Source organism: Oryctolagus cuniculus, chromosome 15, assembly GCF_964237555.1.
Source record: "Oryctolagus cuniculus chromosome 15, mOryCun1.1, whole genome shotgun sequence".
NCBI classification, from domain to species: domain Eukaryota; kingdom Metazoa; phylum Chordata; class Mammalia; order Lagomorpha; family Leporidae; genus Oryctolagus; species Oryctolagus cuniculus.
In genome coordinates this window covers 87,713,627-87,785,715 of record NC_091446.1, presented here as the reverse complement: position 1 = coordinate 87,785,715, position 72,089 = coordinate 87,713,627, and the positions used below count along the sequence as shown (strand labels likewise).

At 43.3% G+C, this 72,089-nt stretch overlaps 1 protein-coding gene across 1 annotated transcript; it reads right to left on the bottom strand.

The window, feature by feature from the left end:
• Positions 1 to 40,985: 40,985 nt before the first annotated feature.
• Positions 40,986 to 66,601, bottom strand: LOC100339926 (elongin-A). Its single transcript, XM_070058244.1, has one exon. The coding sequence runs from the start codon at positions 43,987 to 43,989 to the stop codon at positions 41,773 to 41,775; it is 2,217 nt and encodes a 738-aa protein (XP_069914345.1). The 5' UTR covers positions 43,990 to 66,601; the 3' UTR covers positions 40,986 to 41,772.
• Between the last annotated feature and the right edge of the window lie 5,488 nt (positions 66,602 to 72,089).

Genomic DNA, 72,089 nt, shown 5'->3' with positions numbered 1-72,089 from the left:
ATATCCAAAACTTTGGAAAGTTTGGCAATGTTAGTGTCCTTCTAACTATTAACTCTCACATTCTGAGTAAAAGCAAGGATGACTCAATTTGCATCTGTCATATACAAGATATTGTCATTATGTTCCTATATATTTCTAACATGTGCATGGCCATAGGGATTGTCTTTCTCATTGCAATAAGAAACAAATGAAACTGTTCATATACTTATGGTGCTTCCTCCCACTCTTTATAGTTTATTTATGTCAACATCTATGAAGTGGTTTGCCTAGCACCAAAAGGAGCTCTTAACTTAGTGGCTATAATTCAGTTTTTTCTTTTTTTAAAAGATGTATTTATTCATTTGAAAGGCAGAGTTACAGAAAGGCAAAGGCAGAGAGAGAGAGAGAGAGAATCTCTCCAGATGGCCAAAATATCTGGAGCTGAGCCGATCTGAAGCCAGGAGCCAGGAGCTTCTCCCATGTGGGTTCAGGGGCCCAAAGACTTGGGACATCTTCCACTGCTTTCCCAGGCCACAGCAGAGAGCTGGATCAGGTGGATCATAAGGGATGCCAGCACTGCAGGTGGTGGATTTACCCAATACACTACAGCACCAGCCCCATAACAAAGTCTTAAAGTGTCAAGCATATCTTTTGACATCCTTTTGAAAAACCAAACACAAATAAAAACAAACTGGTCAATGGAATTTTGTTGATTGAAAACATGTTAAACTAATAGCAATTTTGTTACTGAATAGAAGTCTTTCTATAGTGTTCACATTGGATATTTTAGCATCTTGTTACACACTAAATTCTCCTATAACTACTTACAATTAGAAGAATTTACCGTGTATTACAGATGTTACTCTAAGGCAAGATGGCGGAATAGGAAGGGCGCACACTGATAGTCCAGGGAGAGGCAGTTTAATAAAAGTGGAGATACTGCAAGTTCAAGGAAGAGTAGGGGAAGAAACAGCAGAAGAAACTCTTCCAGAACTAGTGATTCACAGTGGACCTGCGTGGAGAGCATGGGAGCCCACAGTTCGGGACACCAGCGGCAGACTCAACACACCAGCGCTGGAATGCGAGGTGAGCCGAACCTCAATAGCCCAAGACACCAGCAGGCAAGTGGAAAGAGGAGACTAGAGGGAACAAACCCCGGGGGCGGGGGGGAAGTTCACCAGGCTAACTAGAAGAGAGAGAGAGAGAAAAAAAAGTGACTGATACGGACACAGGTTTCTCTCTCTCCGCTCATCTCTCAAAGGTGAGCAAGACAAAGAGTAGGCGCCATCTTGGACATACGTCATAAGAAGAGTGACCTCAGGTCTGCACCAGCCCTGAGCCTAGCAGAAAAACCTGACTCTGGGCGGGGTGAATTAACAGGAGGTTAGGACCTAGTGAATTTGTGGTGCTACTGAACTGAGACTGTGAAAAAAGAGACGGTGGGGGAGAGAACTCACGGAATTCACGTGAGTACATTCGAGAGACGCTACAATTCCATAACTTTGGCAACCCAGTGGGAGTCTGAAGGAGAATTTGAGCCCACTCTGAGGGCTGAACAGATTCCCTGTGTGGTCCTTGGGAAAGAGCTTCCGATCTCTGGCTCCTGTGGGTATATCATTTGCCTGCTAACTACCTCCAACTTCATTCAGCTGTGCGGAATTACTTCCCTTTTGAATCAAAAAAAGAAAGAGAGAGAGATCTACCACGCCTAACCTGGGAGTGTCACCTTTGGCACACCAAACAGAGCTCTCAGGCCACACCCATTTCAAGCCTCTAGGCTCCATCAAAAACAGACAGTCCACTTAATCTAGAGTCATAGTATAACAAGAAAAAGCACCACAGTGAAGAAACCAAATATCTCCAATATGCCAAATAACAAATGCAAAAACCTAGGTAATAAAAACAAGGAAGTCACTATGACGCTCCCAAATGAAAAAGACACCCCAATTCAAGATTATGAAGATGATGACATAGAAGAAATGCAAGAAGCAGATCTCAAAAAATTGATAAGAACATTAAGAAGTTCTCAAAAACAAATTCTTGAACTACAGAAATCCTTAATGGACAAGGTAGAAAATCTCTCTCATGAAAATGAAATATTAAGGAGGAATCAAAATGAAATGAAACAACTAGTACAACAGGAAACTGTGATAGTGACGAGAAATCATAATGAAGTGAAGAATTCAATAGATCAAATGACAAACACATTAGAGAGCCTTACAAACAGAATGGCTGAAGCAGAAGAGAGAATATCGGACTTAGAAGACAGAGAACAGGAAAGGATACAGTCAGACCAAAGAAAAGAAGAGGAAATTAGAAATCTAAAAAATATTGTCGGGAATTTTCAGGATACTATTTAAAAAACCAACATTCGGGTTCTAGGAGTTCCTGAAGGCATGGAGAGGGAGAAAGGATTAGAAGGCCTTTTTAGTGAGATACTAGCAGAAAATTTCCCAGGTTTGGAGAAGGACAGAGAAATCCTAGTACAGGAAGCCCACAGAACCCCTAATAAACACAACCAAAAGAGATCCTCACCATGACACATTGTAATTAAACTGTCCACAGTGAAACATAAAGAAAAGATCCTAAAATGTGCAAGAGAGAAACGTCAGATTACTCTCAGAGGATGTCCAATCAGACTCACAGCTGACTTCTCATCAGAAACCCTACAAGCTAAGAGGGAATGGCGAGATATAGCCCAGGTACTAAGAGAGAAAAACTGCCAGCCCAGAATATTATATCCTGCAAAGCTATCATTTGTGAATGAAGGTGAAATAAAGACTTTTCATAGCAAACAGAAATTGAAAGAATTTGTCGCCACACGTCCAGCCCTGCAAAAGATGCTTAAAGATGTGTTACACACAGAAACACAGAAACACGGTCATCAATATGAAAGAAGGTAAAGGAAGGAAACCAAGGAAGGAAAGCTCACAGCAAAAGATCACAGGGAATTCAAAGCATATATTAGAACTTATCTTTGGCAAATGGCAGGGCAAAGTTACCACTTATCATTAGTCACATTGAACGTGAATGGCCCGAACTGTCCAGTTAAAAGACACCGATTGGCTGATTGGGTTAAGGAACAAAACCCATCTATTTGCTGCTTACAAGAAACACATCTTTCCAACAAAGATCCATACAGACTGAAAGTGAAAGGCTGGAAAAAGATATACCATGCCAACAGAAATGAAAAAAGAGAGGGCGTAGCCATCTTAATATCAGACAACATAAACTTTACCACAAAAACCGTTAAGAGAGACAAAGAGGGACACTATATAATGATTAAGGGATCAATTCAACAGGAAGATATAACAATTATTAATGTATATGCACCTAACTACAGGGCACCGGTTTATCTAAAAGATTTGTTAAGGGACTTAAAGGGAGACTTAGACCCCAATACAATAGTACTGGGGGACTTCAATACTCCACTCTCAGAAATAGACAGATCAACAGGACAGAAGATCAACAAGGATACAGTAGATTTAAACGACACTATAGCCCAAATGGATCTAACAGATATATACAGAACTTTCAATCCTACAGCTAAAGATTTTACATTCTTCTCAGCAGTACATGGAACCTTCTCTAGGATTGACCACATACTAGGCCATAAAGCAAGTCTCAGCAAATTCAAAAGAATTAGAATCATACCATGCAGCTTCTCAGACCATAAAGGAATGAAGTTGGAAATTAGCAACTCAGGAATCCCTAGAGCATACGCAAACACATGGAGATTGAACAACATGCTCCTGAATGAACAATGGGTCACAGAAGAAATTAAAAGAAATCAAAAATTTTCTGGAAGTAAATGAAGATAACAGCACAACATACCAAAACTTATGGGATGCAGCAAAAGCAGTGTTAAGAGGAAAGTTTATATCAGTAGGTGCCTACATCAAGAAATTGGAAAGGCACCAAATAGATGAGCTTTCATTTCACCTCAAGGATCTAGCAAACGTACAGCCAACCAGACCCAAATCTAGTAGGAGAAGAGAAATAATTAAAATCAGAGAAGAAATCAACAGGATTGAATCCAAAAAAAAATTACAAAAAATCAGCCAAACGAGGAGCTGGTTTTTTGAAAAAATAAACAAAATTGACACCCCATTGGCCCAACTAACTAAAAAAAGAAGAGAAAAGACCCAAATCAATAAAATCAGAGATGAAAAAGGAAACAACAGGAGTCACTGTGCACTTACTCCTCATGTAGGATCTTTGTCCTTAGTGTGCTGTACATTGAGATTTAATGCTATAACTAGTACTCAAACAGTATTTTTCACTTTATGTTTCTGTGTGGCAGCAAACTGTTGAAATCTTTACTTAATGTATGCTAAACCTATCTTTAGTATATAAAGAGAATTGAAAATGAATCTTGATGTGAATGGAAGGGGAGAGGGAGTGGGAAAGGGGAGGGTTGCGGGTGGGAGGGACGTTATGGGGGGGGAAACCATTGTAATCCATAAGCTGTACTTTGGAAATTTATATTCATTAAATAAAAGTTTGAAAGCAAAAAAAAAAAAAAAAGAAAGAAATTATGCAAGGGGCCGGTGCTGTTGCATAGTAGGCTAAGCCTCTGCCTGTGGTGCCAGAATCACATATGGGCACCAGTTCAAGTCCTGATTACTCCTCTTTTGATCCAGCTATCTGTTTATGGCCTGGGAAAGTAGTTAAAATTGGCTCAAGTTCTTGGGCCCCTGCACCTGCGTGTGAGACCCAGAAGAAGCTGCTGGCTCCTGGCTTTGGATCGGCTTAGCTCCAGCTGTTGTGGCCATCTGGGGAGTGAACCAGTGGATGGAAAGCCTTTCTCACTGTCTCTGCCTCTCTCTGTCTGTAACTCTACCTCTCAAATAAATAAATAAAAATCTTTTAAAAAAAAAGAGAGAAGTTATAATAGAGAGGCAGTTACCCTTTCCCTTTCCAAATCCTTTTACCATCAACTGCAAATGCAACAGCTCCCATCACAGCAGAATCTAGTGCTCAGATATTTAATGATGAAAATCACAGAAAAAAAAAACAAGAATTATTAACTCTTTATGCCACACTGTGATGGGAAAAGGCTAACATAGATGGAGAAGATAATGAAACAACGACATTTCAATAGAAACCTATTTGCTGTAGCCACAACTAATTATCATTGCTCATTTTGAAAGAATAGAATATCTGCATTCTGGTTTCCTGCTTAATTGTTGGGTTAATTCATATTTAAACTTTAAACATATATTGAATTCATTTCTATTAACTGTTAACACTCCTTTTTAAACAGTTATTTATTGAGGCCGGTGCTATGGCGCAGTAGGTTAATCCTCCACCTGTGGCGCCCGCATCCCATATGGGTGACAGTTCTAGTCTCAGCTGCTCCACTTCTGATCCAGCTCTCTGTTGTGGCCTGGGAAAGCAGTAGAAGATGGCCCAAGTCCTTGGGCCCCTGTACCCTTGTGGGAGACCTGGAAGAAGCTCCTGGCTCCTGGCTTCAGATCGGTGCAGCTCTGGCCACTGTGGCCATCTGGGGAGTGAACCAGTGGATGGAAGACCTCTCCCTCTCACTGTCTGTAACTCTGCCTCTCAAATAAATAAATAAAAATAAGAGTTATTTGTTTACTTGAAAGAGTTACAATAACAGAGGGATTGTGGAGAAGAGAAGGAGAAAAAGAGAGCAAAAGAGAGACTGAAACATATTTTCATCTAATAATTCACTTACAGAAGGCCAAAATGACTGGGGCTGGGCCAGGCTAAAACTAGGAGACTGAAGATTCCTCTGGCTCTCTCACATGGCATGCAGGAGCCCAAACAATTTGATCATCATCTGCTGCTTTTCTCAGGCTTTTATCAGGGAGCTGGATTGGAAGTAGAGCAGCCAGCACACAAGTTGGCACTATATATGATGCTGACATTGCAGGTGGCACCTTTAGCTGCTATGGCACAATGCTGGTCCCTACCTCTCTTTCACTCAGCTTTTTAGAAAGATGTATTTACTTGTTTATAGAGGATACTGCCTAAAAGTTCTCAGGAGAGCACACACTCTCAAATAGTATTTGTCTGAAGTTTTGTCTTTGCCTATGCAGGCTAGGTGAGGGACACCCTCCCAAGGGAATGTGGTGGCAGAAGCAGCAATGGGCTGATGGGCTTTTTTGGAACCCTGTAATGAAATAACATTACATTTCATGGTTTCTATTAGAGCTTCTCTCCCACCTTCATGTCTTTTCATGCCATGAGTTGCTGTAGGTAGGCCTGCCAAATATTGAATCCTTGTTTCCTCTTCTCTGCCTTCCTCACTGCTTCAAATGCATAAATGACCAGTACTGCTTTTCTTCTGTAGTCCTCACTCTATATATATCCGCTGCTAGCCCTAGTGGTTAACAATCTGAAATTATTGAAGGATTAACATTTAAATTAAATTAGGTGGCCTTCTGAACTCCAGATTTTTTATTCTCTTTTTTATCTGAAGAGTTCAAACCATGTTTTATACTGAGAGGCTTCTTTCTCAATTTTGAAACATCTCCTTAGACTTGAAATCATACGCAAAAGAGCATTTGATTCATTTTTCAAATCATGGCTTGTGGGTTAGTTCATATGTAGGATTATATTCTTTGATTCCTTAAAATTTAAATATCAAGGCATAACCTGAGAGAGGCATATTGGCTACATTCTTTTGCTGTTTTCGCTGACATACTGAATGAATCATAGTTTAAAATACTGGTATATTTTCAGATATATTTCAAGTTTATACAAATTCTATGCCTTTAACTAAAGGCCATTCACCTATGTGGGGAGCAACTGGGAGCAACTCGGACTAGACTAAGTTACTGGAATTAAGACTTATTCTATGCATCTGCTCTCCCACAATATGGCGCTGAGAAGGGAGTAACAACTTCTATGCAGCTGCCTCTCGCCAATTTGATTGACTGAGCTGCAGGAGCTGATCTTGCTCCTGATTGGAGGAGAGCAGCGTACTCGGCGTGTGGGTAGCAGAGTTGGGATTGGTGGAAGAGGACTATAAAGGAGGAGAGAGACAACATGCACCAGGAACATCTAAGGGGAACATCTATCTGAAGGAACACCTGTGCAGCCCCCGAGAGAGCCGGCCGGCGGTATGCTGCTCCCCCGCGGAAGTGGGGAATGTGGCAGGGGGAACCGCCCTTCCACGGAGGTGGAAGGGTCGGTAGCCAACCCGGGAAGAACCAGCAGCAAACCCGGGAAGGGCCGAGCAGACAAAAGAACAGCGCAGGGTCCAGTGTCGTTCCTCCACGAAGACGGGGAGTGACATAATGGTGCCGTGACTCGGATAGGAAGCCTAGGCAGGGTTTAGTGTCGTTCCTCCATGAAGAGGGGGAGCGACACCTAGATGACCCAGAATATTATTATGTAAATTCAAACAGAACTACCTGATATTTGAATTCTGATAGTGCCCATGCAATATGGCTTAAATGACACTTCAAGATGAACAATGTGTTGCAGTGAGTTATGGTGCTACATGGGATACCTGCAACTAATATTGGAATGATTCAAACCGAGTCCATCTATGCTTCTGATCCAGCTTCCTGGTAATCTGCTCTTGGGGGGCAGCACACGGTGGTACAAGTACTTGAATCCCTGTCACCCACATGATAGATCTGAATGAAGTTCTGGACTCTGGGGTTTGGCCTAATCCAGGCCCAGCTGTTCTTGGGACTTGGAGAGTGAACTAGCAAATGGAAGATAGTATGTGTGTGTGTGTGTGCACACATGTGCAGAAAATGGCAAGACTTAATGATAAATAAATTATGACAAAGCATTTAGAAGACAGAAATAAATAGAGAGATGAAGAATAGTCTTAGCTATAAAGACTCAATATTAGGACATTGTCACTACTTTCCAGTGTAAGCTACTGATTGATGCATCCATGGTAAAACTTCCAACATGTTATGTGAAGGAATTTAAAATTTGTTTTAGGGTAGGACTTACTCCAGCTAATATAAAGTATTATTGGCCATACCTATTTGCCTGAAACTTAGAAAATTATGTGTCTCATAATAGTTTTTCACTACTTGCTTGTTCACTGATAATAGCATAGAAAATTTTACTTTAATAGTATATTTTTATTTATTTATCTTTTTTTTGACAGGCAAAGTTAGACAGTGAGAGAGAGAGAGACAGAGAGAAAGGTCTTCCTTCCATTGGTTCATCCCCCAAACTGCCACTATGGCCAGCTCTCTTCACTGATCTGAAGCCAGGAGCCAGGTGCTTCCTCCTGGTCTCCCATGCAGGTGTAAGGCCCAAGCACTTGGGCCATCCTCCACTGCCTTCCCTGGGCCACAGCAGAGAGCTTGATTGGAAGAGGAGCTACTAGGACAGAATCTGGTGCCCCAAACAGGACTAGAACCCAGAGTACCAGAGCCACAGATGGAGGATTAGCCTAGTGAGCCATCGTGTCAGTCCAATAGTATGCATTTATAAACAATTTGCTAGAATTCAATGATGCTCTAATGAATATGCTACATAGGGAAATCTATAGAAATTAATAGCATTGTTTACTGTATCATAAAAAAAGATACTAGTAGGAATTTGGAAAGATATCCTGAATAGCCTTTTTTATTTGGTTTCCAAAGAAACAGGGAAAGGTAGTTTGCATAAAGTAGTCCAATGTGGTCCTTTGAGATGGAAGCTACGAATAAGAGAAATACTGAAACTGAGCTTATGACATTCTCAACAAATATGATTTAGTGTGTAATGTGTCCAGATTAATAATGTGTCCAGCAGTAATACTGCCACCTCTAAAAATTGTGAAGATTCCTTAGTGGAGTCTCTAATTGGCTTCACTCTGTGGTTTCCTGTGTTCACAATAGTTTCTGGGGCATTTGTGGACACTAAGTCATTCCTACTGTCATGGAAAATAACCAGGCTCTCAAACTACATCTTGCTTGTGTACCTCACCTTCTGTTTTCTCTGCCATTTACTCTTTAATGTCTACCAAACACAACACTTGCTTTCTCTAGCAGAGCATATTTGGAGTTATTTTTCTGTGCCTATTTCTACCATTCTGGCTAAAGCCTTCAATGTTATTGTTAAAGGACAAAGGGTGAGGGGAACCTATGCTCGTTTATGCACCTAACTTCACCAATCTTATCTCCTGGATCCAACTGACTCTGTGGAATTTGGGTGGTAACTTTTCTTTCTTAATGACACAGGAACATATTTGAGTATGGTCAAAATATCATCATATACAACAAGATTTCAGCCATTGTCTTCTACTGAGTTCTGGTATGCCTGTGGCATTTGGTCTTGGAAGTTGCACCATGGCTTTCTCAGTCAGCAGTCTGTCTAACATCCTTAATGAAACCAAGTTCCTGAAATTCAGCATGGCTGTGTCCTGCATTTTCAGTCACTTTCCTGCTTGTGTGCAACAGGACCAAAGGGAAGGGTGTATGTTTAAGATTTGTTTATTTGAGGGGCTGACACCATGGCTCACTAGGTTATTTCTCTACCTGTGGTGCCAGCATCCCATATGGGCACCAGGTTCTAGTCCCTGTTGCTCCTCTTCCAGTCAATTCTATAGAACACTCCCTCAATTCTATAGAATGAAGTGCCGTTTGATTCGAGTATGGAAAGTGAAGTCAATAAGATCTTTAAGCTAAATGCACTGTAGTTTTGTCTTTTGACAAATGTGATTATCAAATCCTTTAAGGTAGGCATCTCCTTTCCTTCATCTGTTTGAAACAGGATTGATGGTAGGCACTCTCCTTACAGCTCAGGGTAACGGCAAGTCAGCAGGGATGGAGACAAGCAGCCGAGTTTTATGCATGAGTGTGGGAAGATGTGTGCCCTGGGGACACCTACACATTTTCTTCCAGACTAAATGGCTCTCCACTCCCAGTGAATATAGTGCTTTCTCCCTATCTGCTGTTTCCCTTTTCAGGTTTTAGTTACCCAAGGTCATCCATGGTCTGAAAATATTAAATAAAAAATTCCAAAAATAAAGAGTTCATAAGTTTCAAATAACTTTTAGTATAGTATATCATTATAATTGTTCCAATTTATGATTACTGTTTATCTCTTACTGTGTCTAATTTATAAGTTAAATTTCATCATAGGCATGTATATGTATGAAAAATAGTATTTATAAGCTTTGGCATTACCTTCTGTTTCAGGTATCCATGAAATATTTTGAAAGGTATCTTCAGTCGACAGGGGAGGATTACTGTGTCTGGGAATTTGTGGAGGAAAGGATTGTGCTGGCTTATTTCCATAAGCCCCTCCAAAAAACTGGGCTACAGAGGAAAAATAGTGAAAACCCATTTTTAAAAAAGCAAACAATTAAGTCTAGAAAGGTTTTCCCAGAAAATTGCTTATGAACATGTTGATTTGCATATATACCTGTGCCTTTGAGCTTATGTTCCTTATATCATAGATTGTGCAGTTTCAATGTACCTTGAAATCAGTGTGTTCTAATACATATCATTATTTCTGATATTAAAAAAACCTTTTTATTATGAAAAATTCAAAATAGTTAAGAAAGAAATAGGCACAGTGAACCAGCCATCTCCCAGTTTCAATAACTAACAGCATTTAGCCTGATTTCTTTAGTCTATTCCAATCACCTTTTTGGCAGTGATATCTTAAATCATATCCAAGTATCATATCATTTCTAAAATGTACCTTTAAGCATACATCTAAAAATATATATTTCCTTACATTACCACATGCCATTATCACTCCCAAGAAAGTTAACAGTGATTCCTTAATATCATCTACTATGCAGTTTATATTCAGATTTCCCATATTGTTTCAAAAATATCTTTTTTACAGTTGATTTACTCTAAGCTGGTATCCAGACAAGGCTTGCACCCTGTAACTGGTTGTTCTCAAGATTGTTTTTTTATACATATATTTATTTTATTTCAAAAGCAAAGTAACAGAGAGAGGGGAAGACAGAGAAAGAGAGAGATCTTCTGTCTACTGGTTGAATCCCCAAATGGCCATAACAGCTGGGACTGGGCCAGGCACCAAAAACTCCATCCGAGTCTCCCAAGTGGATGGCAAGGGCTCAAGCACTTGGGCAATCTTTTAGTTCTTGACTTGCTTTTTTTAAAATTTATTTATTCATTTGAAAGGCAGGGTTACAAATAGAGAGAGAGAGGCCAGCGCTGTGGCACAGCAGGTTAAAACTCTGGCCTGCAGTCCTGGCATCCTACATGGGCGCTGGTTCTAGTCTCAGCTGCTCCACTTCTGATCCAGCTCTCTGCTATGGCCTGAGAAAGCAATAGAAGATGGCCCAAGTCCTTGGGCCCCAGGACCCACATGGGAGACTCGGAGGAAGTTCCTAGCTCCTGGCTTTGGATTGGCACAGGTCTGGCCATTGGGCCGTCTGGGGAGTTAACCAGAGGATGGAAGACTTTTCTCTCTCTGTCTCTACCTTTCTCTGTGACTCTTTCAAATAAATAAAATAAATCATTAAAAAAAAACAGAGATCTTCCATCTGCTGGTTCACTCCCCAAATGGCCACAGTGGCTGGAACTGTGCCAATCCGAAGCCAGAAGCCAGGAGCTTCTTCCAGGTCTCCCACATGGGTGCAAGGGCCCAAAGACTTGGGCCATCTTCCGCTGTTTTCCCAGGTACATTAGCAGGGGGCTGCACTGGAAATGGAGCAGCCAGGTCTGGAACTGGCACCCAATATGGAAGCCAGTGCAGCTTAACCTGCTAGGCCACAATGGCAACCCACTAGGCCACAATGGCAGCCCTAAGTTCCTTGACCTGTTGATTGCCAGGGAAACTGCCCTGCTAAATATCTAAACTTTCTGGATTTGACTCAGTGTATCCTCACAGTAATAGCTACCTTGTTCTTCTTACCCCCAAAATTGCTCTGTAGGAGTTATATTGATTAGGTTCAGACCAATGGAACTTTCTCAGCAATGTACTGCATAAGTGATGCTGTGTGCATCCCATTGCATCATAGGCAGGGGTATACAGAATGTCCTGTTGTCCCATTTTTGGTGATGCCAAGGTTGATTGGTGGGTTCAGGAGTGTCTGGTTCCCCCACTGTCTGGTTCCCACCAAAGGTTTTCTCATCCATTGATATTCTTTACCTGAGTAGTTATTCACCATGGGTGCGATTCTATCATTTCTTCTGACAGCTGGAATTATTCTACAATAGAAAATTTCCTTCATCCCATAGGCTTTATTGATTATCTTGAAATACAGTTCATACTGGCAGAGAAGATTCTTTGTCCTTGATTTCTAGTGCTAGGCACCCTAACAACTTGCAGTGGTATCCTGTGAGCAGTCACCAACCTCATCTCCATTACCAGTATCAATATGATTTCATGGCTTGTTTGGTGCAACCTTATTAGTTTTCAGAAATTTTTAATGCTTTGTCAAAAAAACTCACAATTTGCCCATTTAAAGTGTACAAGTTGATGGTTTTAAGTAGTTGAGCATTGCTTAATGTTGAGGATATGCTCTGAGAGACACATGGTTAGAAAATTTTATCATTGTGTGCACATACACATCATAGCGTGCCCTTACACATCACGGTGTAAACACGTGTGAAGTATTGGTTAACACTGAAATAGAATAAATACTTAAGTAACAGTCATTTATTCTCATTATCAAGTATTAGGAACTGGTCACAACTGACACTCTGTGGCCACTAGTTCCTTCTGTCAACCTAAATAACATATCGTGAAAGATTCCTCAGAAATGAATGCTTATTAGGTAAACAGCACTGCAACAAGAGTACATAGGCCTTAGTCAAGTGTGCATGTTCAAAGAGGCTGAGGCAAGGGGAAAATTTTAAAGGCAAAATGAGGAAGATTATGAACGTTATTTTTATATAATAATCCTTGCCACAAAGATCAACAGCAAGGGTGGCATCTGTGTAAGGTCACACAGTGTGTTGCTAGGCAGACTTCCTTATCTGGATGGCTCTTGGGTGAGCTTGTGATGGCTTTTGTGTAAGGTTGTGGTCTTTTGTGGATAGTTTTTTAAGCTTTATTTATTTATTTGAGAGGCATAATTACAGAGAGAGAGGTCTTCCATTTGCTGGTTCACTCTTCAAATGGCCGCAACAACTGGAGCTGCACTGATCTGAAGCCAGTAGCTCTCTCTGGGTCTCCCATGTGCGTGCAGGGGCCCAAGCACTTGGGCCATCCTCTACTGCTTTCCCAGGCCATTAGCAGAAAGCTGGATTGGAAGTGGAGCAGCTGGGTCTTGAACTGGTGTACATATGGAATGCCAGCGCTGCAGGTGTGGGCTTAACCTACCACACCACAGCACTGCCCCCCTGTGAATAGTTTGTGTTAGCAGGCATATATGTATGCAACTCCTCTTCTTTGTAGCCTCTCAGCTATTTTATTCTGTTTTTGCTTAGAACTTGACACAAGTGACTTCATTTTGGTTCAGACAATTTTCTCCCTCCCTCTCTGCCTCCTGCCTTCTTATTCTTTCTCTTCTCTCTTCCTCCCTATCTCCTTCTCTCCCTGTCTTTTTCGTACCTCTTTCTCTCTGAACTTCTTTGCTCATCTCACTTTCCAAGTCCAAAGCCTTTCAGAAGATCATGTACTTGTTCTTCAGTGGCAGCATTATTTAATAGAAACACAATGCAAAACACATGTAAACTGTCACATTTTCTAGCACTGAATCAAGAAAAGGCAAAAAGAAACAGGTGAAATTAATTTTAATCATTTATTTTATTCAACCTAGGAGAGCCAAAATGTCCTTTCAGTACATAATCATTATACAAACCACCTCATATTTTACTTTCTATTTTTCATAGTATAAATGAAACCCACTGTAGATTTTGCCTTTACAGCACATTTCAGTTCAAGTTAACCACATGTCAAGTGCCCAGTAGCCACATGTGGTCAGTGGCTACTGTACTTGGCAGTACAAATCCAGAGTCCAGCTTGTTAGGGCATAAACTCATCATCCTCTCAATAGTCATTTTACTCTTATAATTTAATAATATAAGCTCAACTTGGGGTTTTATTTCCTAGGCCAAACTTCCTTGTTAGTTGTGCAAGGTAATCCACGTTCAACTGCACATTCTGCTATAGACCTGGAAGTAGCCCCTTATTCCCAGGACCTTGGTTCCCTTTAATGGATACTTAAAGATATTTAGAGATCACCGTCTTATGACCAAGGGTGCACCTTGCACATTGCTCCTTGGTTTTGATTGGACAGAGGTAGCAAATACATAGTTTTAAAAATGGGCAAATAATGAGTTTATAGTAGTATTTCCCATTCAAATTTAAGATTATGGGTTTTATTTAAGTCATTTGATCTTATATGTATATACTTCATTGTGAAAATCTTAGTTCTTGACCTTAACTAATATTCATTTTTGCCACTGCACATATATTTTATATTTGTGTTTATAATAGAGGTTCTCAGTATTAATTCAAGTACTATCGTGACAGTAATTTTTTGATGAGGAAAATGGTCCAGCCTTAGTCTAACTTAGAAGAAAGAGTTAATATAAAGTTTCTCAACCTCAGTACTACTGATATTTTGGACCTGACAATTCTGTGTTATGGGGTCTGTGCTGTGCATTGTAGGACGTTCAGCAGGATCCTTGACCAGGACTCCTTAGTTGCCAGGAGCATCACTTGCCAGGTGGTGACAACCAAAATCTGTCTCCAGCTGTTGACAGATGGCCTTGGGTGTAAAACTTGGCAGCCTCTATCACAACTGCATGCACATCAGCCCTCTGGCCCAGCAAGTCTACTTTGAAGAACCTAGCCGCAAAGATACACCAGAAAACACACAAAGTGACGCACTCCGTTACACATTGCATCACTATTTTTAACAGCAAAAGAGTAGGAATAGCCCAAATGCACATCACTAGATGATTGGTGGATAAATGATCAGTCACTGGACTCATGGAAGGAATTGACAGCCATTATATAAAGAGAAGTTGTCAGATAATCTGCAGCTGAGCTCTCAAAGTTGTTTTTTTAAAAGAACCTCATAGAAAAACTAAACATGGTTTCTAACACAAATTACATAAAGATGACAAATTGCATAAATTGTTCTCTATCTTGATTTTTTTTCTGTTAGCAAAATGTCTTTGAGCTCTTTCCAAGTAAGTCCATGAAGTTCTACCTTTTTCCCTTTAGAGCTGCCTAGTGCTCCATTTGGAGTCTGTGATCATTTATCCCACCAGTCACCTAGACAGGCATTTGGATTGTTCTTACTCTTGCTATTAAGAATAGTGCTGCAGCAAGTAACAGTGTGTGTGTGGTACCTTGCGCATTTACGAGGGTATCTTTGGAGTAGGTTCCCAGAACAGAGTTGGTGGATCAGAGGGTTCGTGTGTGTGAAATTGTGGTGATTGCCAAATTTCCCTCCATAAAGGATATACTGTTTTGCATTGCCATTGGTGTTAGCCTTCCCTGACTTAGCATTACAGTACAAACATTCAACAATCCTTGAAAATTGGATTTTGTAATGGCTGGCCAAAACTGTCACACATGAACAGATGATAATTTATCACTCACTTTCTGTTGGGCATATACAATGCTCCCAAACTTCCTCTATTTTAAATTAAACAGAAATGAACTTCATTGCACAAAAATCTTTGACTAGAATTCCAGTTATTTCCTAATGACAGATTTTTGGATGTCAGATTACCATCTCAAAGGGTTTAATGGCTTTTCAAGTCCCCCTGGTACACACTGCCAAGCCCTGTGAGGAGAGTGTGTTTTTATCAAGAGCATTTGGACATACCTTTTCCTTAGCTTCTGAGTCTTTAGATGAGGGGAGCAGACTTATCTGATTCAAGTAGTCTGTCCTGCTGGTGGAAGGGACGAAACCATACCAACCTATGTGGAGACTGGATGCAAAGAAATTGTGGTTAGTGTAGTTCTCACTGATAGCATCAGAGCTGATAGCTGGGGAGGATCCTTGACTGCTTGTGAACCCAACAGTTTCCCTAGGGCCTTGCATTCTGCCACAAGGGGGAAGTCACTCTCCCTGTACAGCAGTGGTGTGGCATGTAGCTGCCCTGCACTCAGCACACTCCTCCCAAGAGCACCTGCCCTGGTCTGTAGCATCTCCCAGAGGGCAAGTGGGAAGCAAGAAATCAGAGCCAAATTTGCCACTCTCCAGGGCACACGCTAACTTGCCTGTCGTTCTATCCCCCATATAAACTGACTTCTTCCCATATGAACTCCCTCCCCTCTGGGTGATATTCCTGTAGAAATGTGTGCCTGAGATGGCAGAGATCAGCAGGCATAACTCCGGAGGTTTGCCACAGTGACTGCAAGCATTTTTGGGCTCCAGGGAGAAGCTGTGCTCTCTCAGGTCCTTCCTTTGAGCCTTGAGCCTTGACTAGATCAGCATTTCTCCAAAAGTGACCTGCCAAGGGTCTGTAAGCCTTGTGCAAAAATGGGACCTCCTGGTCTCATAGGTTCAAGAGTGACTAAGTTAAAGACAGTTCAGCTGGTTTGCCCCATGGCAAGGCTTCTCATTATCTAAGACACTATTGTGCATTGCGACTCTTAAAACATAAAAAAGATAAAACGTTGCTTTCTGCACTTACCAGATTCCAGAGTCATTTACTCAAGGAGAATCTCACAAAACCAGTATTTGATTTGAAAACCCTGTGGGAGACACCAGTTTACATTAACTCACCCCAGTCTGATGACTGCATCTTTCATTGCAATTACATTCAGTCATATTTGCAGGCTTTTTATCTTTCTAAGTATTTTTGTGCCTACCGGTGGTCAAATCACTTTGCTTGAAATTGATGCTTTCTGCTCTGCACAGAGCTTCACCAGCCCATACAACGATGTCAAGCCATGACCTCCACATGTGGGTTACACCAGGAAGGAAATATGTTCTGCAGGATTGGGTAGGTTCTGTGGGGCAGGTGCATTCTGGCAACAGGAGGTTGCTAAGTTGTCACCTTGTCCAAGAGTCATTCACACCTTACTCAAACTGTTTGATTCCATCAGACATAAACAGCTTCCAACCTGGCCCACTTTGTCATCGCTTTTTCTTCTTAACAATGTACAGGTTGAGGCCGGTGCTGTGGCTCAATAGGCTAATCCTCCACCTAGCGGCACCGGCACACAGGGTTCTAGTCCCGGTTGGGGTGCCGGATTCTTTCCCAGTTGCCCCTCTTCCAGGCCAGCTCTCTGCTGTGGCCTGGGAAGGCAGTGGAGGATGGCCCAAGTGCTTGGGCAGGAGAAGCACCTGGCTCCTGCCTTCGCATCAGCGCGGTGCGCCAGCCACAGCACGCCGGCCGTGGCAGCCATTGGAGGGTGAACCAATAGCAAAAGGAAGACCTTTCTCTCTGTCTCTCTCTCTCACTATCCATTCTGCCTGTCAAAAAAAAAATAAATAAAAAAGAGAAAAACAATGTACAGGTTGATACACAAATCATAAACTTGGAACAAAATTCTTTTAAAATTATAAAGTTATTTTATCTTTTATAGAAAAATTTGAGAGCTAGAAAAAATATACATAATTCCAGCTCTGTGACACAAGTATTCTCTTTGGATCTACCCTTCCAAGGAAGATGATTTGATTATTTGTTATTTGCTGCCTGTGAATTCTTCCCTGGTGATATTTTTCTGCAAGAGGGAAAATATTTTACTGTCTGGCTCTTTGGTGAAGTCATACATGTTCACACTGCAAATCGTATTTCTTAGGCTTTAATATTGTTGGAAAGTGAATAGTCCCCTGTAAGTGCACTCTGAAAAATGATGGAAATCTCTTTTGTGTGTGGATGTGACACAGTGAAAAAATGGTGTCCTGTGGCTATGTTCTATGGCCTGTTTTTTGTTCTTGGCTTACTGTATGGTGGACGACTTTGAAAATCTACCCGCAGCTGTGCGCTGAATCCCATTGTATGAGTGTACTGTACTTTAGTTATCTTTCCTGTTTCCAGAGGGTTTTTGCTGTGGTGCTAGATATGGAACCACACCTCTTCCCACTGTCAGGATTCAGCTCTTAGTGTGGTCCCCTGGATACTCTGGGCAGGGAGGTGGTTCATTCTTTGGTGTTTGGCTGCAGTAGCTGGTGTTACCAAAGATCCTTTTCACTCCAAAAGATTCCCTTTGCCCCATCCATTGGGTGGAGTCAGCCCTGTTAGCAGCTGCAAGTTGCTGGCTTCTCCAGCATCCTGTGGAGCTTGATGGGAGGCACAAAAGAAAGCCTGAGGCCTCCTGGCTGTGTCACTCCTCCAGGCCTGAGGTTGCCAGCCAGTCTACCCTTCAGTGTCACCCTACATTTACCTGTTGTGTATATACAGGGGATTTTAGTTGTGAGAGTGTGAACTAGAGAGGAACGGGCTACTGTGTCTTTGCCAGAAGTAAAAATGTCTTGTGTATATATATATATATATATATATATTTAAAATTTATTTATTTATTTGAAAGGCAGAGAGAGAGAGAGGAGAGAGAGAGGTTTTCTGTCTGCTGGTTCACTCCTCAAATGGCCACAGCAGACAGAGCTGAGCCAATCTGAAGTCAGGAGCCAGGAGCTTCTTCCAGGTCTCCTACATGGGTAAAGGACTTGGGCCATCTTCTGCTTCTTTCCTAGGCCATAGTGGAGAGCTGGATGGGAAGTGGAGCAGCCAGGACTTGAACTGTTGCCCATATGGGATGCCAGCACTTCAGATGGTGGCTTTACCCCTATGCCACAGCACCAGCCTCTTGCTTGTAATTTTTGATTTCCTCTTTTCTTTCTTTTTGAAAAATATTTATTTATTTATTTATTTGAGTTACATAGAGAGAAGAAGACCACAACACCTAGGGCTGGACCAGGCTGAAGCCATGAGCTTCATCTGGGTCTCCCACATGGATACAGGGTCCCAAGCACTTGCTCTATCCCCTGTTGCTTTTCCTAGACCATTAACAGGGAGCTGGATTGGAAGTGGAGTAGCTGGGACTCGAACAAGCACCTCCTGTGCCACAACACCAGTCTCTCTTTTACTTCCTTATGCTTTTAAAACATAATCTATTTTGTGCCATGTCAGTGGAGTCTATTTCTGTCAGCTGTGGTCTGGAATTTTAGGGGGTGAACTTACAGTCGTGAAGCACACTGTGTGTGTGTGTGTGAATCTCACGTGAATTCCTCCGGAGAACACAGAAGCTTCACTGTGTCAGGATCTGGACCACGTCAGGCTAAATTTTCAGCTTCAGATTTCTTGTCCCATGCCAATGAGAGTCAGCCCAAGGTTCTGAGTTATCAAAAACAACTGCCCCCAAGCCAACCGGGAGACAGATTTTTCTGGATGGCTTCCATTGCCACCAGACAGATTTCCTGACTCTTACACGGTAGGCAAGTAACCCTCAACAATGCAGGGCTTTCTGCTTTGCCTGATGGGCCTTGACTCCACCTCTCATCTCAAATGGGCCAAGGCCTTCTGTGCTATCCCATCCATAGCCTTTTTTTAAATATTTATTTATTTTATTTGAAAGAGTTACACAGAGAGAGGAGAGGCAAATCCACCCAGCTCCATCATTGAGGCCATTTGGGGAGTGAACCAGCAGATGAAAGACCTCTCTCTGTGTCTCTCCTTCCTCCACACCCACCTTGTAACTGTGCCTTTCAAATAAATAAGCTAATTTGAAAAAAAATGAAGCTTTCTAACAAGAGAGTTCTGGGTAGCCAGTTACTCTTTTTAATGGAAACAGGTTTTTTTTTCCCATTTATTTATTTATTTGTTACTTGTCCAGCAGTGGTCATGTTTCATCTTTTTTAATGATTTATTTATTAATTTGTTTTTTAACTTTTATTTAACAAATATAAATTTCCAAAGTACAGCTTATGGATTACAATGGCTCCCCCCCCCATAAATTCCCTCCCACCTGCAACCCTCCCATCTCCTGCTCCCTCTCCCCTTCCATTCACATCAAGATTCATTTTTAATTCTCTTTATATACAGAAGATCAATTTAGTATAAATTAAATAAAGATTTCAACAGTTTGCACCCACACAGAAATACAAAGTGTAAAATACTGTTTGAGTACTAGTTATAGCATTAATTCACATTTTACAGCACATTAAGGACAGAGTTCTTACATGAGGAGTAAGTGCACAGTAACTCCTGTTGTTGACTTAACAAATTGACACTCTTGTTTGTGGCATCAGTAATCACCCTAGGCTCTTGTCATGAGTTGCCAAGGCTATGGAAGCCTTTTGAGTTTGCTGACTCCAATCTTATTTAGACAAGATCATAGTCAAAGTGGAAGTTCTCTCCTCCCTTCAGAGAAAGGTACCTCCTTCTTTGATGGGATCTCACTCACAGAAATATTTCATTTAGGTTTTTTTATTTATTTTTTAAAAATTAATTTATTTCAGAGTTACAGAGAGAGGCAGAGAGAGAGATTCTTCTACCCTTGATTCACTCCCCAAATGACCACAACATCCAGGGCTTGGCCAAGCTGAAGTCAGGAGCCAGGATCTTCTTCCAGGTCTCCCACTTGGGTGCACCTTTTGCTGCTTTCCCAGGCCATTATCAGGGAGCTGGATTGGAAATGAAGCAGCCAGGACTGGAACTGGTGTCCATATGGGATGAGGCTTATCCTGCTGTGCCACAGCACTGGCCCCTTCTAGTATTTATTCATTTTTTTCTCAATTGTTGGTCATCTACTTCGTGAGAAGATGTTGAGGAAAACATCCTCTTTGTAGTAATTAGAAGAAATCTTCATTCTTCATTAAAAGCAATGATAGTTGGGGGGCTGGCACTGTGGCCTAGTAGGTTAAGCCTCCACCTGCAGTGCCAGCATCCAATATGGGCAATGGTTCAAGTCCCGGCTGCTCCACTTCTGATCCAGCTCTCTGCAATGGCCTGGGAAAGCAGCAGAAGGTAGCCCAAGTGCTTGGGCCCCTGTACCTGTGTGGGAGACCAGGAAAAAGCTCCTGGCTCCTGGCTTCAGACGAGCCCAGCTCCAGCCATTGCAGCCATTTGGGGAGTGAACCAGCAGATGAAGATCTCTCTCTCTCTCACCCTGTCTGTAACTCTGCCTCTCAAATAAATATATAAATCTTAATAATCCTTTCCCAATAATACAGTGTTTTATTCCCATTGCGCAAGTTGATGTGGAATTAGTGATGCTGATTAGTTAATTAGAATTGATGATTATAAAATGCTGATTTTTAACAAAGCAGATTCACCATTAAAAATAACTCCTTAATTTTTAACATTAATTAATTTGGAAGAGAAAGGGGGAGGAATTTCCCATCTGCTGTCACACTCCCCAAATACCTGCAACAGCCAGGCCTGGGATAGGCTGAAGCAGGAACCAAGAACTCCACCCAGGTCTCCCACAGGGTGGCAGGGACCTAAGTACTCAGACCACTACCTGCTGCCTCCAAGGTATGCATTAGCAGGAAGCTGGAACTGGGAGCCGAGTCAGAGCATGAACCCAGGGACTTCAGTATGGGTTGTGGGAGTCCTGAGCAGTGGCTTAGCCAGAGTCAAACCCTGCCAGTAACTCCTAGCTTAAGAAAAGGGCATTTTACATGAAGCCAGGAGCTCCCCACCTGAAGTGCCTTCATCCATCCGAGCAACATTGCTTGAACACCTGTTTTATTTTATGGAAAGGGAGAATGTAAGACTTATGATCTGTGATTGTTGGCTTCTGGAACTGGCTATCTGTTGGGACAGAGGGTGAGAAATGATCACAGATAACTATGAGGAGATGCCTGGTGGGTGGGATGGACAGTAAGTAAGGCAAGGGCAGGCATTTGGCTCCATCATTCAGATGTGCACATCTCACATTCCAGTGCTTGCTTCTGAGTGGCCACTCCAGTTCTGATCCAGTTTCCTTCTAATGTGCAGCCTGGGAGGCAGTGGGCAATGGCCCATGTACTTGTGTCCCTGCCACCATCTAGATTGGATTCCAGGCTCTTGGCTTCAGCCTGGCCTGACCCTAGCTGTTCAATGATAAGAGGACAGAATTACATCATGGGACGTGCATGGTAAAAAACCAGGCTGGCTCTAAAATTTTCTTGAACCACAATAAACCTCTCTAAATTTACAATTTCCACGAGTGTTTGGAAGGAGACTTGTAGAGAGAGGAGACACGATTTCTGATGACTGATATGAAAAGAGACAAAGACAAGGCCTCTATGGGGTACTTGCTGTGGGCCTGTGGAAGTGGCTTGATTTTGACAGGCAACATAGATGTTCCCTAAAAAGAAATGGCCCTAGTGGAAAGAATGAGGATGGCGACAGCAGATTCGGGGAATGGCAAGAGACTGATTTGTCCCAAGTGGGACTGTGTAGATAGGGGTCTGCTGAGGCAGGGCTCACTGTGGAAGACAAAGGAACCTCCCATGTGTTAGTCATAGGCGCCACCTTGTCTGCCCCCAAGTGGCCCTGCCCACTTACTCCATGCTGCTGATGGATGGACTGCTATGACTTTGCTCGCAAAACTGAAGTGTGCTTTCTTCTCACTACCCTGAGATAGTCAGCATGATTTATTGTAAATATTGAAGGAATAAAGTTGAGTTACATTTTCTTTCCAAAATGTTGTAAAATTTGGAGCAGTCTCTGTCCCAGGGACCACAGGGTCTAAAGGGAAAGACTGGCCAGGGGCTTAGGAAGGTAGCTGAAGGCTGACGCACTCAGGTGCAGGGCCTTGAAACCCTTGAAGCTCGTGTAAGCTGTGCCGGTGGCCAGGGAGTGCTGCACCTTTCATCCAGCAGTGGGCACCAGTGCAGTAGGCCAAGCTCTGAGGTCCCAGAGCTTTCTCTGTGTTTCACATCTTGTATCACACGCTCTGGGTGTTCTGGCCTCTGGAGTGATAGAAGGTACCAAATAATCAGAGGAAAGGCAACCTGAGAACAGAATAACTGGGTTTAAGATCAAAGTTCTGGAGCTAGGGGCATCTTCTCTGGGTGCCATAGGTTAATTTTTTTTATATACATATATTGACATAAAGAGTGATTCCTGGGCACATTCCATTTGTCCCCTGTTTCCTCCCTTGTATGTTTCTATTATTATTGATGTCATTAAAAGGGCATTCATCAGGCCTGGCTGGCAGAGCTGCAGTGAGCAGTTTTCAGGTGAATCTCTTGCTGTAGGGCATTAGCTTATCAATAGTGAAATGTACAGTGAGGGCTGGGCTCCCAGCTCCACTTTCTGGGCTGCTTCTCAAAAACAAATCACTCTGCATGGGATGGTGATGACCAGAAGGCACCCCTACAGAGGAACCCTGCCTTCCCAGGAGGGGGAGCGGGGCCAAGGAACTGCCGGGGAGACAGCGCGGAGCTGCTCCAGCCCTGCTGTTTCCATGAGTCCTGTTCACTCCCATCCTGGGCTCCAGGCTTGGGATCCAGTCTTGCCTTGTCTTTGATGTTTTTTTTTTTTTTTTTTTTTTTTTTTTTGACAGGCAGAGTGGACAGTGAGAGAGAGAGAGACAGAGAGAAAGGTCTTCCTTTTTGCCGTTGGTTCACCCTCCAATGGCCGCCACTGCAGCCGGCGCACCGCGCTGATCCTGGCAGGAGCCAGGAGCCAGGTGCTTTTCCTGGTCTCCCATGGGGTGCAGGGCCCAAGCACCTGGGCCATCCTCCACTGCACTCCCTGGCCATAGCAGAGAGCTGGCCTGGAAGAGGGGCGACCGGGACAGAATCCGGCGCCCCAACCGGGACTAGAACCCGGTGTGCCGGCGCCGCAAGGTGGAGGATTAGCCTATTGAGCCACGGCGCCGGCCCTGTCTTTGATGTTTACAAGATCAATATTCCTGCATCCAGCCCTAGCTTTCCTGTCCCTGTCTTAATTTATTTATTTTTTTACAGGTAGAGTTAGACCATGAGAGAGAGAGAGAGACAGAGACACAGAGAGAGGTCTTCCTTTTTCCATTGGTTCACCACCCCAAAGTGGCTGCTACAGCCAGTGCATTGTGGCCGGCAAGCTGTGCTGATCAGAAGCCAGGAGCCTGGTGCTTCCTCCTGGTCTCCCATGCAGGTGCAGGGCCCAAGGACCTGGGCCATTCTCCACTGCACTCCCAGGCCACAGCAGAGAGATGGACTGGGACAGAATCCAGCACCCCAACCAGGACTAGAACCTGGGGTGCCGGCGCCGCAGGCAGAGGATTAGCCTAGTGAGCCATGGCACTGGCCCCCTGCCTTTAATTACTTAAGCAGGAAGCTTGCCTTACTCACTTCTGTGCACTGGAGGGTTAACAGTAACGATACCCATAGTAGCAGTTGGCAAACACCGATGAACTGAACTGAATTCCTAAAAGGTGAGAGTAAAGGTTTCATGTGTTTATTGAAAGAGCTCCCTCTCCCCTCTCCTTTTCTTCTCCCCTCCATTTCTAATTCTCCTCCCACTATCTCTGAAGATTGCCTAGTCAGTGCTCAATGCATGCTCACACACCATGCTGACTCTGAGTTCCTGGAGCTGTGTGTTCTAGAACCTTCTTACCAGCTCCCTGCTGAGCTGCCTGTCTTCTGCACCAGGCCTGAGGAGACCCTGGGATCTCATCTCTCTGTCCTGGAGATTTCTTTCTCCCTCGCTGGAAAACCCTGTGTCTTGGGTCCCACAGAGCCTTTTGTTTGTTGTGCTCTCCTGTTGGACAAAGTTCTCCTCTGGGAATCATGTTTCCTCAAAAATTTGAAGAGACTGCTCTGTTTGAAGATCTTACATCATTGTTGAGAATCTTTAGCCTTGCTGTGTTGTATATCACCTGCTTTCTTCCTTTCTGGAAGGATACAATTCTTCCTTCCTTCTCAGAGTTCTGGAATTTCACTGTGATGTGGCATGCGAGTCCACTCTGCAGTCCCTGGGCTGATGTGAGCATGGTGCCTGCTGCACGACTCAAGTCTCACATTTGAGTTCAGATCCTGCACCACCATTCACTGTTTTTGGATCTCAGGAATGAATTGAACCCCCTCTGTGCCTCAGTTTCCTGATTTTCAAAAATTAATAATAGTAGTTGTCTCATAGGGTTGTTCTGAGTTAAATGAAATGTTTGAAATAGGGGCTGGTGTTCTGGCATAGTGGGTTAAGCTGCCGTCTGTGGCACCAGGATCCCATATGGGTGCCAGTTTGAGTCCTGGCTGCTCCACTTCTAATCCGGCTCCCTGCTAATGCGTCTGGGAAAGCAGAAAAACATAGCCCAAATTCTTGGGCCCCTGCACCCACCTGGGAGACCCTGAGGAAGCTCCTGGCTCTGGAGCAGCCCATCTCCAGTCATTGTGGCCATTTAGGGAGTGAATCAATGGATGGAAGCTCTCTTTCACTGTCTCTCCTTCTCTCTTTGTTAACTCTGCCTTTCAAATAAACAAATTAACTCTTTAAAAAATGCTTGTTAGAGTTCTGCCGGCCACTTAGTAAGTGATACTTAAGAATTAGTTTTTAGTAATATTTCAAATGCAGAAAATTTTTTCCTATAATTCTGGAAAGCTCCCTTGAATTATTTCATTAATTTCATTCTGTTTCCCTGTTCTTTTCTTTTGGAGCTCCTATTGTTTGTATGTTGGTTCTCCCGGAATCATGTTATCAGTTTTAAAAAACCTTTTTCTCCTTTCCTTATTTTTTAGAAATCTTATTTAAGGAATACAAACTTCATGCATTTCATAAGTACAACTTTAGGAATATAGTGATTCTTCCAACTACACCCACCCTCCCACCCATACCCCCATGCCTCCTCCTCGCTCTCCCATTCCCAGTCCCATTCTCCACTAAGACCCATTTTTAATTAACTTTATACACAGAAGATCAACTCCACACTAAGTAAAGACTGCACCAATTTGAACACACAAAAAAACTGCTCCTCAACAGTCAAGACAAGGGCTTTTCAAAGTTATTGCATCTCCAAGTTAATTTCACTTTTTTTTTTAGAAACTTAATTAACTATTAAGAAGCACTGAAAAAAAATACATCCTTTTCAAGCACTTAGCCATAACTATAACTTGTGAGACATAAGAATATGCTCCACTTAATACATTAAAAGAGAGTAAGTCCTTGAGAAAGAGTTTTATCATTAATTAAGGATGCAACCTAAGAAAACAAGCAATGAAGTTCGACACTTTGGTATAACTAAAACTTATGAGACAAGACTATGCTTCACAATACACTAACACGAAAAATCTTCAAGAACAAGTCTTTTTTTATTTTTTTATTTGACAGGTAGAGTTACAGACAGTGAGAGAGAGACAGAGAGAAAGGTATTCCTTCCATTGGTTCATTCCCCAAATGGCTGCCATGGCTGGTGCTGTGCCAATCTGAAGCCAGGAGCCATGTGCTTCTACCTGGTCTCCCATGTGGGTGCAGGGGCCCAAGCACTTGGGCCATCCTCCACTGCCCTCCCAGGCCACAGCAGAAAGCTGGACTGGAAGAGGAGCAACTGGGACAAGAACCCAGTGCCCATATGGGATGTTGGTGCTGCAGTCAGAGGATTAACCAAGTGAGCCACAGCACCAGCCCCTGAGAACAAGTTTTACTGTTAACTCTCAGAATACAATTTATTGAGGACAGAGGTCCTGCATGGGGAATTAGTGTTCAGAGACTCCTGCTGTCAATTTAACAATTAACACTCTTATGTATGATGTCAATGATCAGGCAGGGCTCTTGACATAAGTTGCCAAAATTATGGAAGCCTTTTGAGTCCATAAACTCCGTCAGTATTTAGACAGGGCCACAAGCAAAGTGGAAGTTCTCTCCTCCCTTCACAGAAAAGATGTACTGTTTCTTATCCTGTTCTCTGGGAGAGTTCCCATTTTATCTTTTGAACTTTCCGTTGTGTTTTTAATTTCTTTGCTCATTTTTTTCTCAAGTCCTTGTAGTCTGTTTTTTTGTGAATGTTCTTTTTAAATGGCATCTTGTGTTCTTATTGTGTGGATGTAGTATTTTCCCTTATCTCTCTGGGAATACTCATCTTCAAGTGTCTTTTCACTGCAGAATTTTGTTCCCATCAAGATTTTTGCTTCCCTTTGCTTGTTTCAGGCTCTGTCTTCATCTTTCCACACTTGTAGGCTTCCTTGGCTGCCTGCTCAGGTTTACGAGAGGCATACTACAAACCTCACAGGAAGCTCCGTGTGTGTGTGGGGGGGACAGTTTGTCGACGGTGGGCTCCACATGTGCAGACCCCTGTGTTGGGCAACCCCCAGCAGCAATGTCTTCAGCTCTGTCTTTGGTGGGTCTGGTCTTCACCTGGAGGGCAAGAGGACACTGCTGGTTTTCTAGGGGCAGGGAATGGTTGTCTCACCATTTGATAAAGTAGACCTTGCATGTCATCATGCCATTTGCAACATGCCTGCTGTTTCCAGATCAGAGCCCCTTCATTTTGCCCTCTGCCATAGCATGGGAGATGCAGTGCCCTGGCCCCTAGAGATGGGGGAGAATTGTGTTGTTTCTTTTTTTTTTAAGATTTTTAAATTATTATTTGAAAGGCAGAGTTACAGAGAAAGGAGGAGAGACACACACGGAAGTCTTCCACCCATTGGTTCACTCCCCAGATGGCTGCAACAGCTGGTGCTGGGCAGGCCAAAGTCAGGAGCCAGGAGCTTCTTCCAGGTCTGTTGCATGGATGCAGGGGCCCAAGGATGTAGGCCATCTTCTGCTGCTTTCCCAGGCACATTAGCAGAGAGCTGGATTGGAAGTGGAGTGGCTGGGTTTTGAACCAGTGCCCATATGGGATGCTGATATCACAGGCAGAAGCATAACCTGCTGTGCCACAAGGCTATCCCCAATCTGTGACTTCCTCTACCCGCTTCAGCCTCTCCTTATCTTCAACCCGGCTTCACCCTCACCTATAGAGAGATGAAATTCCACAACTCCAAGTCTTGGGAGTTCTGCAATTCAAATCATAATTTCTTTACTGTTGACTTAAAAAGCAGCTTCTTGGTTCTACTGTGTCAATTTTTATTCATCAATGTGCTGTCTAGCTTTTAAACTTCTGTTGTTTTCAATTCTCCTGTTCCTCTTTTTGCTTTTATAGGTTCATGTCATTAAAAAAAGCACCCATTAGTGTCATTGTAGAAGGGTTCCCCCCACTTTTGTTTTTTATAAAGCAAGAGTTGTTGGGATTACATTAGCCCCAAAAGTCCAAGAAGGGCAGAGGAATGATGATCTGTCTTTAGAGCTACTTCCTACTGACATGGGGCAATGACATACTCTCTGTTGGCGTGGGGCGATGTCTCAAGCCACAATCTCCTGGGTGGGGAGCTGAGTATATCCCTGTAGCAGCATTTGGTTGACCACCTGGTTGCTGAAGACCTTGGTTCTTTCCATTATCACCTCCTGTAAACACTTAAACAGACATTGTAGTATAAAATGGTGAGAATAGCAACCAATGATCCTAAGAGTGGCATTAGCCAAGTAATGAGAGGATTTCATAGAGGAGAGGAAATGAGGAGGGTCTCTGGAACCTTGTGAAGACTGTTTGATGGACATGGTTTATTTTTTTTAACTTTTATTTAATGAATATAAATTTCCAAAGTACAGCTTATGGATTACAATGGCTTCCCCCCCATAATGTCCCTCCCACCCACAACCCTCCTCTTTCCCGTTCCCTCTCCTCTTCCATTCACATCAAGATTCATTTTCAATTCTCTTTATATACAGAAGATCAGTTTCGTATATATTAAGTAAAGATTTCAACAGTTTGCACCCACATAGAAACACAAAGTGAAAAATACTGTTTCAGTACTAGTTATAGCATTAAATCACAATGTACAGCACATTAAGGACAGAGATCCTACATGAGGAGTAAGTGCACAGTGATTCCTGTTGTTGACTTAACAAATTGACACTCTTGTTTATGGCATCTAGGCTCTTGTTATGAGTTGCCAAGGCTATGGAAGCCTTTTGAGCTCACTGACTCTGATCATATTTATACAAGGTCACAGTCAGAGTGGAAGTTCTCTCCTCCCTTCAGAGAAAGGTACCTCCTTCTTTGATGACTTGCTCTTTCCCCTGGGATCTCACTCGCGGAGATCTTTCACTTAGGTCATTTTTTTTTTTTTTTGCCAGAGTGTCTTGGCTTTCCATGCCTGAAATACTCTCATGGGCTTTTCAGCCAGATCCGCATGCCTTAAGGGCTGATTCTGAGGCCAGAGTGCTGTTTAGGACATCTGCCATTCTATGAGTCTGCTGTGTATCTCGCTTGCCATGTTGGATCGTTCTCTCCCTTTTTTATTCTATCAGCTAGTATTTGCAGACACTATTCTTGTTTATGTGATCCCTTTGGCTCTTAGTCCTATCATTATGATCAATTGTGAACAGAAATTGATCACTGGGACTAGTGAGATGGCATCGGAACATGCCACCTTGATGGGATTGAATTGGAATCCCCTGGTATGTTTCTAGATGGACATGGTTTAAAGCTGATCCCAACCAAGACTGGGAGAAAGGTCAATCATCTTTCACGAGTAGAGGGTTTTGTCTGTGAAGAAAATCCTGAACAATCATACAACATTAAGTGGGGCAGAGGACCATCAATACACACAGGTCAGCAGTAGAGCCATTGATGTTAGAGGCTATAATTATAAAGGAATGAGGCCCCAAGTGGGCTAGACAGGGTCTAGAACAAAGGACGGGGTCATTATTGGAGAACCTAAGAAAGCTGCTGTCTAAACACAAGTTCTCCATTTGAGAGGCAAATAGAAACTGACAAAAGGGGGCTGGTGCTGTGGCACAGCAGGTTAATGCCTTTCTCTGAAATGCTGGCATCCCATATGGGCACTGATTTGAGTCCTGGCTGCTCCACTTCCAATCCAGCTCTCTGCTATGGCCTGGGAAAGCAGTAAAAGATGGCCCAAGTCCTTGGGCCCCTGCAACCATGTGGGAGACCTGGAAGAACCTCCTGGCTTCTGGGTTTTGGATCAGCATGGTTGAGGCCAACTGGGGAGTGAACCAGTGGATGGAAGCTCTCTTTCTCTCTCTCTCTTCTTCTCCTCTCTGTGTAACTCTGACTTTCAAATAAATAACTAAATCTTAAAAAAAAAGAAACTGACAGAAGGAGCCTGATAAGAATCACGTGGGCTTTAAGGCCTTGTCAACTACGAGCCCCAGACCTATTTATCTCTTCACATGGAGTACATCCTAAGGGAGGTGTGAACCTCCTTGGGGAAGGCACCCTGTTGACTTCCATTACCTAGCTGGCCTGAGAGAAGAGCTGGCCAGGTAAAGGCAGGTGGCATCTCTAACAGGAAATTTACAGCTCTGCCTGCAACATTGTTGACTCTATGTGGTCACCCTCTCTTGCAGCATGGTTACTTTGTGAGCTGGGCTGAATGAAGGGCTCTTCAGCTTGGAGCCAGCAAGATCTGTGGCTCTGACCTGGGCATCCTTCGACTCCAGGACAGTTCCATTTCTGGTAACCCAACTCTTGGGTGGCAGAGCTGCCACAGCTCTTCATAAGCTGACTTCTGCTGAAGCCCTGGCTTTTGTGGGAGGGTTTTGGGAGTAAGCAGAGTTGACTGTTCATCCCCAAACTCTAAATGATGAAGTGTCTTTCATTTCATCCTTATAAACACAAGTATCGGAACATCTCCTGGATATGAAAGGCAAGGTTTCCTTGTTAGTTCTGTGCAGGGGGTGATTTTCCAAATATTGAACAACTGAGATGGCATCTACTGGGGACTCCATCTCAGTACTGTGTGTGAGCAAGGGGAAGCCACTTGAAGCAAAGATGAGCCCATGTGGACTTGAGAACTACAGAAAGTGCTGCTGTGGAATGCACTTTGTTTCTTGTTCTTGACCTTGTGCCTTGAATATAAATCATGGCCTTGAGAGGAGTCATAGTTGTGCACAGAGAGAGATGGCTGAACCTTGGGTGTGAGATGCATCTCAACAAGGTGAGAGTGGTAAAGAACAAAGTAAATGCAAAAAATAAGGTAACTGTTTTTGTGGTTTGGCATCTCTGGATGATAGATTTGTAACCAAAAGAGGAATAGTAGGTGAAGAAAAGACAGTCTTTGAAGAAATCTACTCACTTGGAATTAGGACTCAGATATGTTTCCTGGAAGTATGTTTCCACCTTTTCAATTTCAACATAAATGTGGCCAATATGAGGCTAACCGAGTGGACACCTCGGATGTTCTCAGTCTCCGTGAGAACTGCATCAACCCACAGGTGTCTCCTAATTTCTAGAAAATCAAACAATGCTTCCCTCCCCCTCTGAGAGCTTGAAATTTGAACACTTAAAGAGCTCAAAGGAGCACACTCAAAATGACCCACTGATGATAGGTATGGTAATTCAGAGGTAGTTAACTGCCCTGGTGATGAAGGCAGTAAGAAAGCTCCGATGTTTGGTTGTGAGTTGTGTTTTTCTCCATGTATTTCCTCCCTCCCTCCCTCTATTTTTTTTTCTTCCAATAATATGATGTCATCATCCTATGTGCTTAACATGGACGTAGAGTGACAGTTAAGTGCACGAGTCTTCCTGCCATGCTAAATGCTTCTTCCAGTATAGTGGCTGCTTCTGCAGTGTGTGTGCTGCCCCACCCAGCTGTTTGGTTTGTGGATGTGACTGCAGGGAGCTGGACTGTGCCATGTTGCACCACCTGGAGAAGAGGATTCTGGTTGATCTCCCTAGCCTAGAGGCCAGGCATGCCATGATCCACCACTGGCTGCCCCCTGTGAGCAAGAACAGAGCCTTGGAGCTATGCACAGAGCTGGGGTACAGTGTGCTGGGCCAGGCAAGCTGCCCTGTGGGGAGGTGTGTGCAAGCCCAGGGTTCTGACAGCACTTTCAGGGGCTGCTTCCTTGAGACACGTAGAAACCCAAGTCCTCCAGCAATGCAGTGAACCTCTTCTTCATGGAAGAGTGCTTGCCTGGTCACTCAGAAACATTCCAGCAAACACTTGAGCTAATGGAAACAGTGTGGAGTTTGGTTCAGAGAACAAATGGCCACATCCCAGCCCTGACACTTACTGGCTGTGTGACCTCAGGGAAGTCACTCTCAGAACCTCAGCTTCTCCGTGTGTAAAATGGGTAATGATGAGGCACAAAGATCACTGTGATCATCAAGTCAGTCTTTTACAAACACAAACACCCTAGGGAGCTCCTCCTCTGCTCTTTCGGCCTTAGGTTCCTCAAAGGAAGGCATGGCCATATGTACAACAGAGATGCCCATACAGTCTGATCATCCTTGGAGCTGGGCACCAGTGTCTTACGAGTTGGATGGTGGTAGGGAGCTGCTTGTCATCCAGCTGTTTAGGTGCCCTGGATATGTTAGCAGGATCACTTCCTTAAGCACTGTTTGTGAACCTTTGTAGTGTTCATGGGTGACAGGCACAGGATCTAAGCCTGCATGCTGATCCTGGGTCCTGCCTACAAGGATGTGAGAGCCTCTGGCATCCTGCATGCTGAGCGGTGGCTGGGCTGTGGCTGTTTCAGGAGACTGAGGGCTACTTGGGCTCTGACATCAAGCTGGTGTGCAGGGAGGCAGCCATGAGGCCCATGTAGAAGATCTTCAATGCCCTGGAAAATCACCAGTCAGGTATGGTTGGGAGCACTGTGTGGGTGCTTAGGGAGAGAAACCCAAATACAAAACCGACTCTCACCAGCAGGTGGAGCCTGGTGCCTGTGTTTGCTGGACCTTTGGACTTGCAACAGGTTCTTTGGTCAAATCACCCCTCCCACACACACTGCACTCCTTCCTCACTTGGCCCACAAATGAGACCCTTTTTGGGGATCAGCCTTTTATTTATCTGGCACACTCTGATGAGCTGGATCCATTTGAAGCACTATATAAAAATTAAATAATACTGTGATAACCATACAGTGGTCACATTTTTTGTCTGGGCTTCAGATGCTAACTCAGTTGCACATTAAATTTTTTACAGCTCCCTTCAGTCTTGCCTCCTGCTGTGTTAACCATTGTGCATTGTCTTGAGAGACAGTCTATGAGCATTCCGGGAGCACCGGTCACCGGGAGGTTGATTGCTGTGCTTTTCTCTAGAGAACAACAACTTAGCTGGGATCCAGCTGGACACAGTGACCACTGCTGGCTTTCTGGATGTCCTAGTGCACACCAAGCTTTTTCAAAGAACCTAACTCAAAGATACTCAGCCTGGCAGAGAGAAATTGAGTCTGTTTAAAATCGCATCACCCCTGACCTGGCCTCAATTCCTCTGGAAGAGTGGATTCATTTGGGCCATATCTTGTTTTGGAAATTGGAGATATTTTCATTAATTTTTTATGCTGTCAACAAAATACTTAAGTTTCAGTTTTATGTACACTTGCCCTCAGGCACACAGTGGAGATTTCTCACCATTGGGCCCCATAAAGTTTTGATGAAGTTTCCTGGAGTGTTCCTTACTTGCGATCTGGTGATCTTCATTTTGAGGGAAGAGTTCTTGGGAACAGTTCTTTACTTTTGCAGTACATCCTCATATGTGACAGATACCCAGCAAGACTCTCCCAGACCAACTCTGAGTTCCCACCTAGCCTGTGGTCCCAGTGCTTTAAGGGATGGGGACCCAGGGATCAGTCATAAGCAAATCTTCACTCACCTATGTTTTCAGCTCTGCCCCTCCCCTTAGCCCACTGCCTCAGCCATTGTCCCCAGACCAGCATTCCATGGCTCCATCTTCCCTGAGAATACTTGGAAATTGCCATGCTGTGGCTGGTGCTGGTCATCGGCTGCTCAGGGGAGAAAGTGTTGCTAGGACGCCAGCCATCTGTTGACCGACTTCTAGTGAACTCCTATTTGGTCAAACCTGCCTCACATGCCTACCTGCTGCCTCCAAGCCTTGAGTCTATTGGAAAAAAAACTATTGATTTTTCACTTTATTGGAAAGAGAGAGACAGAGAAAGAACTTCTATCTGCTGGTTCACTGAAGCCAGGAGCCAGGAATTACCCAATTATTTGAGTTATCACCTGTTGCCTCTTGGGGTACACAGTAGCAAGAGGCTGGAATCAGAAGCAATGCCAGGATGCAGATAAGGGATGCAGTGGCCCCAAGGGGCATCTCAACTCTGGCACCAAGTGCTTGCCCCTGCCCCAGAGTCTTCACTTGTTCTACAGGAACAAACTGCCAGGATGAAGCTCTTGGCTTTGGCTTGGCTCAGTATCAACCATTGTGGGCATTTGCCATAGCCATTGTGGCCATCTGGGGAGTGAACCAGAGGATAGAAGATCTCTGTCTCTGTCTCTCTCTCTCTCTCTTCCTGTCTCTCCCTTTCTCTCTGCAACTCTGCCTTTCAGAAAATAAAATAAATCTTAAAAAAAAAAAAAGAAATCCTGTTTCCTAGATCCCATGTTTTCCTCCTTCTTACCTGGGATGCATCCATATTGTAGTGAAACACACCAGCCAATCATTTCTTGAGAAAAGGTACATGGCCGGTAAAGTTTTTGAAACAGGGTATATATGCAGCTTTATTCTCCTTTCACCTTGATTGATAGCTTAGCCAAGATTAATATTCTAGAGTGAAATTGATTTCCTTTCAAGTGAGAATACGTTGCTCCATTACCTTTTAGCTTCCCATAACTGTGAGAAATATGATTCTATTCTTTCTCTGAAAGCTTTTAAAATCATCTCTTTAACATTCTTAGATTCTGAATTTCTATGAAACTATGGCTTGTTGAGAATCCTTTTCCATTACTGGTATGATGTTATGGGACATTTACATTAGGGAAGTCATGCCCTCAATTCTGGAAAAGAGTCTTGTCTTGCATTATTTCTGTAGACAATTCTCTCTCTCTCTGAAGTCCTTTTCATTGAATATTTGACTTCAAAAATGAGCTTCTGGTTGTGTGTATGTGTGTTTTACATATCTCAACTTTCTCTTAGTTTACTTGTCAAGAGATCATCTCAACTTTTTATGCCATTCTATTTATTGAGTTTTTTTTAAAAGATCTATTTATTTGTTTCAAAGAGTTACACAGAGAGAGGAAAGGGAGAGAGGTCTTCCATCAATGGTTTACTCCATAGATGGCTGCAATGGCTGGAGCTGTGCCGATTTGAAGCCAGGAGCCAGGAGCTTCTTCCAGGTCTCCCATGTAGGTGCAGGGGCCCAAGGACTTGGGCCATCTTCTACTGATTTCCCAGGTCATAGCAGTGAGCTGGATCAGAAGTGGAGTAGCTGGGTCTAAAACCTGCACCCATATGAGAATATGAGATGTTGGCACTTCAGGCCAGGGTGTTAACCCACTGCACCACACCACCGGCCCCTGAATTTTTTTTTTAAAGGTAGAGTTGCAGAGAGAGAGAGGGCACTTCCATCTGCTGGTTCACTCCCCAAATGGCCACAATAGCCAGGGCTGGGCTGGGCCAAAGCCTGAAGCCAGGAGCTTCATCCAGGTCTCCCACGTGGGTGCAGGAGTCCAAGCACTTGAGCCATCCTCCACTGCTTCCCCAGGTACATTAGCAGGGAGTGGAGCGTCCAGGACTGAAGCTGGTGCCCATATGGGATGCTGTGGTTGCAGGCAGCAGCTCAATCCTTCATGCCGCAACACTGGCTCCATATTTATTGATTTTTTAATTTCTGTTGTGATATTTTTATTTCCAGGTGCTTTCTTATTCATTGTCTGAGTGTGTGTTCTGTTCCCGTTCTTGCAAGAAGCCATGGTTCCTTTTGTTTTGCAGAGGAGGCTTCCTCCCTCCCTCCTTTCCTTCTTCTTCCCTCCCTTCTTCCTTTTCTTTCCTTCTATCATTCTCTTATTTTTAGACTTCTTTCATTCTCAGCCTTTTGTCTATTATCCCCCAAGTTCCTCTTTGCATTTTTTGCCTTATGACTTTGTTTTTCATGTGGGAGATTCTCCTCAAAAATAAGTGATCTTTGGCTGTTTGTTTTTAAGAATGAGGCACTTGAAAGTGACTTATAATCGTGTTTAATAAAGGGGGGTTTCTCTGTACATCTGTAGGTCTTTTCTCTGTCTTCCACATGCCCTGGGAGAGATCCTCTACATTCTATTTTAGGGGACAAGAGCAGAGTAAGTTTGGTTGCAGTGTTGTTGGAGCTGAGCTGGGCAAGACAGCTGTGAAGCTGAACAGGTGGAATGGGCACTGGGATGCGGGGCTTTGGCTCCTTGTTCAGTGTATTTGATGACTTCCACTTACTCCTTCCTAAAGGTAGGCCTGCCTTCCTCAATTTCAAAGTCTCTCTGCCTGAGTTTCCTCTGAGAGTCAGCTCCCAGTCTTCTGGCTGGGGTTGGGGAGCAGGGGATTGGCACATGATTGGATTTGGGGAGAAAGTCTGTCAGGCTGTGTCCATCTTGTCCCTCAGGTCTTCTTGCTGCCCTTGGTGGTGCCTGGTGACTCCTGAGGACCCTAGTGCTCTCCTTTCCTACAACTTTCTAGGGTTCTGTTATTGATATCTGTTTGCTTCTTGTTGGCTTCTTCCTCTGTAGCTGTTAGTTTTCATCATTTTTTATTTTATTTACTTTTGGCTTCTTCCTTTGGTTTCCTAAGTCAGCTGCCTTTTATCTGTTAAGCTTTCCATCTGTCAATTTTATTGGCATTATCTGTCCATCATCATCTCCCCTTCTGGATTCTTTATCCTTGACAGGCTGTAGATTTTTCTTATTTTTGCAATCCTATTAATACGGTTTGGGGAGGGAGCAGAGACCAATGGCTGGCCTCTGGAACACTTTTTGTTTATTTATGTTTTGTGTGCCTACTGGATACAATGACTCATACCAGTTGCAGGTATGGGGGTAGTTTCAGAAAAGTGAAAACTAAAATACAGACTGATATATGATTCATACCTAAAAGTTAACTTTATTTTTATGTTGATTTTGAGTTAGACATTCATCATACGTATGTTTATATGTTTAAATTTAGTTTTAAATATGGATGTTTCTTTGGGTATGATAACTGAACCTGAGGGTGAGTGTTAGATGCTTTTTATTCATATCCTGGTTTTCACTTGATTAGCAGTTAGGTAAATATGCATTTATTCATTGACTCATATTAAACAATATTTAGTCCCCCAATCTATAAAACATGGTGCCAGTATATTGAGATACCTGTTAGTAGAAGCACTGACCCTGTTGATTATTCTTAGGAAATCCCTCATCTCTCTCACTCTCTCTCTCTTTTTAAAATTTATTTATTTATTTGAAAAAGCAGAGTTACAGAGAGGAGGGAGATCATACATCTGATGGTTTACTCCCCAAGTGGCCACAACAACCAGGGCTGAACCAGGCTGAAGCCAGGAGCCAGGAGCTTCTTCCAGGCCTCCCACATGGGTGGCAGGGTCCCGAGTCCCAGGGCCATCGTCCACTGCTTTCCCAGATGCATTAGAAAGTAGCTGGATTGGAAGTGGAGCAGCTGGGACTGGAACCAGCTCCCATGTGGGATGCAGGCACTGCAGAAGGTAGCTTTACTCCCTGCACCACACGCTGGGGTCCCCCTCTTCTCTTCTTTGCAGGATACTACAGTCCCCTGGCTTTTTTTACTTTTCTTCCTGGTCTCCTTGATGAGCTTTTCTTTCCCTAAAACTTAAATTCTTGCCAGTTTTTTAGGCTCTAAGTTTGTCTTCTTTGCCAGCCCCCTTACCAATGTGATAAAGAGTCCCTTCTTAGAGCAGTGAGTAAACATCACCACACCACCCTTTATTCCAGGAGATTGTAATTGAATATTTACTTGCTGGTTCTTCCCCCACACCAGAGCAGACTGCAACCTAGCTCCTGACTGATAAATTGATCATGTTTTTACTGTGCACACTAAACACGTGAAATTCTGACCTAGTAGTTTAGAGGAATGATACTAATTGTGATTGTTAATTTTACGGCTCAACTCAACTGGGCCAAGGATGCCCAGAAATTTGATTAACACAATTGTCTGTGAGATTGTCTGTGAGAGTGCTTCTGGGTGAGATCAGCATTTAAATCAATAGACTCACAAAAGCAGATGGGCAGATGGCCCTTCCTACACGGCGAGCCTGAATAGAACCAAACGGATGAGCCTCCTACAAGTAAGAGTGAATTCTCCTGTCTTATTGCCTTTGAGCCGGAACTTGGATTACCCTCTGCCTTTGAACTCCATCTGAAATACTGACTTTTCCCAAGTCTTGAGCCTGTTAGCCTTAGAACACCACCTGCCCCGTCGGCTCTCCTGACTCAACACTTCAGACTCCCCAGTGACTGAGTCTGCAGTTCACCTTCTTCATGATTTCATGAGTGAATTCCTTATAATAAATCTCTCTCCACATGTGAGGAAGGTCTTGAGAAAGTTCATAGTAATGCATATGATGAAAAAATGATACTTGGATTCCAAAGTGTTCTTTGCATCAAAATACACTTTTCATGTCATTTTCTATTAACATTTCTGAGGTACCCTTGTGTAAATCCACATACATACATATATATACACAACTATGTATGTACAAGTATGTATGGGTGTATATAAGTACAGTTAGCGCTCTGGGTTTAAGTTCCAAATGCTCAGATTCAACCAACCTTAGGTTAAAAATATGTTTGGGAAAAAAAGTATCTGCTAAACATGTACAGACTTTTTTCCTTGTCATCATTCCCTAAACAATACATTATAACAACTGTTTATGTAGCACTTACATTATATTAGTTGTTATAATTAATATGGAGATGATTTAAACTATGCAGAACATGTGAGTAGCTTATATGCAAATACTACTCCATTTTCTATGAGAGACTTGAGCATCCAAGGATTTTGGTACCCATAGGGGTTTCTGGAACCAATCTGCCACAGACACTGAGGTATGATACACACACACACACACACACTCTCTCTCTCTCTCTCTCTCTCTCTTTCTCTTCAGATGTTTTTTATGTATTTTATGTTTTGCCTTTCTGGAGAATCCCAATAAACAAAGCTTGTGTCACAAGCTCCAGGGAAATAATTGATGCCGATGGTGAATTTTTACTTATTCTACTTATAATTTAGTGTTTTATTAAAGTGATACTATCTAACCTGTTTATCTCTGCTGTTTCCTTTTTTTAACCTGAATGCCAGAATCTTCTAAAATGCCCTAAAGCTAAGCAAGCTATGAGGAGCAATGGCCTCAGTGGTTTTTTTTTTTTTTAAGATTTATTTATTTATTTGAAAGGCAGAGTTACACACAGAGAGAAGCAGAGGCAGAGAGACAGAGACAGAGACAGAGTCTTTCATCCACTGGTTCACTCCCCAATTGGCCATAATGGCTGGAGCTGCACTGATCCAAAGCCAGGAGCCAGGAACTTCTTCCTGGTTTCCTATGCAGGTACAGGGGCCCAAGGACTTAGGCCATCTTCTACTGCTTTCCCAGGCCATAGCAGAGAGCTGGATCAGAAGTGGAGCAGCTGGGACTCAAACTGGTGCCCATATGGGATGCCAGCACTGCAGGCAGTGGCTTTACCCACTATGCCACAGTGCCGGCCCTGGCCTCGGTGTTTTAATTTGATCACACAATCAAAACCAAATAATATTTAGTATCAATGCATAGGGGTGTTTTTTAGAAAGCCTTACTTTATCCACACCTTCATGTGTACACACAAAATCATCATAAAACAAAGTCACTTTCATTTATTCTCCAAGTCATCATATGGACTTCAGAAAAGTTGCTACTCTGTCCAGGTGATCATTTTATATTAAATGATACCTAGTGTAAGGGTTAGCCAAATAATGAGGTGGTTGACTAGTTTTTAAAATGAGCATAGTTTAATGCCTTAGCTTTTATTAATTGTGTGGGCCCCTAAAAAAAAAAAACAGAGCAATTGAAAATTTAATTACATCAGTGTTTTTCTTCAAAGAACTGAAGCTTATTAAACTTTAAATATTAAAAGCATTTAAGCATCTATTGAAATACCTATAGCTATAAACAATGTGCAGGTCTAAATACTAATTAAACAAACTCTAAATCACCATAAAGCGAAGCTGAATTTTAAGTAACTATTATGTTTTAATGCTCAGCTCTTACACAAGGAAGATTAACCATTTCACTACTGACCACTGCTGCAGCCTTATGCCTCTCTTTTAAAAAGCTGTGGCTGTTTGTTGAACCACATTCTTCCCCAACCTGGAAGAATGAAGACAGGGAAGAGAGAGAGATTGATTAGTAAACTGGAACACTATGCTAATGCCACATTGGTACTCATAGAGACCCCTCCTCATACTGCTCCACTCCCCATCCTTACTCAGCCATTCTATTCCCCACCTCCCACGCCTCAATCCATGCCAGTAACTGGGATTTATTACAATATCCTTACTGCATTTCTTTTCTAAAAAATAAATTTTGTTAGTTCTTCATTTAAATAGCAAAATTGTATATCTTATCACCCTGATACATTTGTAACCATCCTTTTTCAGGGTGGTTTAGGTTTGAACTGGTGCATATTTGGAATGCCAGAAAATAAGGCAGCAGCTTTACACAAGGTACCAAAGGCTGGCCCCAGATGCAGTCTCTTACTTGAAAATTTCAGTGGATAAATATAAAAAGTGCGTAAGTCATTGCATATGATGACATGAATGAATAGAAGAAATCCCCCAGACACTATCTAGCTTGAAATACAAAGAAAAGACTGCCAACTCCCCTAAGAGTTTGAGGTGATGGGAACCCACCCTGAAACTGAACAACCCAGGCCCCCATGGAATGACACCCTTAGATAGAAGCCAAGGAATTGGGGCCTCTGTGGAAGGGCATGTGTGCCGTCCCCAGGATCAGCACCTGAGGCCAGAAGTCAGCCCCATGCCATGTGTCCTCTGCCCCGACCTATCGTGGGAGATAGTAGGCCACGGATGCATTCTTGAGGGAAGGGATGGCCCTTCTCTTCTCTCTGATAACTCAAACGTTACACAGCACCTTTTCCAGAAAACAGTCTAATCCAGGTCTTGCCAAGCTTGGCATCCGATGAGAAAGTGCTAAGAAACAGGAGCAGGTGACCAACCACTCTGGGACAGCAGAAATCCATCATTCCAGAAATGACCAAGAAGATGAGATTAGGAGACAAGACCTTGAAAAGAGGTAAGCCTAAACATGCTTCAGGAGTTCCAGGAGAACAGATGCACAAAGAGAAGAGAAACAGAAGGGGTCATCATAAGATAGAACCAGAAAAATGGAACTTGGACTGTAGAGAGATACAGTATACTTTTTCTTTTCTTCCTGCCTTCGTGCCTTCTGCCTTCCTCCTCCCTACCTCCTCCTTTCCTCCTCCCTTTCTTCATTCTTTTCTTTCTTTCTTTCTCTCTTCCTTCCTTCCTTCCTTCCTTCCTTCCTTCCTTCCTTCCTTCCTTCCTTTCTTCAGATTGTTACTTATTTGTCTGGAAGTCCGAGTTGAGGTAGGCAGAGACCCAGCAGTCTTCCTTCTGCTCGGTCACTCCCCCGTTGGCTGCAGTGGCTAGCACTGGAGCAGGCTGAAGCCTGGAGCTGGGCGCTTCCTCCAGATGTGCCATGTGGCTGCAGGGACCCAAACACTTGGGCCATCCTCCGCAGCTTTTTCCAGGTCATTAGCAGGGATCCACATTGAAAGTGGAGCAGCCAGGACTCGAAAGAGCAGCATTGTTTCCAAGAAGGAGAAGGACAAATCTACTCTCAGGAGAAATCACACACACAGAGACAGTGAGACACACAGAAACACACACAGAGAAACACACACAGAGGTCCAGGTTGAGTGCTTTATGTCTTTATTAGTCCATGAATACACAATCCAGGAATACACATTCACTCCAACCATTTCATACTGTACAAAGGAACCAGTTACTAACTCGAGGACAGTTGATCCTAATCACCTCGTGGAATCTAAGGCATGCCACCCTGTGAATCCGAGTGTCCCCCAGGCAGGATCCCAGGAGAGGCTTTGAACTGGCAGGATTCAGAGCCCACCCACCGTTCCCCCAGAGCGACTGACTGACTGACGGTGGTTTCTCTTTGGAGTTCTCTGGCCCCACGCACACTGCCTTGACTTCCCCCACTCGCCGCCCCTCTGTGTCCGCGGCGAGTCCTGGGTTCACCTGCGGGAGAGTGTCTTCTTGTAGTCTCGCATTGCTTTAGCCATGAGAGGGGCGATTTTCTTGGGCGCCTGCTTTCTGGTGCTGCCCCCAGGCGCCCAGGTAGCAAGTCTTGTGCTTGGGCCCAGCTGGGCTGGCCTGTCCGCTGGAGGGGGAGAGAGGCTGCTGTCGCTGTGCTGGGTGCTGCGGGGAGCCCGGTCGCTTCCTGCGGGGCCCGGGGCACGCGGGGCACTCGCTCCTCCTGTTGGCAGCGCGTCCTGCCTCCCGGGATCATCCCCAGCAGGCCCGGGCATCCCGTGGAAACGGATCATCTTGGTCTGCCTGCCTTTGGGCTTGCTGGCGTGTGTAGCTCGGATGACGGCCGTGAGCGCTTGCAGGTGCCGCTCTCGGGCGCTGTGAAGGCGCAGGTACATCTGCCGCCACGACTCCTGCTCTGCCGGTTTCTCACCCTTAAAGTCTCGGTGACAGTGCCTTTTCCATAAGGGATCTGTTTCTTCAGGGAGTTCGGGGTTGTCTCTCTCTGCACGCTGTAGCTCTTCAGGCGTGTGCTGCTCCAGCAGAGGTCCCAGGTGGCTGTGAGGGACTCCTCTCCCAGCAGAGGGGGACGCCATGGGTTCCAGTTCCGGGATGCGCATTTGGCTCTCCGTCATCCCTCGGATTGAGTGCCTGGCACCGGCATAGACTTGCATCTTCGGATGGACTCTGCGACCCGCACATCCAGCGTCTTCCTCCTGCTGGGCTGCAGAGGGCGCTTTTCTCCTGGGTGGGCAGAAAGCCATCCGGTGAGAGGGACCGTCCCTGGCCTGGGTGCTGGGCGCGGCGGCAGGGGCCGAGTCTTCCAGCTTGGCTGCATGGGCCCCAGCCGGCTGCAGCTTCCCTTGCTGGCTGTGGGTCACCTCGGGGCCTTTCTGAACCCAGTCCACTCCTGGACCTTGGCTTGGGGGCTCTGCTGGCTGAGGTCCTTTCCCTCGGAGGGCGGCGGCCCAAGGTCTCCCCGCCTTTCTCTTTTTCTTCTCCAGCTGGTCGTAGGTCAGGTACGCTTCAAAGGACACACTGGGCTGGTGCGGTAGCTCCTCCCCGCCGCCGCTGGGTTGCTCCTCAGCCTGCGGGAGGAGGCCTCCTGACGCGCTCGCCAAAGTAGGAGCTGCCAGTTGGCTGTGTGCGGCCTCGACGTGGGTGGAGATGTCTTGCAGCCCGGGCCGCGGGTCTTCTGGCCCAGTTCCGAGCTGGAAGCTCTGGGGGTGTTGCCGGGTCTTTTCTGCCCGGCTTGCCCGCGAGTCTTTGCGCTTGGCCTTGCCGGGCTCATCTGCAGCCAGCTGCGGGAGGGACCAAAGTTGAGTGCGGGGGCGCCGTGAGGCCTGCTCCGCCGGGACCCCCGAGGCTGGGGGGTTCCCCTTGGCTCCGCCTCTGGAGTTTTCCTCCCGGGACACGCCCCTGGATGAGAGCTGGCTGAGGGAGGCGGGGGGCGCCTCCCCTGCCTTGGCCCTCAGCGGGCCGTTCTCCCTGGGGGTCGACTTGAGGGTCTGGCCCTGGCTCAGCGCCGCTTTGCCCTGGGCTTCTTCCCGGTGTTCTTCCGGCAGGGGGCCGGCGCCATGGTGCGGGGCCCTCGCGGGCCTCTCTGCAAGCTGGCGGAGGCCCGCGGCAGGTGCAGGGTCCTCCTCCTGCCAAGTGGAGGCGTCCGCCGACTCCTGGGACTCCTGGGACTCCTGGGCTGGGCGGGCAGAGCGCGGCAAGGCTGGGCGCGGGCGCGAAGGAGACTCGAGTGTCCGCGGCTGGAGCTCGGAGAACCTCCTGGGCCTTTTGTGTCCGTGGGCAGGCTTGGCGGGCTGGCTGCCGACGGCCGCCCCGGATTCTGGTGTGCCTCTGTCTGCTTGCTCCTCGTCGTCGTCGTCGTTGTCGTCGTCGTCGTCAAGAGCAGCCCACGGCCGCTTTCGCGAGTGGCTGGGTGGCGAGCCTTGCTGGGCCCGCCCAGGGCTTGGCTGCACGCGAGTCAGCTTCTTCCACCGGGCCGCCAGGTCCCTGGCCACGCTGCCCACGATCTCGTGTCTTCGCAAGCCCTTCACGGTCTTCCGCACGCGGGTCTGTGCCAGAAGGTCGGCGGTCATGGGCAGGGCCGAGAGTCTTCTCAGATACTTGCGGAGTTTCCGGGGCTTGGTGCTGGCGGCCAGGCGTGCGTGCAGCCGCCTGACCTCTTGCAGCGGCCATTCTGCCTCCATGGCTGTGGGGACTGGCTCGGGGCAGCGGCTGGCTGGATGCGGGGCGCCGGGGTCTTGCTGAGCGCCGCTGGGCTGGCCTGCTCCTGGGCCCTCGGGTGGCAGGGCCGCGGGTGCAGGTGGTGTGCTGTGCCTGGCGGCTCAAGCGCTCTGGCTGCAGACCCTGACCCTGAATAGCCTTAGGCTCCACCCCCTGCCGGCGCCAGTGGGTCACGCCCTGATTGACGCCGCGGGCAAGCATCTGTCCCTGCGCTGCCCCGCCCACTGCCCGAGGCCCTCACCGCTCCTGATTGATTGATTGACTGGTTTCGCAGTCCGGACCACTGTTAAGGCCGAGCCTGCCCAGGGTCCTGCTCCACCAGTTGTGATGCCCCCTTGGAGATGGGCAACGGGGACTCTAGGTGGTCGGGGAAACGCGCGCCAAGTCCCCTCCCCTCCGAGTGAGAGGCTCAGTGACAGGAACCCGCCCCGAAACTCAGCAGCCCAGGCCCCCATGGAGTCGCACCCTTGGATAGAAGCCAAGGAATTGGGGCCTCTGTGGAGGGGAGTGTGTGCCGTGCACCGGATCAGCGCCTGAGGGCAGAAGTCGGCCCTGTGGCCGGGCGTCCGGGTGTCCGCCACCCCACCCCATCGTGGGAGACAGCGGGCCACTGATCCATTCTTCTTGAGGAATGGGATGGCCCTTCTCTTCTCTCAGATGACCTGAACGTTAGCCCTAAAGCCTGAGCCAGACCCCATCATTCTCCCGCTCCTGTTTGAAAGGGGGTTTAGCCCTCTGCTTTCAACTAGGAGGATGCCATGGGCACCATATCGGCTCCTCTAGCACCCCTCAATGTGGAGTTATTTTGCAACTGGTTCATAGTGTTAAGCATGAGCTTTGGTAACACAGAGATTACAATTCCTTATGCTTTTTCAGTGTTTTAATAACAGGTCCTGTAAGTGTGTTGTGTTTATCGGGCTGTACAGGCTGCTCTGAAATTCGAAATATATCTAGCTAATTCTATTTCTTATTTAAAACAAACGCCCCTTTGCATCTAGTACTTGTTTTATGTTCCTGAGCATGGTTGACACATTTTGACCCCTTTTTTATATGATAAATATTCTTCCTGGATATGTAGTTATTGTTTTTGATAGTTCTAGTGTTTTTTCAGGTTGTGCAGCATTTGAAATTGAAGAATTTCGTGGTAGAATCCATAGAGAATCAGCTAACAAACAAAATAACAAATTAAAAAATTAGAACCTATGGGTATATATGTATATTTTCAAGGTTTTAACCGAATATTAGATGCAGGGACTGCAAAATAGAACTATAATAAAAACTTTTGAAAGAAGAGATGTGTCCTTTTTAACTGTTTTTGAGTTGGAAAGCTTAATGCAAAATTCAGATCTTATTACAGAAATTGAAATGAGTGCATGCAAATTAATCTCCATTGCACCCGTAAAAAGGAAATTAAAAGCACTAATGTTGCATGTGGTGTATATAAAGTGACATTTCCTAAGCATCTTCTGGGCCTAAAACTGGGAATGATATTCAATGCTTCCTTTTCCTCAGGCTACAGTATCATAGGATTCAATTTTGAATCTGATAATGAAGGCATTCTTGTGGCACAATAGCCCACCAAGGAAATGAAGGAAGAAGAAAACAGCCCGACTATTGCAACAGGCAAATGAGACCCCTCGGTTAGATGTTCACTTGTGAGCCTCCTTTCTTTGGTAGACAGAAATTAATTGAGCATCTAATTGTGTCCATTATAGGGGCATGGCATTTCTTCCAGTTGAAAATGACCATTTGTGCGTGGCTCATTCGTAGTTTTTCAAGTCAGAAGATCATCTTCAATGCTAATTTGAATGACATGGGTAGAAAGATGTTGTATATCTGGCAAACTTCACTCCTTTAATTAACAAGTTTTTAAGACCACATTCTGTGTTTCAGATATCCGAAGCCCATCTCACATATTTTACACTTATGTGTTTGAGTAGTGGCTCTTTATCTCTATCTCTTCTCTACACTCACTAAATTCTACATTTCCACCAAACTTGTCTCAAAGTAAAAGGGACACTATTGTTCCAAGGCCTGATGACCCCAAGTGCCAGCAGCCTCACGACTGGTGTGGTAGAAAACCAGTTTTGAAGTGGTCTGATCACCAAACAGAATTCTAACAGACTGAACCATCCTTTAATCTCATCTGGCATAGAGATCAGTACTCTTTGGCAAACTTTGTGATTCTACTCATGAAGACCACGGACAGACTTGATTGGAGTGGGAACAGCTATCCTTCTCCAGGAATGTTATCAAAACTCTGCACAAGCCTCTTTGTTAGGCTGCTTATATTTTTGAAGAATATGGTCAACATTGCTCGAATTTATTTAGCATCCGGAGGTCCATCCACCCCCCGCACTGGAGTTTCCCTTTCCTACCCATCCTGATCACTTGTGCTCACTGGGTTAATGATTCATTATTTAAACAACTACAAGGATTCTAAAAAGAATTTGCAGGGTTGATGTTGTGGCTCCTGGGTTAAACTATTGCATGCGATGCCCCATCCCATATGGGAGCATCTGTTTTTGTTCCAGCTCTTCTGCTTCCAATCTAGCTGTCTGTTAATGTGCCTTGGAAAGCAGTCAAACATGGCCCATGTACCTTGCCCCTGCCATCCACATTGAAGACCTAGCTGTAACTCCTTTGAATTTTGCTATGGTTTGGATACAGGTTTGGGTTTCCTATAAAGGTGGTTGTGTTAAATCATTTATCTCCAAAGTCTTAAAGGAATGTATTAAGTGTCCTAATCTATTCCAATTAAGGGTGGGGTGGTTGAGAATGGATTAAGTTGGTAGGGTGGGGCTTCTATGATGAATCCCATGATGGTTTTGTAAGGAGAAGACCATAGACATAGAGGATAAATATTTGCTCTTGTTCTCACTCTTGCTGTCTCTGTCTTCCATTGCTTTGACCCATGTGATTACAAGACAATGCAATTAGATCCTCTAACTATGGAGGGATATGGAAATCATTAGAAATGGGGCAAGTCAGTGTCAAGTGTAGTCTCTTTTAAAATGTAGATAGTTTCTAAAACTCTTAAGGTGCATTTCAACCCTTGTTTTTTTCAAAGAGCTTTCATGCATGTGGGCTGGGTTAGGTTTATTTTCTGCAGTTTTGTGACTATTCAGCAATTAACATGCAGAATCTCCTATGAGATACACTACTCTTGGTGCAGCAGGATAGTTAATTTATGGAAGGAAATCTAGCTGATAATTGCTTCCAAATGGTCACTAATAGAGTGAGATATTAGACCTGAGGAATTTTGAGCGATATCATTTGTTACTATGTCAGGTCAGCTAATGAAGATTGGCAGTAACCACACTAATAATGTTTTTGGCTAATATGGCACTCAGCTTTTGGCAAATTAAAATAGTGGCTTCTCTCTGATCTGGAGTGGATGTGGAAGAGTGGGAATGGAAAATGAAGAGAGGGAGTTGTTGAAGGAGAGGAGCTCTTGAAGAGTTGACCCAGGAGCCAGGGTTCTGTCCCCAGATATTTGCAGGCTTTAAAACATCCCTTAGCTATTCGGATCCTGAGGGTCCTGAGACCCAGGCTCTCCAGGTAGCTTCTTGACGTCTAAAATTCTGAACCTAAACACCAAGCAAGAGCTTCAGAGTTTGTATATTTATTGTATTTATTTTATTTTTTATTTAAAAAACTATTTATTTGAAAGACAGAATAATGGAGAGGGAGAGGGAGGGAGAGAGGGTGAGGGAGGGGGAGAGGAGAGATACTGAGACCTTCCATCTGCTGGTTCACTCCCCAAATGACCCCAAAGGCCAGGGCAAGGTCAGTCTGAAGACAGGAGACTGGAACTTCATGAAGATTTTCAGCATGGGTGGAAGGGGCCCAAGCACTTGGGTCATCCTCCACTGCATTCCCAGAAGCATTAGTAGAGAGCTGGATTGAAGGTGGAGTAACCAGGATTCAAACTGGGCTCACATATGGGATACCGCTGTTGCAGCTGGTAGCCTAACCTGCTATGCCAGCCTGAGAACTCATATGTTTAGAAACATGGCCCATGGCTGTTTAATATTTATATTTTGCAAATTTGGTTTGGATTGAATTCTATGATGAGTGTCATCTTGGCTATGAGAAAGATAGTAACTTTGGGACTACCTAAATTCCATGAAGTGCTTTCCCTCCTAATACACTAGATGGCACTGTAAGTGAGGCAAATCAAATTAAAAATTTAAAAAAGGAGGGAAAGACTACTAGTCAGTGCTAGTTTTGGCAAATTAGAAAATATTCCATTGTTATCAAGAGTTGTTTTGTCAATATCTTCAGAATGATGGGTGAAAATGGCCAGTGATGAATATCTTAATATCAGTTTGGATATTTGCTTTCAAACTTTGTTTTACAGTGGCCAGCTATAAACTTAAAGAAGGATTTGGTACACAAACAGCCACCCATGGCACATTCATACACACACACGTAAATGCAACAAAAGTTTCCTGAAGCAATACAGAATCTTCCTCCCTGTTATGCATTCTGTGTGATAATTGCAGTTCACCAAACTATGCTGCTTGTAACCAATTAACTGGATTTCAAGACCCATAGTTTGAAAAAAAAATAAAATAAAAAACTGGGGCCAGCATTGTGGCGTAGTGGGTAAAGCTCCTTCCCAGGACGCTGGCATCCCATATGAGTGCTGGTTCAAGTCCTGGCTGCTCCTCTTCCAGTCCAGCTTCTTAATGGTCTGGAAAAAACAGTTAAAGTTGATGCAGATGTTCAGGTCCCTGGGCTTCTGCCACCCATGTGGAAGACCTGGATGAAGCTCCTGGCTCCTGGCATTGGCCTGGCCCAGCCCTGGCTAAAGCAGACATCTTGGAAGTGAACCAACAAATGAAAGATCTCTCTCTCTCTCTCTCTCTCTCTCTCTCCTTCTGCCTTCCTCCCTCTCTGTAACTCTGAATTTCAAACAAATGAATAAATCTTTAAAAGGGCGGGGAGTTATTAAATGAACCTGTCAAGAAGTATCAATAAGCATGTTTTTAAATTTGTCCATTATAGCTCAATAAAGCTTGGGCAGAGGGAAGATTGAACAAAAAAGGAAATTAAGTAATCATCTGGCTGGGAAAAAAATGAAAAGAATTAATTTCTATTTAGCATTTGGCACCATGTCAAGTGTGGTGGGTGACTTGAAATATGTATTTAATGGTATTTGTTTTCTGGAAAGGAGAAGAATTACTTTGAGAAATATGAGAGAGTAATTCAATAAAATACTGTGAAGTTATACCCACAGACCAGAAAAGCATGGAAGCAGGTTTTTAAGTGATTTTTTATGGAATATCTAAGCCTTTACTTGATATGAACTTTCAGTGGTAAAATTACATTTGGACAAAATGTATCAGACAAACATAATCACAAATTAAGTAAGTGGAAGTGGAGCAGCTGGGACTTGAACCAGGACTCACATGGGATACTGGTGTTGCAGCTTAACCCGCTGCAGCACAATTCCACCTCCAACTTGATTCTTCATATTCGTAATTTGGGATTTGTTAACCCTCACTGACTAAAAGAGGCTCTTACAGAGCACAGGTAGGGATGTGCCCCATGATAGTGCAATGACCCTTACACACTTTTAATGCTGTTTCCTGTTATCAGTTCAGTCCCTGAGGATGAACTGGGATTCTAGAAGTAGTCAAATCTGTTAAGAAATTTGTGTTGGGAAATTGGAAGAAGGAATTTTTTTTTAACCACAATTTGGTGTTCCCCAGAGATCCTTGTGTCATGGGCTTATTAATGGATTAAGAATGAACTTGATCCAGGTGTGGTATTTGAAGGTGGGGCCCCTGGGAAGTGATTGGATTTGACTACATTGTGAGGGTGGAGCACATGATGGGATCACAGTGCTTTTTTATAAGGTGGAAGGGCATGCTCCTTGTCTCCCTGTCTTGCTTCCTCACCATGTGATCCTTCCTCTGCACACATCCTGTCCCCCCATCAGAGGACTCTGAAACTCCAAATCTGGGATCAAAAAATCCCTTATTATTTCATAAGCAGTAACAATTTGACCAATACACCTTTAAGTAACAGGACTGTGGCTGGTGTTGTGGGGCACTAAGTTAAGCCACAGCCAAAAATGCAGGTATCCTATATTGGAACTCTGATTTGAGACCTGTCTGCTTGGCTTCCAAGCCAGCTTCCTGCTAATGAGCCTGGGAAGGCAGCAGAGGGTGGGTCCCTGCCACTCATGTGGAAAACCTAGATGGAATTCCTGGTTCCTGGTTTTGATCTGGTCCAGCCCTGTCCATTGTGGCCACTTGGGGAATGAACCAGCAGCTAGAAGATACCCCCATCCCCCATCTGCCTTTCAAATAAATAAAATAAATGTTAAAAAAAAAGACTGGGGCCGGTGCTGTGGTGTAGTGGGTAAAGGCGCCACCTGCAATGCTAGCATTATATATGGGTGCCAGTTCAAGTCCCAGCTGCTCCACTTCCGATCCAGCTCTCTACTATGGCCTAGGAAAGCAGTAGAACATGGTCCAAGTCCTTGGGTCCCTGCACCCATGTGGGAGACCTGGAAGAAGCTCCTGGCTCCTGGTTTCACATCAGCACAGCTCCGGCCATTGCAGCCATCTGGAGAGTGAACCAGCAAATGGAAGACCTCTCTCTTTCTCTCTCTCTCTGCCTCTCTGTAACTCTGCCTTTCAAATAAATAAACAAATAAATAAATAAATCTTACTGGGAAGTCAGTGGAGGATGGCCCAAGTGCTTGGGCTCTGCACCCCCATGGGAGACCAGGAGGAAGTACCTGGCTCCTGGCTTCTGATCAGCCGTAGCAGCCATTTGGGGGGTGAACTAATGGAAGGAAGACCTTTCAATCTCTCTCTCTCTCTCTCTCTGTGTGTGTGTGTGTGTGTGTGTAGCTCTGCCTGTTTAAAAAAGAAAGAAAGAAAGAAAGAAAGAAAGAAAGAAAGAAAGAAAGAAAGAAAGAAAGAAAGAAAGAAAAAAAGAAAGAAAGAAAGAAAGAAAGAAAGAAAGAAAGAAAGAAAGAAAGAAAGAAAGAAAGAAAGAAAGGAAGGTAGGTCTAGGTTTTCAACCCACTCCACATTAAATCTTTGGGGGGAGATCTAAAGAGGGTGATCAAAATGTTTTCCTTTTTCTTTTGCCTTTATGCACTGTCCCAATTTTTTACACAGGCAACATATTATTTTTGTAAACCTAGGCTGGGGGAAGACTGTGTTCATTAATCTACATTGCAAACAATTTTAAAATAGACTTTTGAGACATGTTTTGAAAATGGAATAAGAACATTACCGGTCTGGCACCGTGGCTCACTAGGCTAATCCCCTGCCTGTGGTGCTGCCACACCGGGTTCTAGTCCTGGTTGGGGCACTGGTTCCGTCCCGATTGCTCCTCTTCCAGTCCAGCTATCTGCTGTGGCCTGGGAGGGCAGTGGAGGATGGCCCAAGTGTTTGGGCCCTGCACCCGCATGGGAGACCAGGAGGAAGCACCTGGCTCCTGGCTTCAGATCAGCACAGAATGCCAGCCATAGTGGCCATTTGGGGGATGAACCAATGGAAGGAAGACCTTTCTCTCTGTCTCTCTCTCTCTCTCTCTCTCTCTCTCTCTCTCACTGTCAAACTCTGGCTGTCAAAAAAAAAAAAAAGAACATTACCTGCCTGGGGACTACTTTGAAGGGGTAAACATCCACTTAAATATAGAGTAAGCCTTCCTTTTCCATAGATTCTGCATCTGCAGAAGATCCTGTATCTTCAAATACAAATATGCAGGAAAAAACTTTCATCTAGACTGTGTGTATAGATTTTTCCCTTCATTGTTCCATAAACAAACCAGAACAGCTCTGTACAGTAGCATTTACACTTCATTAGGTATTATGATAATCTAGAGATGGTTTAGAGTGAACAGGAGGATTGTGTAGGTTATATGCAGGTACTACACCACTTAGTATATACGGGACTTGGCATCTGTGAATTTTGGTATTTGAGGGGTCACCAAGGATACTAAGGAAGGAGTCTATTAGACCTGACATATTTGTTTAAGAGTCAGTCATTGCTTTTAAAAATTAGACTTTAGAGAATTTTTATGATTACAACCAAATTGAGCAGGTGAATACAGAGACTCTCTGTGCACCTCTGCCTTGATGCAGGTGCACTTTCTCCCACTATCAACATCCCGCACTAGAACGGTACATTGGTTAAATCAGTGAAGCTACACTGACACAACATTATCATTCTAAGTCCACTTTACAATAGGGTTACTCTTGGTGCAGTATACTCAGTGAAATTGCATAATGGCATGTGTATTTGTCATTACAGTATGATGTAGAATACTTTCACTGCCCAAAAAAATCTAGCAGTATGTTTTTTATCCCTCCCTCACTCCCCCACAGCCCCAGGCAACCCTTGCTTCTTCCCTTGTCTCCATAGTTTTGCCTTTTGTAGATTGTCGTAGAGTTGGAATCCTACCATGGGTAGCCTTTTCTGATTGGTTTCTGTCACTTGGTAAAATGCACCTAAATTTCCTTCATGCTTTTTATGTCCTATTAGCTGGGTTCTTTTAGTGCTGAGTAATATTCCATGGTCAGAATCAGATACCACATTTACTTGTCCATTCACCTACTGAAAGACATGTTGTTTCTTCCAAGCTTTGGAAATTACTAATAAAATGCATAGTGCTGGTTTTTGTGGACATAAATTCATTTGGGTAATACCAAGGATAGTGATGGCTGCATCAAAAAGTAAGAATATATTTAGTGTTGTAAGAAACTTCCAAACCACTTTTCCAAAGTGGTGTACTGGCTTGCATTCCCACCAGCAGTGAATGAGAGTTTATCTTGCTTGACATCTTAGCCACAATTTAGTTTGGTCCGTGTTTTGGATTTTCACTATCCCAATTTGTATGTAGTGGTATTTCATTGCTGTTTTAATTTGCCATTCCTTAATTTCATTTGCTTATTTTTGATTTGCATATCATCTTTTGTGAAGTGTGAGTTGATGTTATATTTGCCTTTTTAAACTTTTTTAAAAATTGTTAAATTTTAAGAGCTCTGAATATTTTCAATAGCAGACTTTTATTAGATTTGACTTCTGCAAATTTTTTCCCCAGTCTGAGTCAATACTGTTTGTGTGATCTGTGCTATAAATTCAAGGGTTGTAATATTCCTTCCATCTGTCTTTTCTTCTGTACTTTTGAGAACCCTGACTTTTATTTATTTTAGACTGAATTCAGAGCAGCAACTACCTTTTTTGTTTTAACGTATTTATTTATTTATTTGAAAGGCAGAGTTACAGAGGCAGAGAGTAAGAGAGATAGAGAGAGGGAGGGAGGGAGAGAGAGAGGGAGGTCTTCCATCCCCTGTTTCACTCCTCAAATGGCTGCAATGGCTGGAGCTGAGATGATCCAAAGCCAGGAGCCAGGAGCTTCACCAGGGTCTCCCACTTGGGTGGCAGGGCCCAAACACTTGGACCATCTTCTGCTGCTTTTCCCATACCATTAGCAGGAAGCTGAATGGGAAGAAGAGCAGCCAGGACCCCAACCAGTGCCCATATGAGATGACATCATCACAGGAAGTGGCTTTACTGCTTACGCCAGAATATCAGCTCCTATAATTTTGTCTTTTAACAGAAGAAAAAACATCTGAAGCAAAGGATCAGGGATAGGAATGGCGATATTATACCCATTTAAATTACCAAATTTAAAAATAGAATAAAGACATTCTTAGGCATGTAAATTCTTAGTAACACTTATTTCTCATGAATCTTCACTCAAGAGAACATTTGCTATTAAAACAAGGAAGTTCCCAGGGGATCTGATGCAGAAAGGTGTCCACACATCTGACAGGTGTTAGAGTCAGCTGTCCATCGTGGAGCAGAAGGGTGGCAGCTCCAGGAAGGCCACCCCTGGAGCACAAAGGTGTCATGAGCAACTTCTCTGATGTGCTTTGTGGTATGGAAAGTGGTTTGACATGTATCAGTGCCATAACTAGCAATAGTAATCTGATAAAAAGGAACTAAGTATTCAATCCAAGAAAAATAACATTGTACAGAGTAGAAAAATAACCACTGGAGTTTTTGTTTCTGCAGTGAGACTATTTGCATGGGACTAATAATATATAATCACCGAATATTGATCTAATCATAAAGGAAGGATAGGGAGAGAAGAGTGTAAGTCAGTTTAATTCTCCTCCACCTGAGCAGATGTGAATGCTTAACATTCATACATCATGAAACAGTGATATGTAATTTAGAAACTGAAAAGAAATATCTAAATAAACAGGTACAATAATTGAGGTTGGCACCTCCAGGGAATGAGACTGAGGCACGGGGTAGTGAAATGGAGTAGGTACCTTGTTTTTCTTCAAAATGTTATAGTCGTATATTATTTTCAGTCTCAAAAAGGACTTTTTAAAAAATAGTGACATGTTTTCTGACCTGGTGGTTATTTATATTTTCATCTACTTGAAAGGCAGTGTGACAGAGGGGGAGGAAGGGAGGGAGGGAGGCAGGGAGAGAAAGAGAAAGAGAGAGAGAAATGCTTTCATCTGCTGGTTCACTCCCCAAACAATCGCAGCTGGGCCAAGCTGAAGAAGCCAAGAAGTCCATGCTGGCCTCCTGTGTGGTTGGCAGGGGCCCAAGTACTTGAACCATCATTCACTGCCTCTCAGGATGAAGTAACAGGAAGCTGAATTGGAAGCAGAGTAGCAAGGTAACAGTCCTTGGGCCCCTACACCCTCATGGGGGACCCAGGAGAAGCTACTGGCTTCTGGCTTTGGACAGGTGCAGTTCTGGCCTTTGCGGCCATCTGGGGAGTGAACCAGAGGGTGGAAGCCTCTCTCTCTCTCTCTCCTTCCCTGCCTCCCTCTCTCTCTCTCCATTTGCCTCTATGTAACTCTGCCTTTAAAATACATAAATACATCTTTTAAAAAAACTATGCATGAATTTCAATTTTTTTGCACCAAAATAAACTTACCTTTTAATTTCATTTTCCAACTGCCAGCCCAGAATATTATATCCTGCAAAGCTATCATTTGTGAATTAAGGTGAAATAAAGACTTTTCATAACAAATAGAAATTGAAAGAATTTGTCGCCACTCGTCCAGCCCTGCAACAGATGCTTAAAGATGTGTTACACACAGAAACACAGAAACACGGTCATCAGTATGAAAGAAGATAAAGGAAGGAAACCTCACAGCAAAAGATCACAGGGAATTCAAAGCATATATTAGAACTTATCTTTGGCAAATGGCAGGGCAAAGTTACCACTTTTCATTAGTCACATTGAACGTTAATGGCCTGAACTGTCCAGTTAAAAGACACTGATTGGGATTTGCTTCTTAACCTGATGCAATTTTAAATGATGCTTAATTTTGTTTTTAAATTTCAAATCCTAGCTCTTACCCATACATGGAACAACAATGAAATTGTACATGTAATTCGCCACTTTGCTATACTAAGATTGTTCCAGGGGTACTTATGATGTACTTTTGAATTTTCTATACATGCAATAATGACATTTGCTAGCAGTTTTATGTCTTCCTTCCCAATATGTATTCATTTTGTATCCTTTCTTTGTGTTACTGCACTGTCTAGTAATTCCACCATAATATTGAAAAGTAGTGGTGAGAAAAAGACACTTCCCCCTTTCTCCAACTTAAGGGAAAACTGTCCAATTTCACTATTAAAGCTGGTTTTGGTAGATATTCTTTATCTAGATGAGGAATTTCTCTTCTGTTCCTTGTTTGCTCAGTTTTTTTATGCCAAATATCTTCTACAAACGTTGGTGTAATCATTTAACATTTTTGCAGTTTGTGTAGTATGTCCAATTTATTGATTTTTTTAAATGCTGACAGCCTTGCTTACGTGGGATAAATACCACTTGCTTGTACTACATAAAATTGTTGGATTTTTACCTATTATTATATTGCTTTCTATTTTTATTTTGCATCTTTGTTCATGTGAAATGTTTTTCTATAGTTTTCCTTTCTTAGAAGTTTAACAAGTTTTTTATTAAGGTAATGCTGATTTCACCAATTGAGTTATAAATTATTATCTACACTTCAGATCTCAAGAGGAAATGGTAGAGAGTTGTCCTTTTTTGTACTTGGAATGTATGGTAGAATTCAACTATGAGTTACCCTTGCCTGATATTTTCATTCCTTTTTTTTTGGTGGTGGTGGGAAGAAGTATGCATCTTTGACTCAATTCTTTTAAAGGAAATGGGCCTTGACTGATTATATTTCTTTTTGTGTATTGGCAATTTGTGTTTCAAGCAATTGTTCTGTTCATTTAAGTTATCAAATTTTTGTGCATAGTGATTTTAGTAGCCCCTTATTATCCTTAAGTTTCCATGGAACATTAATGTTCATTTCCAATGATGGCCACTCTTTGATTTCTGATACTGGTAATTTCTGTCTTTCTCTTTTCTTAATGAGCATGGAGAGAGGTTTATGAATTTGTTATTTCACTGAAGTATCTTTTGGTTTTGCTGATTTTCATATATTATTTTCCTATTTTTCAATATTATTCATTTATACTTCAATTTTCATTCCTTTTCTTTTTCATGCTTCAATTGTTCTTCTTGCTACAGTTTCTTAAAATTTATTATCTGGGAACATTCTTCATGTGTTTTGTGAACATTCACAGTTTCAGGTGTTTTTGTTGTCCAGACTGTGGTCCATCCATGGAAGCTTGATCTTGTTGGACAAAGAATTCTGTAAATATTATTAGACCAAAGTAATTGATAAGGCTATTAAAGCCAAATTTATGCTTCTGGTTTTTTGCATTTTTGAACAGCCAATTAATGGAAGATTGATGTTCCCAAATATAATAGTGGAACTTTCTCTCTCTCCTTGAAATTTTGTCAATTTTTAAAAAATATTTATTTATTTGAAAGTTAGGGTGTCTGGGTAGAGCAGGAGTGGGGAGAGACAGAGAGCACACGCGCATGTGCAAGAGAGAGAGAGAGAAAGAGAGAGAGAAACAGAAAGAGAGAGAGATCTTCCATTCACTGTTTCACACTTGAAATGGCTGCAATACCTGGAGCTGGGCAGGCTTAAGCCAGGAATTCCATCCTGGTCAACCACGCCGCAGAAAGACAGAGAGATGGATTGAGAGGGGAGCATCTAGAATTCCAAACAGCACTCCAAAATGGAATACAGGTGTCCCAAGCAGTGGCGTACCCTGCTTTGCCAGAATGCCCACCCTCATTCTGTAGGTTTTTGAAGTGTATTTTGCAGTTCTGAATTTAGGTGTATACACAAATTTGCTAGGTTTTAAAGCAATGGCTGCCTAATCATTAAGTAATCTTCCTGTTTGTCTCTGATAATTTTCCTTGTTCTGAATTCCATTTATCTGAAATTAGTGTAGTACCTCCAGCTTTCTTTCAATTAGTTTTAACATATCTTTTGCTATCGCTTTATTTGAACTTGTCTGAATCAGTATATTTAGTGAATGTCCAAAAGACAAGATGTAGCCGAATATTGTTATTATACTCACTTTGTCAATCTTTATCTTTTAATGAATATATTTAAACGATTCACATTTAAGCCTTTAAATAAGAAGATGGTTTTCATCCTATTTCACAATGGTTACTGTTCCTCTTCCCTGTCATAGCTAATAAATGATGTTTCTAAGCCCTCAAAAAAAATTTTTCATTTTCCAAGAACTTTTGGAAGCAGCCCCATCCATTTCAGGGGAATTTGAAATACCAGATCACTAAACATAGCACAGTAACACTGTGAATAAAGGTACAAGTTGATCCAGTTTGAGTACGGATTTATTATGGCAAAATTTTCCTTTGAAGACCTCTTTATCCTCAGTGCTGGTCCGAGTGCCTGACTCCAGGTGGTTTATTGGAGCTTATCTCTGATTTTGTGCAGGGGCTGGGTGGGACTCAGCATGAATTAATGAGAGGAGCAGGTAAGTGCCTGTGAGGCCACAGCTGGTCTCTGACTCTTGAGTTTATCTTATAATCACTCTCCTTAACCTGGTCCAGATACTGCAGTATGAATATTTGTTGCTTCACGCTTCTAAAGAAGAAAAGCCCAAGGAACTTGGCAGTAAGAAGTCCCATCATAAAGCAGGATCTTGATTCAAATCATTATCCCTTAAATTTAAAGTGGTGAAGGCAGCTTTAAGAAGAAAACAACAATGGAAAACAGCTTCATGTACCCTTAGAGACTTCCAACTGCCTGCCCAGAGTTCACCGTTGTAAAAGCCCGGTGCTGTATCTGCTTGTGGCAATTAAAATTTTCTCTCTGTTCACAGTGCAAGGTTAGGATGGAAGCACGCTGAAAAAAACTCATCTTGATTTTGCATTATTTAACACAAGGAGGGTATGTTCTGTTACAGTTCTTTGCAGAGGCGATTCCTCTTTCTCTGCTCTCCATTTTCCAGACACATCTTTTCAAGAACAATGAATAAATTTCAAAATTTTTGGAGTTTAACATTTACAAAAAATTGAGCAGAATGTAGATAATTTCCATTTAGTACAGTTTTCCCTATTCTAATTTTTTAAGATTTATTTATTTTTTGTAAGGCAGAGTTACAGAGAGGCAGAGGCAAAGAGAGAGAGAGAAAGAGAGAAAGGTCTTCTATCTGCTGGTTCACTCCCCAGATGGCCACAATGGCTGTACCTGTGCCCACCTGAAGCCAGGAGCTTCTTCCAGGTCTCCCATACAGGTGCAGGTGCCCAAGGTCTTGGGCCATCTTCTACTGCTTTCCCAGGCCATAGCAGAGAGTGAGATTGGAAATGGAGCAGCTAGGACTCGAACCAGCACCCATATGGGATACCAGTGCTATAGGAGGCAGATCTACCTGCTATGTCACAGTGCTGCCCCCCATTCTTAACATCTTGCATTCTTGTGGTCATTTGTGATAACTGATGAGCCAATACTGGGGCCAGTGCTGTGGCATAGCCAGTAAAGCCACTGCCTGCAGTGCCTGCATCCCATACAGGCACTTGTTCAAATCCCAGCTGCTTCACTTCTGATCCAGCTCTCTGTTATGGCCTGGGAAAGTAGTATAAGATGGCCTAAGTCCAGGTGCCTTAGCTGTAAGCTGGATCAAAGTGGAGGTGGGACTTGGCCTAACCCACTGTTCCACAATGCCTACCCCACTATAGGTATTTTAAAGGTCATATGTCAAACAAGAGACCTGCCTTTAATGAAGTGTGAAAAATTCAGCCAAGAGGATACATTCTTGTGGGTTGGAATGAGAGGCAGAGAATGCTTTGTAGAGAAGATGATGTGAGCTGGGCTTGAAAGATGTGTGGAACATTCCATCCAGACATGCAGAGGAGGAAGGGGCATGATAGGCAGAACTAGGAAATAAACAGCAAGACCAGAATTCAAATATCTGAGAGAGAACTGGTGAGCAGACAGTGGAAGGTCCTGGGTGCCAGCCCTTCTAGTCCCACAGGATGATCTTGGGGGACCTCAGCGCTGTTAATAGCTTCCTGTTCTTTACTGCTCACTCTTCCCCACTGCTGTGCACTATTCTTCCTAAAGTCCCTTCTGTGACTTTGTTAACAGCCTCACCATGGTGGCTAGTCCTGCCAACCATATCTGGTTCAGGTCCCATTCAAGCTCTAAAAGTGCTTTGTTCACTTTATCCATTAGTTTAGCCAACACAGGGACAGGAAATCCCCTATTTTAATCTTTAAGTCAAATTTCTGGATCCTGGAAAGATTTCTCATCTGCATTTTATAGTTCTTTTTTTATTAAATCACTACGTGTTACACCACACTAACCAAAAGTAATTTTTTATAAAACTGATTTAGTTTTTTTTTTTATCTATAAAATGAAGACTAAGACACAGTGTAGAAGCCTGGTGAGACTTTAGTAAACTTCGGAGTGGACTGACTCTGGTCAACTGGCTGTGGTTTGCAAATTCATTAAAACTAGCTGGGGAGAGAGAAATACTTTTCAAGGTCACTGGAAAGAATTATGAGACCTTTTTTTAAAAAAAGTTTATTTATTTATTTAAAAGAGTTACAGAGAGAGTGAGAGACAGAGATGTTCTGTCTGCTGGTCTGAAGAGTTAAAATTGTATATGTGCGGGTGTAAAAAGTTAAGCTTAAGCTTACAGGTTTAAACCTTCCTGGTGCAGCTGTGAAAATAAGACAGAGTGAAGTAGCACCTTGACAGTAGGGAGCACCTTTTTGGAGCACTTGAGACTCCATTCTGGGAAAGCTCCCCCCCACCGTGAGACTCTGGTCTGAAACTATGATCTCAAATGGTCGGACAATAGCAGTGCACTACATCACCCTTGGCAGAGCACAAAAACCCCCTAGCATGATTGCTCAAGCTTAAAAGTAGAAAGGTTGCACCTGGGTTACCTGGGCTAATAATGAAGATGTGATTTGTCTATGTCTTAAGATCATAATTGCTAATTGTAAGATTTTAGCAACCGCTTAGCAACCATGTATTCTCTCCCCCCTCCCGGTTTTGCGGTTTTTGCCTTTATAAACCCTATACTTTAGTTCCTCGAGGCTCCTCTGTCTTGTATGTTCAGAGAGCCCCAACATGTTGGATCAATAAATCTTTAACCCTTTGCTGGTTGCATGAGAGAAAAGTCCCTTGGAGTTGTTCCTCAGGCGGTGGGCGTTTTTGGACCCTAAGGTTCACTCCCCAAATGACTGCAACAGCTGGAGCTGGGCCAGGACCCAGGAGCTTCCTCCAGGTCTCCCAAGTGAGTGCAGGGGCCCAAGGATTTGGGTCATCTTCCACCACCTTCCCAGGTGCATTAACAGAGAGCTGAATGGGAAATGGAGCAGCAGGACTGGAACTGGTGCCCACATGGGATGCTGGTGTCCCAGGTGTCAGCTTTATTCGCTGTGCCATAGTGTGCCCTTATGACATCTTCTTTAAAGAAAGTTCAAATTTTCCAACTGGCCTGAATCTGAAGCAGAAAAGAGGGTATAATAAAAAGGAAAGCTTTTCTTTTACTTTCCAAGGTTTGAGTCAAACAAGAATCCTTAATCTGAGGTCCTTGGACAAACCTCGGCAATTGTATGAGAATTTGTGCATATTTGCACATGTGCACACTTTTCAGGAGAAAACCACTTGTTTTAACAAGAAGCTAACAACTAAAAATTAAGCCCTAGAGAATCTCTACCTTCAGAAGATTTTGAGACAAAGCCCTTATTTCCAGCATGAAAACCAGTTAAACTGAGCAGGCTTACTACTGACAAAATGACAGTAAACAGCAGGTGTTGTGGCACAGCAGGTTAATCTGTTGCCTGGGCTGCCAGCATCCCATATGAGCACAGTCCTGGCTGCTCTGCTTCTAGTCCAACTCCCTGTTAATGTGCCTGGGAAAGCAGCAGAAGATGGCCCAAATCCTTGCATCTCTGCCACCCATATGGGACATCTGGATGGAGTTCCAGGCACCTGGCTTTGGCCTGACTCAGCTCTGGCTATTGTGACTATTTGGGGAAGAACCAACAGATGGAAGATCTCTCTTCTGTCACTCTGCCTTTCAATCAATAAAGGTAAAATCTTTTATAAATGACAGTGAAGGACTGATGGTGAAGATGCCACTTACCGACACAAGAACCTTTCAGTAAAATGTATGAATGACTAACAACTTTCCAAAAAATACTACAGCTAAGTGGGCACTTTCTTACACTCAATTTCCTTAGTGATTTTGTGCAACACAGTTTTGTCATTTTTTAAAAAATTGATTTCTTTGAAAGGCATAGAGACTGTGACAAACAGAAATCTTCCACCCACTGGTTTACTCTCCAGATGTCTGTAAGAGCTGGGATCTGGCAGTCAGGAGCCAGGAACTCTGGCTGGGTCTCCCAAGTGTGGGTGGCAGGGATTCAACTCCATGATCCATCAGCTGCTGTCTGCTCGGATGCACAGTGGAAGGAAGCTGGAGTCAGGGAGAGGACCAGGACTCCCACCCAGCCACCCCTGTCAGAGACACGGGCATCCCAAGTGATGTCTTTTTTTTAAAAGATTTATTTTATTTATTTGAAAGTCAGAGTCACAGAAAGAGGTAGAGACAGAGAGAGAGGTCTTCCACCTGCTGGTTCACTACCCAGATGGCTGCAACAGCCAGAGCTGTGCCAATCCGAAGCCAGGAGCCAGAAGCTTCTTCCGGATCTCCCATGCTGGTGCAGGGGCCCAAGCATTTGGGCCATCTGCTGCTTTCTCAGGTGCATTAGCAGGAAACAGGAAGAGCTGGTCTTAAACCAGCACCAAGTGATGTCTTCTCAGTTGTTTCAAATGTCTGCCCCTCAACACGGCTTTGGAATTTCCTTCTGAGCTCATGACACATTCTTTGGAATTGCCTCAGTGATGGCAATTCTTGCTCTTTGGGGTTGAATTTGCGTTGAATTAATTGCCAAGTGTTATCCAAAATGAATACTAGTGAATAAAGAGGTAATTAAATTAGACAAATAACCATTTTTGGCTAAAATTAGTAAAAATAAATCATGAGTTTTTTTAGTTGATTTATTTATTTGACTGTAAAGCAAGGCCAAGAATGTTTTTGAATGATGGTGACATCATTAGAATGAGTATGTATCTTTCAGAGAACTATTTTTTTTAAATTTTTTTGTCTTAAGCATTCATTTTATTTATTTGAAAGGCAGAGATTACAGAGAAAGAGAGGGAGAGACAGAGAGAGAGAAATCTAGAACTGGCTCCCATATGGGATGCCAGCATCAGAGGCAGCAGCTTTACCCACTATGTCACAGTGCCAGCCCGAGACAACTGTTTTGACAGGTAATATTTGGATATAGTCAACGTTGATGAGGTTCCTGATTCTGTAGACAACCCTTGAATATACTAGTTTTTATCTAACATGCTTTCACATGGGCATACTCTTTGAATTGAGTCTTTTGGGACTTGTAATATTTGTTGGCCTTTATTTTTTTATCTGGAGTTAATCTTTCTTTTCTTCTGTGAAACTGGCAGTTACATTGAGGCAGCCAATGCTTTGGAGCAAGAAACTAAACTTGGGTTATGACACTTTGAAGTGTGTGACAACATTGACCTTGAAACTATCATGATGGAATATGAGAGCTACTATTTGTAAAATTTCAGAAATATCCCAAAATCATGAAGAAAGCTTCAGACACAGGTAGGTGGCTTTTCTAGAAAACATGCTTCATCTCATTCTTGAGAGTAGGCTCTTTCTCATCTTGCCCCCAGACCTTCACTGAAAGAGTAGGCCAGAAAGATCATGCCACCTCTCTGAGATCCAGAGTGGGACCATTTATACATGATCATCTATATATTCATGCCCCTTTAGTCGGGTTGGTATTTGTTTAAGGAATATATCTTTGAGGGCAATGAAGCAAAACTCCAACATAGCACAGTTACTTTTTAGAAGACCAACATTAATTTCTGCAGAGATGGAGGGAACCATTGGCAGGGGATAAGAGATAGAAAACTTTCTTGTTGGGAAGACCTCTTATCTATCTTGAAACTAACATGAAAATGAGTATTGGTGAAGCTACTAGCTCATGTATAGATAATGAAATGCTTTTGAAAGCCATCAATCCAGATAATGATCAACACACTGTAATGACTCACTGTAGGTTAGCAGTCAAGGAAGCTGGCAGGAGGAGAGATCTAAAGTGAGGGATGATGTTTTGCCCTAATGTTGGCTTAGAAATCTGTAAGTGGGGGAAGTAATTATAAACTGAGGAAGATCATTGTCCTATTTATAGGGAAGTTGTTAAGCCACAAGACTTTAACACTTCATAGAGGGACCAGGAAACCAAGAGGAGCATCAATTAAAAATAGCCAGAGCCAATGGGGTCTGAGAGGGGCTTTAGCTGGGTTCCTTCCTGATGTGGGGTGAGAGCGAGGCTCCCTTGCCTGGCAGTTGCTGCATCCGAGTCTTGAGAGAAGACATCGACTCCTAACCACAGAGCTACTAGCACTGTTATTGACATGGTCTGATTTCCGGAAGGCACCCTCTCATCTAGCTTGGCGCCCACTTGCTCCTGTGATCCTGGGAACACTGTCTCTACTTTAAGGTAAACTGGCAGAGTCTAACTGCCAAGTGTTCTTTGCTAGACTCATGCAATCATCCTGGAAACCCACATCCTCTGGAGAGATGGTGTCAAGTTCATGAAGATGTGATTAAATGAAACCTGCAAAGCTAGCCCGTATTGGAGTTGCCAGCGGGGTCACCATGTGGAGGAGAGACCTCTGGGGGTCTCTGTCTGTGTGGACACATTTAGGAAGCTCAGCCCTTTCTCTTCTTCAGTGATTGCTCCTCTTTCTAGATGAGAATAGTTGACAGCCTCAGGATCTCAAAAGGCTGCAGGACAAACTTTAAGAACAATGTACAAAAAAAAATCACCTTCTCTCTTAAATTCTTTTTTTCTTCCTTCCAATTTTGTTTTGCCACAGCAGAAAATAATTTACCACCAAGAAGTGGTGGGAAAACCAGAAGGTAAAGTGAATGGCAATTCCTCTTACTCCGCTCAGCTCCAGGAGTTTGTGGGAGTCCTTTCCAGAAGACTCCCCAGTGCAGCTCCCTGTTTCTCCCAGTAATCCCTGACTGAACACGTGGCCCTGAGCTGCCCTCCTACTATAACTGTCCAGGTGTTCAGCCAATGTCTGTCTTGGGTTTTTTTAATTTAAAAAAAAATGTCTTATTTGAACGGGAGAGAGAGAGAGAGAGAGAGAGAGATCTTTCATCTGCTTTTCCATTCCCCAAATGGCTGCCATGGCCAAGGGTGGGCTAGAACAAAGTGAGATGCTTCTTCTGGACTTGGGCCATCTTCTGCTGCTTTTCCTTGCATGTTAGCAGGAAGCTGGATTGGAAGCAGAGCAACCAGGATTCAAATCTGCACATGTAGGATTCTTGTGCTGTAAACAGCAGCTTAACAAACTGAACCACAGTGCCAAACCCATAGAACTACATGTTGGCCAATATAGTGAGCCTACAGGGAGGCTGATCCAGTGAGGAAGTGGGCACAGATCCCTTGAACTAACCCTACATTTCCTAACACAGGATGATTTGTATAGATGCATATAGTATGTGATAAATGCAGGGCTTTTTGTTTGTTTTTGATTGTTTCATGTAGGGAGGTAAAGAAAATTGTTACTTCATCTTGGCGACAAGCAAATTTCAGCTGAGCTCCAGCATGTGCTATAGACCAGTTGGAATATTCTTCATTCTTGTCTTAACTGCTATGTTTCATCCTTTATGTCTCAGTCTACTCATGTTATCTTCAGGAAAATGTTCCCTAGCCCCAGTTTGGATTGAATTTTTTATATTATCATTAACCTGTTATCTTAATAAAGCAATCTAAATTCAGAGTTGTAATTTATTTTAATTTCCTCTCCACTAGACTCTAATCTAAATAAGAACAGGAATTTTGTTTGTTTTATTTGCAGAGCCTAGTATAATAATGTATTACACAGTGTGGATTTTCTTTTTTTTCTTTTTTTTTTTTTGACAGGCAGAATTAGACAGTGAAAGAGAGAGAGAGAGAAAGAGAGAGAGAGAAAGGTCTTCCTTTTTCCATTGGTTCACCCCCCCCAAGTGGCCGCTAAGGCTGGCGCGCTGTGCCAATCCAAAGCCAGGAGCCAGGTGCTTTCTCCTGGTCTCCCATGTGGGTGCAGGACTCAAGGACCTGGGCCACCCTCCACTGTACTCTCAGGCCACAGTAGAGAGCTGGACTGGAAGAGGAGCAGCCAGGACAGAATCTGGCACCCCAACTGGAACTAGAACCCAGGGTGCCGGTGCCACAGGTGGAGAATTAGCCTAGTGAGTCTTGGCACCAGCCCACAGTGTGGATTTTCAATATCTAATGTACACTGCATGAATTAATGAATGGGAAAAAGAAGAGATGTTTATATAAAAAGTATTCATATATATTTCTCTCATTTTATTTTTCATATTATTTAAGGATACTGAAAATCCAGGCTGCATTTTTTTCATATGAAAGATTACTATAATTTTCTTTAAAATTGCTATAGAGTGCTTACTGAGAAAATGATATGTAAATTAAATGTATGAAAAATAGTTAGAGGACTGCAAAAATCTCTGCAATACAATAAATGGAATCACTTAGACCATCAACAGTTGGGTGGGATCAAGAATGCTATATTTTGAGGTATTATCTCTTTACATTTCCTAAAAAATCCTGAAACAGAGCAACAGAGATGTACACACACACACAGACACAGACACACACACATACAGAGAGAGAGAGAGAGAGAGAGAGAGAGAGTCATCCACTGATAAACTCCCCCAAATGCTAGATGCCTGCAAAATTTTGCGGGCAGAAAAAGAGTCAACAGAAATAACTGGGAGCTCAATCTAGGTTTCCCACATGATGGCAGGAACTCAATTACTTGAGCCATAACTAGTATATCCCAGGTCTTTATTGATAGGAAGTTAGAGTCAGGAAACAGAACCAGGAATTCAACACAGGTTCTTCAAATTTGAACATGGACATTTTAATTACAGGTCAAATGCTCACCCTTGATATATTCACTTTGTATTAAAAATACTTACAATATACTTATAATATACCTTTTGGGAATTTACAGAGGAGAAAATGTTGTCTTGGGGGATATGAAATTCTTAGATTGTTAATACATTGAATAAAACAGTCATTTGATAAGAATCATAATAAAGTGACTATATAAATTATATATAGAACTATATATTAATTATATATGTAATGGATCTTAGAGACAAATAGTCAATTTCAGTTACAAATGATGAAAAATTTACAAATAAACATAAAGGAATTTCATGCCAATTCTCAGGATAATGATAAAGGAAATGTACTATATCTAGAGCTATATTTTGAAATTCAAAATTAAACAAAATTTTAAAATCCTCTGGAGCTCCAAAAATGGTAAAAATATTTCACCTGGAAAGGAAATGGAGAATGGTGGCATAAGAGGGTTCTGAGAACCTATGAAGAGGAAAGTTGCCAGGAGTTCATAAAATTTTATATTAAGTTGATTATGTCACATTGAAAAAGCCAATCAAGGTAACGTGATGCTCATAGTACTAAGATTGGCCTATACCAGGATGCTGATAATGTATAAAGGTGATACTAGTAATTGAAAATAAAGTAAGGCTGGCGCCGTGGCTCACTAGGCTAATCCTCTGCCTTGCGGTGCCGGCACACCGGGTTCTAGTCCCGGTCGGGGCGCCGGATTCCATCCCAGTTGCCTCTCTTCCAGGCCAGCTCTCTGCTGTGGCCAGGGAATGCAGTGGAGGATGGCCCAAGTACTTGGGCCCTGCACCCCATGGGAGACCAGGATAAGTACCTGGCTCCTGCCTTTGGATCAGCATGGTGCGCCGGCCGCAGCGCGCTGGCCGCAGCGGCCATTGGAGGGTGAACCAATGGCAAAGAAAGACCTTTCCCTCTGTCTCTTTCACTGTCCACTCTGCCTGTCAAAAAAAAAAAGTAAAAGGAATGCACACAGCATGATATAAATTATAGTATTTTACTGCAACTAGTATTCAGCATTATAATACAGGAGCCATAATAGGGTGTAAAGCAGATATAAAGGAATTTATTCAACAATAGTCCAATCATTACAATTGAAAAAATATGGAGATATAAAAGCAAACATTGGATCAGCATTATGGTGCACTAGATTAATCCTCTGCCTGAAGTGCTGGCATCCCATATGGGCACTGGTTCTAGCCCTGGCTGCTCCTCTTCCATTCCAGCTCTCTGCTATGGCCTGGGAAAGCAGTAGAAAATGGCCCAAGCACTTGCACCCCTGCACACACATAGGAGATCTAGAAGAAGCTCCTGGCTCCTGGCTTCGGATTGACAAAGCTCCAGCCATTGCAGTCATTTGGGGAGTGAACCAGTGGATGAAAGACTTTTCTGTCTCTCTCTCCCACTGTCTGTAACTCTACCTCTAAAATAAATTAGATCATAAATATTAGGAATGTACTAGCCTGATGACCAGTTCTTGGAGGACAAGGGGCCTCATGGATAACTGCAATGTCTTAAACATTCATTGGTGGTGCCTTCTTGCCTCCAGTGGGCAGCAGGTTTGTATTGGCAGGAGATTTTCTGCTCTTCTGGATATAAGGAAGGTGTGAGTCATCCATGGCAGAGGAAGAGTAAAGGAAGAGTCCTTTTCTAGCTATCTTTGTCAGCTTATGGAGATAAAAAACAAACTACCAAGATGTTCTCACAAAGGCCAATGTATTTAACAGGCTTTCATTGCCCCCCAAGATCACAACACATGTATGACCAGCTTGTCACAGTGAGGTAGCAATTCTCACGCAGATTCTGAGGACTTCTCTTTTAAATTGCTCCTGATTCAGGGATTTTCCTTCTTCTGGAACCCCTATCAGCCAACCCAACACTAAGAGAGAGATATCCTGGCAGGATATCTTGGTTAGATTAGATAATTCAAAAAAGTCTTCTCTGAGAAAATAGCTTTGTGCTAGTTCTTAGCAAGAGATGATGAATTTTAGAAAGGGGAATGGTGACAAAGTTATTGTAGGGGCCACATGTACAAAGGCCTGTGGTTGGAAGGGAGAAAAAGGAGACTTATGTGTTATTTTAAAAAGATTTATTTATTTATCTGGAAGGCATAATTACAGAGAAACAGAGGCAGAGATACAGAGAGAGGACTTCCACCTGCTGGGTCCCTCCCCAGATGTCCGCAATGGCTGGAGCTGCACCAATTAGAAGACAGGAGCCAGGATCTTCTTCCAAGTCTCCCACGTGGGCACAGGGGCCCAAGGACTTGGGCCATCCTCTACTACTTTGACAGCAGAGAGCTGGATTGAAAGTGGAACTGTCAGGACTTGAACCAGCACCCACATGGGATGCTGGCACTGCAGGTGGCAGCTCTACATGCCACACCATGGTGTCAGCCCCAAAGACCCAGGATCTTGAATAAGAAAAGAAGGCCAGCACTAGTCAGCATGGAAAGTGACCAGAGTAAGGTGCCAGCCATGCCAGCATCTCCTTGCCAGAACTCCTACCCATTCTTCTTCTCAGGGCAGCAGGAGGACACCTAGAGCATTGGAAGATTTAGCAAGGACAGAGGTGGCACTCAGCACAGACAACTACAAGGTAGAACTGCAGCTCTGTAGCCCAGAGGGCCTTGGAGGACAGTGCCGGCAGAGCTGTGCTTTTGATATCGGCAGTAACAAGAGATGTAGAAAACCAGAGTACCTGGGGTCGAATGGATAACACCAGGAAGAAATCAAGCAAGCCACATTTAGAACACACCAGAAATTCTGTGTCAGTTATGGGCTCCCAGAGCTATAAGAATTGAATACAGAGCCAGAGAAATACTGCTTTGTGACTATTCTACCCATAAACTGGAGCTCTCGGGAAACACAAGTGCCATCCAGCCTCAACAACCCTGCTGAAAAGCTACATATGACTCCCACTTTCTAACACAACTGGTTTGTTTACCAATAGCTCAGGACCTCTTTGGGTCCTGGTCCAAGTGAGAAAGGCACTCAGTGTTTCTCTGATTTTTCCCCAAATATTAATTAGGAATCACTCTACACTCTGGGCCCCCTCATGCTCCTCCTTACCATCTGGCTCCTGCCTTCCTCCTGCTATTCAGGATGGGGGTTTTTATAAGCACCATGGTGGTCATAGGATTGTGGGCCACAGTTTTTGGTCTTTCATTCATTCCAGATAGGTGGGATACTTTCTGATCTCTGTATGGAGGTGGGTGCACTGTGAAAACTACTCTGGCCAATGAGCTTTAAGTGAGAATGTTATGTAACAGGAGGGAAAAATGGAAACACACTGTCCCATAACTTATGGGATGCAGCCCAAACTGTCCTGAATGGAAAGTCCAAGTCAGTGAGAACCTACATAAAAAAGAAGACTTCAAATAGATACCTGAGCATTACCACTATAGGAAGGAGCAAACAGAACAAAGTATCAACATATTTAGCTAGCAATTAACAAGGATTAGAAAATGATAAAAGAAACATGAAAAATGATAGAAAGGATTAACACAACTAAATGCTTTTATAAACATATTTATCTAAAAGGCATATATATGTGTATATCCAGGGCTGAGCCAGGCCCAAAGCAGCAGTGAGGAACTCATCCAGGCCTTCCACGAGGGTGGTAGTGATCCAAGTAATTGATCCATCACCTGCTGTTTCCCACTGTGCAATTAGCAAGAAGCTGGAATCAGGAAAACAGCCAGGACTCAAATCCAAACTTACTCCAATATGGGATGCAGATATCTAAAATGGCATCCTAATTGCTAAACAAAATATCTGCTCCAAAGTTTTTCTTTCAAAAAGATGATTAATGAAACTTTATCCAGAGTAACAAAGAAAAGAAGTGTGAAGACTGAAAAAAATTCATAAGTGAGAAAGGTGACATTACAACTGATGCCACAGGAATGCAAAAGATCATAAGAGAACGCTATGAATGAACATGCACTGACAAATCTGATAATCCAGAGGAAATGGATGAATCCCTAGGAATATACAATCTGACAAAACTGAGCTAGGAAGAAATAGAAAACATGAACAGATACTAACCAGCAAAGACATTAAACAAATATGCCTCCAATTAAAGTAAATTTAAAACCTGTACACTTAACAACTGGATTCTACAAAATACATAAATAAGAAATTGTAACCATTCTATAATTCTTCTGAGAGATGAAAAGCAGAAAATACTTTCAAGCTCATTTTATGAGACCAGCTTTTCTGAGTCAAAAGCCAAGATAGAGGGCTGATGTTGTATAGCAAATTAAGCCCCCACTTGCTGTGCTGGTATTCATAAGAGAAGAAAGCTACAGGCCAGCATCCCTGACAGACACAGATGGAACATTCTGGACAAAGTCTGAACAAACCAAATTCAACAGCACATTAAAAAAGTTGCTCCAGCCATATTTCCAGAAATGCAAGGATAACTCACCATATATAAATCAATTAATATAAAGATTAGCATAATAAAGAACAAAACACATGATTACCTCAAAAAAAAGCACGAAATGTATTTGTCAGAATTAGTTTTTTCTCATAAGAATTAAAAAAAAAAAGCTACAAAAGGAACTTGACAGGTTCCACTAGCTCCACCTTCCCGGCTCTCTGGACACTCATTCTCCCATACTCACCAGTCCATAGCTTCCTCTTCACAGCAGAGGGACACTGAGCCACCCCAGACTGCTCTGCACAACTGAGCCTGGATACCACTGCTACATGAAGATCTCCCATGGTTCCATAATGTGCCCCCCAACTCTTCGCACCTGATTGGACAGTTTGAAAACCCAATGCCATGTATGACATCAGAAATGCTGTAGCCAATCAGCAACCACCCTAGCAAGGTGGGAGAGGCAGTAACTAGGAGTTATGCCAGGTTGGAGGAGTGAGTCACCAGGCCTTAGGTCTGAAGCTGGCTCCTCCAAAGCCTGATTCTTCTGACTATAGGGGACTCAACAGTTTCATGTTCCTGCATGGATCTTGTGATATAGAGTAGGTAATAAACCTACTCCAGGTGAGTTACAATGTACTAGCCATGAACACTTATTTTTTTTAATTGGTGCACATATATTGGCATTTTAGGAATTGCTTAATCACAAGGTATGTTGCTCAGCTTTAACAGATACTGTCTACAGTTTCCCAAATCAGTCTCAGCAATTTACTCTCCTATCAGCAGCACTGAATTGTTCCAGTTGCTTCATCCCTATAATACTTATAATATTTTCATCATTATAGTGGTATGTACTTGCTGTCCAATTTTGTTTCCATATTTGCTTTATTTTTCATTCAATGTAATAATACAGAAGTTCATATAAGCAAGAATTAAAATGTTAACCAATTTGTTTTGCTTGAAAATATAGAGATTACTGCATAGCAGTTTAAATTTTCCTAGCTAATAGTCTTTGAATTAACAGAAACTCTTAATTTAATGAAATTCAGCTTATCAATGCTTTTTTAACTTAGTATTCTTTATAACCTTATACAAAGTTGTAGCCCTCTGTGCAAGATGTACTAAGTTATCTTCTAGAACATTTCTATCCAGTAGAATTTTCTGGCATTGGAAATTTTCTTAACTATGACCTAACACTTGAAATATGGTTAATGAAATGGAGGGATTTTATTTTAAATAAAAACAATTTTAATTAATTTAAGTT

Coding starts and splice junctions, on each gene's coding strand:
- LOC100339926 (XM_070058244.1), bottom strand. CDS start 43,989: ATGGAGGCAGAATGGCCGCTGCAAGAGGTCAGGCGGCTGCACGCACGC.